The 72,089-nt window shown below is 45.1% G+C and overlaps 2 protein-coding genes and 1 long non-coding RNA gene across 3 annotated transcripts; 2 read left to right on the top strand and 1 right to left on the bottom strand.

Moving 5' to 3' along the window:
• Window positions 1–6,377: 6,377 nt before the first annotated feature.
• On the top strand, window positions 6,378–9,348 carry LOC123104202 (cinnamoyl-CoA reductase 1). The gene is made up of 6 exons (XM_044525963.1): window positions 6,378–6,588; window positions 6,945–7,114; window positions 7,309–7,494; window positions 7,700–7,862; window positions 8,651–8,840; window positions 8,947–9,348. The coding sequence occupies exons 1-6, from the start codon at window positions 6,474–6,476 to the stop codon at window positions 9,134–9,136; spliced, it is 1,014 nt and encodes a 337-aa protein (XP_044381898.1). The 5' UTR covers window positions 6,378–6,473; the 3' UTR covers window positions 9,137–9,348.
• Window positions 9,349–40,732: 31,384 nt separating this feature from the next.
• On the bottom strand, window positions 40,733–43,690 carry LOC123104203 (uncharacterized). The gene is made up of 4 exons (XR_006450194.1): window positions 42,913–43,690; window positions 42,378–42,469; window positions 41,475–41,535; window positions 40,733–41,356 (listed from the first exon to the last, which is right to left on the bottom strand). It is a non-coding gene; the product is annotated as an uncharacterized lncRNA (long non-coding RNA).
• A 9,822-nt stretch (window positions 43,691–53,512) lies between these two features.
• On the top strand, window positions 53,513–55,971 carry LOC123104199 (cinnamoyl-CoA reductase 1). The gene is made up of 6 exons (XM_044525962.1): window positions 53,513–53,802; window positions 53,883–54,052; window positions 54,394–54,579; window positions 54,742–54,907; window positions 55,208–55,397; window positions 55,489–55,971. The coding sequence occupies exons 1-6, from the start codon at window positions 53,676–53,678 to the stop codon at window positions 55,679–55,681; spliced, it is 1,032 nt and encodes a 343-aa protein (XP_044381897.1). The 5' UTR covers window positions 53,513–53,675; the 3' UTR covers window positions 55,682–55,971.
• Window positions 55,972–72,089: the final 16,118 nt, after the last annotated feature.

The following is a 72,089-nucleotide window of genomic DNA, read 5'->3' as shown; positions in this document are numbered from 1 at the left end:
GTTGTAAAATAGATTAGGGCAAGAGTTCAGGGTTGAAATATGCACTTCTCTCTCTTCTAAAATATAATGTGCCTGCGTTTTTTGAGGTCTAATTTTGACCATAAATTTAGCTAACAAGACCGATTACGACGGGAGAAAAAATTATATAATTAAAAAACTTCTTTTGAACACAAATTCACTGATATAATTTTTGCTAACGCCGCAGTCGGTCTCGTTGCTTAAATTTATTGTCAAAATTGAAGTACGGAAATAGAGGAAACACTATACAAAGTAAAATAAGAAGAGGTTTCTTTAGAGATTTTAATAAAGTCTACATACAAAATAAAATAAGTAAATCTACACTTTAAGATATGTCTATATGCATCCGTATGTGATTTGTATTGAATTTTCTAAAAAGACTTGTATTTAGGTATGAAGGGAGTATCAGTCAGTAGCTAGCATGTCAATGCTGTGTAGGATCTGTGTAACATGTCGTCGAGGGACGAGACTTGCCTGCTCCCCGCCCCATCCCCTTAAAATCAAAGAAAAAATAATTAGATTAGAAAAAAAAGACAACCGTAAAATAAAGTAAAAGCACGGATAGAAGCATGAAAATGAAGCAGGCAAGCCGAATCCGTTATCGAGATTCGCCTCCCCGAAATGTTGGACAATCGATCGAACGCCGATGGTACCTGATCGCTCTCAGCGCCTCTTAATTGCCTTCGGCAATGTTCGCGTGTATACGTGTGTGTGCACGACAAAGATCAATCGACCCCATGCTCCGGAGCAGGGTGCCTGACGGCGACACTGACGCGGCTTCAGACACGTACGTACAAACATGCACAGAGCTTAATTGATCGGCACTACTGTGTGTCCGTGAGAGTATGCACGTAACTCCCATCCATCCTTCCCATTTCATGCAACCTGGTCCATCGATCTAGTTTCCCATGCCCAATAATTGTGCACGCACGCATGAGTGTGCTCTACTCACTGCAAAGGCTGTGGAGCGTGGACCCGTGGCGCTGCACGGCCATGCCCTCAGGCCAACTCCAACATGTGATTCCAAGTGGACATTCGTTTCGTTTGTTTTTCGTTCGCTTAAAGGTGGCAATGAGGCCTTGTCCGGTCAAACTTCTGGATGCGGTTGCGGTGCGTCTAACACGCGACCATATTTCGGCCGCATCTCATTCGTGCGCCCAACACAAAGCGTAATAGTTCAAATGAAACATAGCAAATAGTTTCACATTCGCAATAGTTTATTACAACCCAATCGAAATAAAAACAGATATAAAATAGTCTTTACAACCCAACCGAAATTAGTTTGCATGAAAGGTAACCGATAAATCTATTGGTTGCCAATGTAATGTCACATGTGCTCAACCAAGTCATTCTGGAGCTGGACATGAGTATGCCAAACACGTAATTCACGATAAAAATGAACAAAGTGTTCGAAGATTGTAGGAGGTGGCTGCTCAGGCTTAATATTTTCACCTTGAAAATAAAACCCTTGGTCATAGATGCTTTCATCACGGTCATCCTCCACGATCATATTATGCATGATCACACAATCAGTCGTCACCTTCCAAATCTTATAAGTGCTCCATGTCAATCCAAGGTTTCGAACGATACCCCATCGAGACTGAAGCATGCCGAAAGCACGCTCCACATCCTTCCTAGCACTCTCCTGCATTTGGGCAAACTTCTTTCTCTTTTCTCCTTGCGGATTGGGTATATGGTCTTGACAAGAGTGGGCCATTGTGGATAGATATCATCAGCAAGGTAATATCCCTTGTTGTATTGGTGGTCATTGACCTCAAAGTTGACCTTCTGGGAGTGGCCTTCTGCAAGCCTTGCAAACACTAGAGATCGCTGAAGAACACTGATATCATTGTGAGACCAACCATGTCGAAGAAAAAATGTCATATTCACAGATCCTGTGAAGCCACCACTTCAAGTACGACAGTAGCACCTTTCACATGCCCCTTGTACTGCCCCTGCCAAGCAAATGGATAGTTCCTTCACTTTCAGTGCATACAATCAATACTACCAAGCATGCCCGAAAAGCCCCTCTTAGTATTGATCGTCAACAACCTCTATGTATCAACCGCAGTTGGCTCTCTCAGATACTCAGGGCCGAACACTACCACTATGGCTTTGCAGAAACTATACATTGACAGCACGTGGACTCACTCATACGAACATACTCATCCACAAGATCACCAGGAATTACATACGCAAGCATGCGGATAGCCGCAATGCATTTTTTGGTAAGAAGAGAAGCCAAGCTTGCCAACGGCATCCTCTTTGCACTCACAATAAGGGCCATTGCTACCACTCCCTCCCGAATACGGTTTAACACATGTCTCGCCATACAAAAGCGACGGCGAAATTTGTGTGGTTTGAAGAGTGCGCTATTCTCAAAGTAATCGGCATAGAGAAAGGTGTGGCCTCTCTTCATATTGCGGTTCAAGGCCGGAACATGGCCAGGGATTGATCCCTTGAATCGAGGGCGCTTCCTGGTCGTGGACGACCAATGCAGCCGCCACAATGTCTTCATCATCCGATGAACAAATGAAATTGTGAAAGAAAAATTCATCCCCGCTATCCATGATACCTTGGGAGCAACGCGTCGAACACCTTACAGTCGTGCTGGAGACGCGGCTGGAAAGAGAGCGAGTCGATGCAACGAAGCAAGGCTGGTGTCGGTGGGGTGGCGGCCTGGGGAAGTGGAGCGCCTGCCGGAAGTTGTTGAGGTCAAGGGTCGGCGCCTGCGACTGTAGCCTCTCTCCCACAACCAACAAGGAACCACGAACGCTGGCAAAAAACTCAACTGAAACGCGGGTGTGGGACGGTTATGACATGGCATGGTTGTGGGGGTGGCCTTGATGGAAGGCAACGTGGTCGGGAACGGGGATGGCGGTGACGACCGAAGGGCAGAGGAAAGAGACGGGGAAGAGAAAAGTGGTTGTGTCCCCGACTGACAGGCAGGGGGACTAAGTCCCGCCCACACATGTCCGTTTGACCGCAAACATGATTCAACTTTAAGCCGGAAATGATAAAAACGGATAAAAAACAAACGATGGTCCGTTTGTGACCGCACGTTGGATGACTTGTTCTCTCCGTTTGCCGCTAAACGAACGCGGCTGAATCGTTTGAGGTTCGCGCGTTGGGGTTGGCCTCGGTACTCATGCGCATGCACGCATCGATGGAGAAACGGATACCAGTCTACTATTCAGTGGGCCGGCGGACTCGGCGCTGCATGGCCACACCGACCAAGCGCGCGCCATATCAGGCCCGGGGACATGCGTGCGTGCACGTGGCCGTCGGTGGACAAAATGCCGTGGGCAGTTGGAGCGACGGCCGGCCGGCCGGGGGCGATCGAAACACGACGGGAGGATTTTAATGAGTGACCTACTGTACGAGCTGAGTACCACCGCCGCGCGCGCACCGGCCGGCGGCTAAGCTCGATAGGCCGGCCGTCGCCGTCACGCCTACGCACGTACAGTACGGGCTACTCTCGGAGCCTTGATAGCGGTACAACTCACTTACAGCGGTGCTGCTGACACGTACTACTAGTAGTACGTGCTTTTTTTTGTTTAGACTGCGTTTGGCCGCGTTGGGACGCTACGTTTGCAGAGGGACGCGCGCGAAGCGAGGGCGAAGTAACACGTACGCGTCGGTGGATTCCACAAGGAGCCACTGCCATCGAGGTCCTGTTGCGTCCCTGCCTTGCGGTGAAGGCGACAACGAGCGGCCGATGAAGCCAACAAGTGTGATGTCGGATCACTCCACAGAGTATGGTTAACGGCACCATGCTTCATAACAGTAGCTATATAGGAGCACATTTTTATCGTAGAGCGGCCAAAGCATGACGACGATGTATGCTAGGGCCACCTACTAGCGTGTCCTTCTGAACACGTAATTTGAGCATTTACAATTTGTGCGTGTTCACTGTACGTCGGTCGGATCCGGAAAGATCAACCACTGTTTCGCAGGCCAGGTAAGATGAACTCTCTAGCAAAGTCCCTGTATGCTCGCTCGGCATAATAAGCATCGACATTATAGATTTGGTTAAAAACTTGGATCGATATAATTTATGAAGGTTGCATCAAATCTAGCCCGTGAGCTTGTAACCCAACCGTCCATAGCCCACGACCTCCACTTCCTTCCGTTGCCCACAACCTCCACTCCCCCCCTCCGCCCACAACCACTCTCATAGTCATCCGTTTCAAAATAACTAAAGTCTTGAATTTGTCCCAAGTCAAAGTTGTTTAAATTTGATTAAGTCTATAAGAGGATGCTAGGGCCACCTACTATCGTATCTTGTCAACATGTAATTTGTGCATTTAAAACTTGTGCGTGTTCACTATACGTCGGTCGGATATGAAAAGATCAAACACCGTTTCATCAAATAAACATGATATTACTATTTTGGTTAAAAATGCCGCTTTAACAGAGTCATCATATAGACTTGGATCAATGTATTTTTATGAAGATTGTTTCAAATCTAGCCCATGAGCTTATAACCGCACCGTCCATAGCCCACAACCTCCACTTCCTCCTAGCCGTCCACGACCTCCATTTCCCCCTCTGCTCACAGCCACTCTCAGAGACGAGCGGGGTCTGGGTGAAGCTTCAGTTATAATTACACTAAGCATTAGGTGGAGCATCCAATGAAATCTTTGGGTGCGCCACCTAAAGCTTAATGTAATTTAAAATTTTAAATCAAGTTCAAATATTTAATTATTGTTTGATTCAGGCGAGGAAGATTTTTTTTCTCATTATTCGTCAGCTTGGGTGGCCGTTGGCGCGTTGAGATGCCTCGAGCCAGACATATGTGTCACATGTGCGTGCTCCTGGGTGCATGTGTGTGTGTGTCTGTGTGTGTGTGTTACTAGCAGATATATTAACATCTGAACTGCGTACCGCCTTTGGCAGGCTCCGTATTATTATTGAAGCGCACTCTATATCTCATATAGCGATGACACATATGACGATTTTGTTAGAGTTGCTCTAACCTGTTACAACATGGTACACCATTTTATTAGTTCTTTTAGTAGATACCCGCATTTAGCTAGCTACTGGTTCATCCATTTCAAAATAACTGAAGTCCTAGATTTGTCCCAAGTCAAAGTTGTTGAAGTTTGACCAAGTCTATGAAAACATATTAACATCTAAAACATGGAATTAGTCTCTTGAGATTTTTTATGAAATATATCTATAGTCGTATTATGTTTATTCGGTGTTATATTTTAGCATATTTTTCCATAGATTTAATCAAACTTAATCAAGTTTGATTTAGAACAAACTTAGAACTTCAATTATTTCGAAACAGGGGGAGTAGTAGGAAGGTAGGCACATATGTATATTCCATGGACTGCATCTGACATTCCCTTTGTTCGTGTCTTCAGCCAAGGCCTTTGGCTTCAAGCGCCTTTCACACCTACATGTGGAACATTTGAAAAAATATTACAAGTTCCAAACTACGTTTTTTCCCATTGAGTTTCTAAACTTTGTAACTCAAGTACCTCTACTATTTCCCATGTAAAAAAAATATAAGAGTGTTTATATCACATAATTAGTGATCTAAACGCTCTTATTTCTTTATGGAGGGAGTACCTTATAATTTGTAGTTGGCGGTGGTGATGATGAGTTCACTCCCCACTTCACCTCAATTTTACTTATCTATCCGGAACCCATCGACCCCTTCGGTTTGAAAGAGTTCAATCCCCACTTTACCCCAATCCTCTCACCCATGTAGAACTTAGAGGACCCCACTTCAAGCTAACCTTCACAAGGAGTTGCATTTTGATACATGCTGTTTTCGTTGTCCATGGAAGTTGCATTTTATCTGTGTAAAACCATTGCATTCTTTTTTATTGGACAAAAAAAACGTTGCATTCTGACCGAACAAACACAAAGTTTTTTTTTAGATGAACACAAAGGTTTTTTTGGGGGGGGGGGGGGGGGGGGGGGGGACAAAAGGAAAGCTTCATGGTTATTTTCAGCAGCGGGCCACTAGCCCGTCTCCGGTTCCTCCTCCTTTCCCGAGATTGATGAGCTCGGCCCAGTCACGTGGATGGGCTGTGCTGGGCCGTGGCTTCGCAGCCGTCGACCAGCGGTTGCCTCAAACAAAAAAAAAACATCGACCGGATGTGGCGCTGTAAAAAAATGGTTCCGATGGCGACGGCGTTCTTGACCCCAGGAACCCCGCAGTCCAAGCGACGGCGGCGTCGTCGTCGTCGTCGGAGAAGGGAACAGGTGGCCGCGAGGTGCGTGTCTGCTCCACCGCTCCCTCCACATGTTTTTGTTCCTCTCCGCACCGCTCTCCCGGACGAGTCCAAATCCGTTTTTGTTTCGGCGCGGATTTCCTAATCGATTTCCACGTCAGGCTGCTAGTGCTACGATTACTTTAGCCATTTGCTGCGCACATCTCGGTGAGCTCGCTGTCACAGTGCACTGGTGGCGGCGGCGGCGGGCAGGACGAAGGGAAGATGGCACCGCCGCGGCGCCTGTGCGTGACCGGCGGCGGCGGGTTCATCGCCTCGTGGCTCGTCAAGCTGCTCCTCTCCCGCGGCTATGCCGTCCACGCCACCCTCCGCGACCCATGTACGGACGCAGTTCGCCTCACGCCTGCGCAACCGGCCCCCCTTGCGATTGCAGTTGATTCAGTTCCGTGTCATAGATGTGATTTGCATTCATTCATCCATAGTCGTAAATCAATTAGAGTTCCGTGTCTAGATGAGCTTTGCATTCATTCATAGTTGAAAAATGTGAACCAATGTTCTGTGTCGTTATGTTCTTTGCATTCATTCATGGTTGTTAAATGTTAATCAATCGGAGTTCCGTGTCCGCATGAAGAAAGCAGGTTTTAATTGATCCTGGGCGAAAGCGAATGGATAAAACAAAGTGCTTAGTCCACGGGTAAGTACAGTGTTCTGATTAATGTCTGAATGCTCTTTCAGGTGACCCCAAGAATGTCCACCTCAAGCAGATGGACGAAGCCCGGGAGAATCTGCACCTGTTCAAGGCCGATGTGCTCGACTACGACACGCTAACACGTGCGTTTGAGGGGTGTGAGGGGGTCTTCCACCTCGCCACACCGGTGCCTGAAGATAAGATTGTTGATCCTGAGGCAGGTGTTCGTTCCAACTAATTCTTCGTTGTCGTAAAATCAGTTCATGTGCTGCTGTAGCTACATTATTTTGGTACAGTATACTGAACTTGTATTGATGGTAAAGCAGCATTGTGAATTATACCTATTGTGAGTGTTGAACACTGTAGAATTGCTAGTACTTTTCTCACCACAGTTTAAATGCATTTGTGCAGTCAGAAGTATTGGCTCCTGCTGTGAAAGGTACTTCAAATGTGCTGAAGGCCTGCTCAGCTATGAAGGTTCAGAAGGTTATTGTCTTGTCATCCAATGCTGCTGTTGATTTTAACCCGAATTGGCCTCAAGACAGACTCAAAGATGAGAGTAGCTGGTCAGACAAAGACTTCTGCCAGGAGAATGAGGTTAGAGATACTATTTAGTAAAGAAAAATACCAAAGCACTATGTATACATCACAATTCATTGGTGGGCACACATGACTACTTTTCACGCGCGTCATTTTTTTTCTCTGGTTCACTGTATTGATATGTGTTCTCAACAAAGAAAGTCTTCCCAGAGATAATTTCCACAAAGACTAAATTGTGACCTTTACTAATTTGTGCTTGCAGGACTGGTATTCTGTCGCCAAGATTGTGGCTGAACAGGCATCCTTGGAATATTCAGAGAAACATGGATTAAACGTTGTTACGCTTTGCCCTCCTTTAGTTTTTGGCCCATTGTTGCAGCCAACTGTGAATACAAGTAGCAAATTCTTAATCTATGTTATTAATGGTAATACTGATCTCTGTCCATCTGTTCTCTTTTATTGCCTGAAATTTCACATTAATAAATATCATGTTTGACTTGGCAAGTTGGTTTAATCCAAGTCTATCTACCATTTGAGGAATGAATGTATTCCATATGTCCAACCAAAAGACTTTTGGATGTGGATCATACGGCTATCTGCTGTTAGATATAGATGAGATCATGCTGATAGTTCCTGTTGTTAGATATAGATGGGATCAATCACATTGATAGTCCCTGTTGTTATATCGATCTGCTCTTTAAATTCAATCAGTGGAGAAGTCCAATTTTGTTTTGGCACTGGTCATTATCTAGAACTTCTTGTTTGCAGATGATAACTAGGTTCCTCTCTTGGCACCTGTTTGTCCTCTGTATTCCTTTTCAACGATAGCTGCTATGCCTTTGTATGATGCTCTACAGCTGTGAGATGAGGGCATCCATCCATAAGCTGATCCTTTACAACCTGTTGCATGTGCCTGCGCATTTGATACCGCATTCATTATCGATATTATGCACTGAACAGCGATTGACAGAAGCACACAATGCCAAATTCCATGCTAGAATTGTTGAAGCGGCACCTTTGGCGTGTTGTTGAAGTAAGCTTTTGGAAAATGAGTAGTCCTGAAATAAATGATAGTTTTCCTTCTTTTTTTTTTGAGATGGGGCCCTAGTTCTCCCGTCTTATTCTTGCCGTCGCACACGGCAGAAATCTGTTATTGCAACATTGTGTCACATGGTAGACTCCATTAACTGGTACATTGTGTCACAATTCACAGGAGGCCCTGACGTGATGAGCAACAAGCTGTGGCACATTGTAGACGTCCGTGACGTGGCGGACGCCTTGCTGCTTGTGTACGAGAAGCCAGAATCATCTGGGAGATACATTTGTTCGCCGAATAGCATCTGCGCAAAGGACTTGGTGGACTTGCTGAGGAAGATGTACCCACAGTACAGCTATGTGAACAAGTAGGTTATCTCACCTCTCACGTTTGCTCGGTCAGAACTTATCACACTGCACAATTACCCCGCAGCCAGTTCATGATCTGAAGAAACCTTGCTCTGCTTTTTACAGATTCGTTGACGTGGACCGTAAAGCGCCGCTGTCATCGCAGAAGCTGAAGGGTCTGGGCTGGAAGCCGAGGAAGCTGGAGGAGACGCTCTCGGACAGCGTGGGCTGCTACGAGAAGGCCGGCCTTCTGCAGGGTTCCGCCGCGCGTCCTTGCCGGCTCCCGCATCTGTTCCGTCTGGCTGGTGATCAGTGAATGAACCGTGGTGGCTGGTGCTTTGTTTGTTTTATGGTTGAACTTCTGTAAGCTGTTGTGTCGCTGGACGGAGTCTCGCAACAGCAACAATGGCCGAACACCACTAGTGGCTGGGGCGTGCCAAATGCGCTATGCTTTGCTGCGTAACAGCGATGAAATAAATAAAATCTGTCCCTCGGCCTCCTCGTCCTGACGGCCGCAATCCTGCTATATCTGCCACCCCTGTCTAAGGATGGCAATGAGGGACGATGCTTCGGTGCCATCTATCTTTGTGTCTATGACATGTGAGCCCAACAGATGACTGACTCATATGTCAATGATCCAAAGGCAGGTGCCTTTTAAGGCACCGAAGCTGTGTCCGGCAATGAGTAAGGTATGGGACGGATAGAGCAATACCATATCCATACGCATTTAGTTTTTTTACGGGTGATACACATTTAGTTAATGGGTACAAAACACTACCCATACCTGTACCCATGGGTATGAAATTTTACCCGTACCTATACCCGACGGGTACCCAAATCCATTGGGTACCCAACGGGTAGATCAAACAGTACACAAGTTATTCACAAATTTGCATTCATTTATAACACATTTGGCAAAAAAAATCCATTGATCTCAACTCAATAATAGATAGATGAGTACATGACAATTATCTCAATTCAAATTGACAATTGGTGACAAATTTAACATAGGTTCGTAAGCACACGACACAACTTTCACCTAGGTACACTTGTGAATCACGGGTAGGATTCACATGTCAGTATAAACGGGTAGGGTATGGATATATCCATGTATAAAGACTATACTCCTGCCCTATTCTTGACTTGACAGATAGGGTATAGAGACATATTCTTGACTTAACGGATAGAGTATGGATATTACCCGTGGGTATAAAATTATGCCCATACCTTGTCCATGTGCGTATGATATCCGCTATGCATGGGTAAAATTACCATCCTTACCTTGTCTGACTGTAAAAAGGAACAAGATTTCCCTCCATTTCTACGCTAGCCTTTTGCCGCGATGAGCTAAATAAAGGCTGTATTGCCATGAGGCAGCGCTACAGCTAGATTAGAAGATCAATCTAGGTGCCGTGCACTTGGGCATATACAATGAAATAGGTTATTCTCAGGCTGTGAGGGCAAAAGGAACTAGTAACAAAAAATAGCGACAATCCACTTCTGAGTCCAGACTCATCTGCACCCGCATTAAAGATTTTTTTAAAATAAATACTAGAAAAATTAAAAAAATCCATTTTTCCCATGGTAGATAATTTAATGCGTGAGGTCCGCTCCAATTTTCAAATCATTTTGACATCTGAGTAGCTATTGGCAAAAAATACAAATCCAGGGTCTATAAAAAAGTTTATTATTCATGCACTATTCTAACCCGATTTGCCATTTTTGCTGAGAGCTACTCATATGTCCAAATAAACTGAAAATAGGAGCGGACCTCACGTAATAAATTTTCTACCACGCAATTTTTTTGATTTTTTTGTGTTTTTTTTAACTAGGTGCAGATGAGTTTGGACACCGAAACACTGCACTCCAAAAATAAGGAAAATATTGTGTACATGTTTTTAAATTACAGTATGGACTCCTGATTAAGTTCACAAACATTAACAGGGGTGCCAATATTGTCTATGTCTGCATGTTCTTATTGTGCAAACAAGAAGTAACAAAGAATCTCTCAGCAATTACTGGAACCGCATATACGTGTGATTCATGATTTTCAAATGTTAAACCTGATCGATGATCATCTCAATTTCTCCTTCCAACTTAGAGCCTCCTGGATATTAAATGCCGCCATCTCATACAAGTTACGAAAAGGAAACATCGACTTAACATGTTGAACGTGACTTGCAGGTTTATTAAGGAATCACATTTGGATAACTCCGTAGACTTGCAGGACACTTTTCTTTTTCTTGCAAATTTTTTTTTCCTCCAAATGAATAAATCATACATCAATGGCAAATAAAGCAGTAATCCGTCGGTCCTAATGTTACATATGCTGTCAAAATAATAATATAAGATGTTACATATATCAGTTGTAATAACATCTTATATTATGGGACGGATGGAGTAACAGTCTAGTGGCACTTCAAAACTTGCAGTGACATTATGTCAGATGGAGAAGGGGCTGGGTGGGGTCGCCCACATGGAGCTAGAGGAGGGGAGCATCAATGACAGGGAGGATGCAGAAGAGAGGGCGGGCGGGAGGAAGAAGAGTGGGGAAAGAAGATGCGAGGCTAACAAGTGAGACTCATGGCGCGACCAGGTCTCACATATAGCGAGGCCTATATCTGGCCATGGGCCGGGCCGGGCCGGGCCTGGGCCGGGCCTAAAAAAGCCCATGACAGAAAACTAAGGCCCATGCCCTATCATCGGCCTACTTTTCAAGCCCAAGCCCGGCCCATCTCATAAAAAGCCCTGAAAAGCCCTTAGGGCTTAGGGCCGTGGGTCGGGCCTCTTCCTTAAAATGCCAATATGCCAAGCCCAAGCCCGTCCAGGCCCTGTTGATGGGCTCAAAACTCAGGCCCAAGCCTGGCCCATGGACAAGCCCATCGGGCCTAGGCCCTGGATTTTAGGGTCGGGCCTGGGTGGGGCCGGGCCTGAGATGGCCCAGTATTCCCAGCCTCAAGTATGGGCCGGCCTAACTTTCACATAGTTCCTTTTTTCAACGTTTCTTCACTCTTTCGTTTTTCTGTTTTACTTTTGTCTATATTTTAAATACTGTACATATATTCCAAAACTTAATTTACTTCAAAAAAATAAAAAAAGAATTTAAATTTTTTTAACACAGTGTAATTATTTTGTTAGCGTAACTTTAAAAAATGTTGACAGCTTTAATAAAATGGTTGTTGCATTTCCAAAATGCTCATGCATTTCAAAAACATGTACATGAATTTTTTTAAGTTTATACAGTGTACACAGATGTTATTGTCATTCAAAAGGATGTTAAATATCTATAGAAAAATGTTTTGGGTGTATAAGTAAAATATATAACGCGTACAAAAACATAGACATCAAAACATATATTTGACAAAAACATATATGAGAAAACATATATTTGACAAAAATGTCTTGTTCTCGTCAAAAGCAAATCATCGGTGTTAGGGCTTGTTATTTTCCTGTCTTGCGAAGTCTGTTATTTAAAACTACAATTGTATGGTTCTTATCCGAATAAAGCAGTTTATTCTAAAAAATCTATCTTAGAAAAAAGAATTATCGGATTTTGCTAATCCCAGTTGACAAAGAATTACTTAGTTCTCGGCGGACGTCAAGGACCATTTATCCGATGTCGAGATATGTGCACAATTCAACGTTAATGTTTAACTTTGAGAGGAAAAAATACTTTTTTCTACCACTGGATGAACAAAATGTACAGCACGGTGAACATTATTGTAGATATGCATGAGGTATATTGAGACAATATTACTTCCTTTTACACTTGATGGACATATTCTTCTTCTAATACATCGACGCACACAGCTTTTGTGTGTTTGCAAAAAAAGAAAAGACTACGGTTAGAATCCTGGGGCAGTTACAGTTCAAAAATAAACTAGAACCTATGGTTTTTGTAGTAATAGTCTTACGTAGGAACAATATTTATGTTGAACTTTTTTCAAATCTGCTTGATTTTTTTGGTAAAGTCAACTGAGAATTTGTAAATTTTAAATCAACTGAGACATAGGCGCTTCTAAAAATGTGCTTATCACAGAGCTAAACATACTTGTACTACTACCTTTAAAATCCCGGGAAGATAAATAGGTTTGATCCCTTGTGGTATAGGCGGAGTTTCACGGGATAATCATTCACAGTAGGGCTATTTTGAGGCTTAACGAGAAAACCACTCTGAAGAATACTGCCAAACAAGTTACTCCTCAGCGTGATGTCCATATTTGTGCAAATATTTTTAGATTGTGTAGTCACATCGACACCCATAACTTTTTAAGAGAAGAATTTTTCATGTGTGTAGCTTGACATACCCACGCAACTGAATGAATAGCACACATAACATGTAATAGTAATAACACCATTAATTTGTCGAAATGGACCTGTGTTAATGCAGATAGTTGTTTGTTAGGTAGGGGCTGCCAACGCTTTACTAAGGGAAATCTCGTCTTATGTTAAATTACTCCTGAACTAAAACTACAACAAAAAAACAAGTGCGTGAATTTTATCCGGGTCTCTTTGCTAGATTCTAGACGACAAATATCTCGAGCACGCATTTGTCAAGGATTTTTTGTCCACCAAGTGATCTCTCAAGGTGTAGGCTATCGGTGGTGTTTGGTTCAAACATATTTTTTTTAAATAGTGACTTTACTTGTGGACTAGTTCTGCTTAGCTAGACTTGATCTCCTGAAATTTTGTTGCGTGTAAGTGAAGATAACAGACAACCTTCAGTTCATCAGCGCAATCAGCTCGGCATTCCAACTTGCGGTCTAAAAGATTTTGAAAAATCATGCTCACACTAGTCCCCGCGGTGTTCCCCCGTAGGTGACTCGGGCGATGACGCTAGATCTCACCACAGGCAACCCCCTTCCTTCCTCGCCAACGTCGTCGGCCGAAGCTGCCAAGGTAACACCCTCATGGTGGCTGGCGGTGGGGCACCTTCTCTCCTCTCCTCGGTGGTGGTTGGCACGGGGCGACGAGCCGCCAGGGCGGAGACGTTGGGCGTGCGAGGGGCCCGGCGGCGCGAGGATGGTGTCTGCCGGTGGCGGCATGCTCATTGTAGCAGCGTGACCGTTGTCAGATGACAGCTCGTGGCAGAGTTAATCGCCGATGATTGTAATACTATTACTGAGCAATAAAGCTACCTTGTTTGATCAAGAAAGGGAACAAGATTTCTAAACAAGAGGACATTGGTGAGGCTCGCTCAGTCGGCGGTGAGGGTGGAGTTTTTTTAATCCTTTTTAGCGATGAGTGTTTTTTGATCTTGTGGTGACACTCCTCACCACGCAGTGGGGAAATCAGGTGCCAATGTTGTGTGATAAAAATGTCTCTCCCTACCTCGATGACGTTCGACCCCGCGCCGGCGTAGGGTCTGTGGGAGTTTGTGTCTGTCGGTGTCAAAACCGGCGGATCTCAGATAGGGGGTCCCGAACTGTGCGTCTAGGCCGGATGGTAACATGATGCAGGGAACACAATGTTTTGCCCAGGTTCGGGCCCTCTTGATGGAGGTAAAACCCTACGTCCTACTTGATTAATATTGATGATATGGGTAGTACAAGAATAGATCTACCACGAGATCAGAGAGGCTAAGCCCTAGAAGCTAGCGTATGGTATGATTGTATGTTGTAGTTGTTGTGTCCTACGGACTAAAACCCTCCGGTTTATATAGACACCGGAGAGGGCTAGGGTTACACAAGGTCGGTTACAAAGGAGGAGATATCCATATCCGTATTGCCTAGTTTGCCTTCCACGCCAAGTAGAGTCCCACCCGGACACGAGACGAAGTCTTCAATCTTGTATCTTCATAGTCTAACAGTCCGGCCAATAGAGATAGTCCGGCTGTCCGGAGACCCCCTAATCCAGGACTTCCACAGTAGCCCCTGAACCAGGCTTTCAATGACGATGAGTCCGGCGCGCAGTATTATCTTCGGCATTGCAAGGTGGGTTCCTCCTCCGAATACACCACGGAAGAATTTTGAATATAAGGATAGTGTCCGACCCTGCAAAACAAGTTCCACATACCATCGTAGAGAGAATAATATTTCCACAAATCTTTAATCTGCTGACACATTTTGGCAACATGACATCATGCCATGGCCCGGTGCTTATTCGAACCGTTTTTCCTCAACCAGCTCCGCACATAACGCGAGGCGGTTTCTTAACACGTCTTGTCAAAACAGAGACCGTGTTTCCAAAATTACGGGATTCTCATTAATACGGTCATGGGTAACCCAACCGTGTCTAGGACTCCTAGATTATAGGCAAGTCCAAACGGCCGCGGAGAGGACGCTTGATATTCACCCTCTTTATAAAGGGATAAGACTTTTACTTTTTCCCTCCCGTGCTCAATCGAATCCTTCACCCGCCTCGAGTTCTAACACCCAAAGCCCAGGTCAGGTGCTCCATGTTGGGGAATGTAGTAATTTCAAAAAATTTCCTACGCACACACAAGACCATGGTGATGCATAGCAACGAGAGAGGAGAGTGTTGTCTACGTACCCTCGTAGACTGGCAACGGAAGTGTTGACACAACGTAGAGGAAGTAGTCGTACGTCTTCCCGATCCGACCGATCCAAGCACCGAACGTACGGCACCTCCGAGTTCTAGCACACGTTCAGCTCGATGACGATCCCCGGACTCCGATCCAGCAAAGTATCGAGGAAGAGTTCCGTCAGCACGACGGCGTGGTGACGATCTTGATGTTCAACTGTCGCAGGGCTTCGCCTAAGCACCACTACAATATTATCGAGGATTATGGTGAAAGGAGGCACCGCACACGGCTAAGAAAACGATCATGTGGATCAACTTGTGTGTCTAGGGCTGCCCCTTGCCCCCGTATATAAAGGAGCAAGGGGAGGAGGCCGGCCGGGGTAGCTAGCAGGAGCCGTCAAGACATGTTCCGGCTGAAGCAGCTCGGTGGAAGCCACGCTGCTATTGGAAATATGCCCTAGAGGCAATAATAAATTAGTTATTATTATTATATTTCATTGTTCATGATAATCGTTTATTATCCATGCTAGAATTGTATTGATAGGAAACTCAGATACATCTGTGGATACATAGACAACACCATGTCCCTAGTAAGCCTCTAGTTGACTAGCTCGTTGATCAATAGATGGTTACGGTTTCCTGACCATGGACATTGGATGTCGTTGATAACGGGATCACATCATTAGGAGAATGATGTGATGGACAAGACCCAATCCTAAGCCTAGCACAAAGATCGTGTAGTTCGTATGCTAAAGCTTTTCTAATGTCAAGTATCATTTCCTTAGACCATGAGATTGTGCAACTCCCGGATACCGTAGGAATGCTTTGGGTGTGCCAAACGTCACAACGTAACTGGGTGGCTATAAAGGTTCACTACAGGTATCTCCGAAAGTGTCTGTTGGGTTGGCACGAATCGAGACTGGGATTTGTCACTCCGTGTAAACGGAGAGGTATCTCTGGGCCCACTCGGTAGGACATCATCATAATGTGCACAATGTGACCAAGGAGTTGATCACGGGATGATGTGTTACGGAACAAGTAAAGAGACTTGCTGGTAACGAGATTGAACAAGGTATCGGGATACCGACGATCGAATCTCGGGCAAGTATCATACCGATGGACAAAGGGAATTGTATACGGGATTGATTGAATCCTTGACATCGTGGTTCATCCGATAAGATCATCATGGAACATGTGGGAGCCAACATAGGTATCCAGATCCCGCTGTTGGTTATTGACCCGAGAGTTGTCTCGGCCATGTCTGCATGACTCCCAAACCTGTAGGGTCTACACACTTAAGGTTCGATGACGCTAGGGTTATAGGGAATAGATATACGTGGTTACCGAATGTTGTTCGGAGTCCCGGATGAGATCCTGGACATCACGAGGAGTTCCGGAATGGTCCGGAGGTAAAGATTTATATATGGGAAGTCCTGTTTTGGTCACCGGAAAAGTTTCGGGTGCTATCGGTAACGTACCGGGACCACCGGGAGGGTCCCGGGGGTCCACCAGGTGGGGCTACCTGCCCCAGAGGGCTGCCTGGGCCAAGTGTGAGAGGGGACCAGCCCCAGGTGGGCTGGTGCGCCCCCCCACCAGGGCCCAAGGCAAAGAGAGAAGGGAAAAGGGGGAAACCCTAGGCTCAGATGGGCCTAAGGCCCACCTAGTGGTGCGCCCCCCTCTCTCCCCCCTTGGCCGCCCCCTAGATGGGATCTAGGGCTGGCCGCCACCCCTAGGGATGGAAACCTAGGTGGGGGCACAGCCCCTCCCTTTCCCCTATATATAGTGGGGTCTTGGGCTGCCATACACATGAGAACATCTCCTTCTTGGCGCAGCCCTACCCCTCTCCCTCCTCGTCTCTTGCGGTGCTTGGCGAAGCCCTGCTGGAGTATTGCGCTCCTCCACCACCACGCCGTCGTGCTGCTGCTGGATGGAGTCTTCCCCAACCTCTCCTTCTCCCCTTGCTGGATCAAGGCGTAGGAGACGTCACCGGGCTGTACGTGTGTTGAACGCGGAGGTGCCGTCCGTTCGGCACTAGGATCATCGGTGATTTGGATCACGACGAGTATGACTCCATCAACCCCGTTCACTTGAACGCTTCTGCTTAGCGATCTACAAGGGTATGTAGATGCACTCTCCTTCCCTCGTTGCTAGATTACTCCATAGATTGATCTTGGTGATGCGTAGAAAATTTTGAATTTCTGCTATGTTCCCCAACAGTGGCATCATGAGCTAGGTCTATGCGTAATTTCTATGCACGAGTAGAACACAAAGCAGTTGTGGGCATCAATTTTGCCAATTTACTTGCCGTTACTAGTCTTATCTTGATTCGGCGGCATCGTGGGATGAAGCGGCCCGGACCGACCTTACACGTACGCTTACGTGAGACTGGTTCCACCGACTGACATGCACTAGTTGCATAAGGTGGCTAGCGGGTGTCTGTCTCTCCCACTTTAGTCGGATCGGATTTGATGAAAAGGGTCCTTATGAAGGGTAAATAGAAATTGGCATATCATGTTGTGGTTTTCGCGTAGGTAAGAAACGTTCTTGCTAGAAACCTATAGCAGCCACGTAAAAACTTGCAACAACAATTAGAGGACGTCTAACTTGTTTTTGCAGCATATGCCTTGTGATGTGATATGGCCAAAAGGATGTGATGAATGATATATGTGATGTATGAGATTGATCATGTTCTTGTAATAGGAATCACGACTTGCATGTCGATGAGTATGACAACCGGCAGGAGCCATAGGAGTTGTCTTAATTTATTTATGACCTGCGTGTCAACATAAACGTCATGTAATTACTTTACTTTATTGCTAAAGCGTTAGCCATAGTAGTAGAAGTAATAGATGACGAGACAACTTCAGACACGATGATGGAGATCATGATGATGGAGATCATGGTGTCATGCCGGTGACAACGATGATCATGGAGCCCCGAAGATGGAGATCAAAAGGAGCAAAATGATATTGGCCATATCATGTCACTATTTGATTGCATGTGATGTTTATCATGTTTTACATCTTATTTGCTTAGAACGACGGTAGCTTAAATAAGATGATCCCTCACTAAAATTTCAAGAAAGTGTTCCCCCTAACTGTGCACCGTTGCGAAGGTTCGTTGTTTCGAAGCACCACGTGATGATCGGGTGTGATAGATTCTAACGTTCGAATACAACGGGTGTAAGCCAGATTTACACACGCAATACACTTAGGTTGACTTGACGAGCCTAGCATGTACAGACATGGCCTCGGAACACGGAAGACCGAAAGGTCGAGCATGAGTCGTATAGAAGATACGATCAACATGAAGATGTTCACCGATGTTGACTAGTCCGTCTCACGTGATGATCGGACACGGCCTAGTTGACTCGGATCATGTTTCACTTAGATGACTAGAGGGATGTCTATCTGAGTGGGAGTTCATTAAAATTGATTAGATGAACTCAATTATCATGAACATAGTCTAAATTGTCTTTGCAAATATGTTGTAGATGAATAGCTCACGTTGTAGCTCCCTGTTTCAATACGTTCCTAGAGAAAGACCAAGTTGAAAGATATTGTAAGCACTGATGCGGACTAGGTCCGTAGTCCGAGGAGTGTCCTCACTGCTACACAGAAGGCTTACGTCTTTGATGCACCGCTCGATGTGCAAACCCCTACAACGTCGTCTGTGGATGTTGTGAACACCTGACAGACACATCCTGATGACTACTTGATAGTTTAGTGCACCATACTTTACAGCTTAGAATCGGGATTCCAATGACGTTTTTGAACGCCATAAGACATATGAGATGTTCCAAGAGCTGAAATTGAGATTTTAGGCTCATGCCCATGTTGAGAGGTGTGAGACCTCTGACCAGTTCTTTTGCCAACAAGATGGAGGAGAATAGCTCAGCTAGTGAGCATGTGCTGAGAATGTCTGGGTGCTACAATCACTTAAATCAAGTGGGAGTTAAACTTCCAGATAAGATAGTGATTGATAGAGTTCTCTAGCCACTATCAGTAAGATACTAGATCTTCGTGATGAACTATGACATGCAAGGGATGGAGTTGATCCCGGAGCTGTTCGCGGTGCTTAAGACCGCAAAAGGTAGAAATCAAGAAGGAGCATCAAGTGTTGATGGTTTAACAAGACCACTGGTTTCAAGAAGGGCAAGGGCTAGAAGGGAAACTTCATGGATGGCAAACCAGTTGCCGCTCCAGTGAAGGAACCCAAGGTTGAACCCAAACCCGAGACTAAGTGCTTCTATTGTAAGGGGAACGGTCACTGGTAGCGGAATTACCCCAAATGCATGGTAGATAAGAAGGCTGGCAACTTCAACAAAGTATATACGTGTTATTAATGTGTACCTCACTAGTACTCCTGGTAGCACCTGGGTATTGGATACCGGTTCAGTTGCTATTATTGGTGACTTGAAGCAAAAGCTACGGACTAAACGGAGACTGGCTAAGGGCGAGGTGACGATGTGTGTTGGAAGTGTTTCCAAAGTTGATGAGATCACCATCGCACGCTCCATCTGCCTTCGGGATTAGTATTGAACCTAGATAAATGTTATCAGGTGTCTACGTTGAGCATGAATATGATTAGATCATGTTCATTGCAATACGGTCATTCATTTAAGTTAGAGAATAATGGTTATTCTGTTTACATGAATGATACCTTTCATGGTCATGCACCCTATGTGAATGGTTCATTGAATCTCGGTCGTGGTAATACACATGTTCACGCCAAAAGATGTAGAGTTAATAATGATAGTACCACTTTCTCGTGGCACTGCCGCTTAGGTCATATTGGCGTAAGATGCATGAAGAAACTCCATGTCGATGGATGTTTGGAGTCACTTGATTTTGAATCACTTGACACATGCGAGCCATGCCTCATGGGCAGGATGACTAAGACCCCGTTTTCAGGTACAATGAAACGGGCAAGTGACTTGTTGGAAATCATGCATGCTGATGCGTGTGATCCAATGAGAATTGAAGCGTGCGGTGGATATCGCTATTTTCTCATCTTCACTGACGATTTGGGTAGATATAGGTATATCTACTTAATGAAGCACAAGTCTGAAACGTTTGAAAAGTTCAAGCGATTTCAGAGTGAAGTTAAGAATCATCATAACAAGAAGATCATGTTCCTACGATCTGATCAAAAGGGGATTTCTGAGTTATGAGTTTGGCAATCACTTAAGACATTGTGGAATTGTTTCGCAGTTGAAGCCACCTGGAACACCACAAGGTAATGGTGTGTCCGGACGTCGTAATCGAACCTTATGAGATATGGTGCGATCTATGATGTCTCTTACCAATCTACCGCTATTCATTTTGAGGTTATGCGTTAGAGACAGCTGCATTCACTTTAGATAGGACACCATCTAAGTCCGTTGAGACGACGTCGTATGAACATTGGTTTGGCAAGAAACCAAAGTTGTCGTTTCTTAATGTTTGGGGCTGCGATGCTTAAGGCTTCAGCCGGAGAAGCTCGAACCCAAAGCGGACAAACACATCTTCATAGGATACCCAAAGGTGACAGTTGGGTATACCTTCTATCTCAGATCCGAGGGCAAATTGTTTGTCGCTAAGAACGGGTCCTTTCTCGAGAAGGAGTTTCTCTCGAAAGAATTGAGTGGGAGGAAGATAGAACTTGATGAGGTTGTCGAACCTTTATTTCAACCAGAGAGTGATGCAACACAGAAAGATGTTTTCTGTGGCGCCTACGTCTGTTGAATAGGAAGTTAATGATAGTGATCATGAAGCTTCGGATCAAGTTGCTATCGAACCTCGTAGGTCGACAAGGATATGTACTACTCCTAAGTGGTACGGTAATCCTGTCTTAGATATCATGTTGTTAGACAACAATGAACCTACGAGCTATGGAGAAGCGATGGTGGGCCCGTATTCCGACAAATGGTTAGAAGCCATGAAATCCGAGATAGGATCCATATATCAGAACAAAGTATGGACTTTGGTGGACTTGCCCGATGATCGGCAAGCCATTGAGATAAATGGATCTTTAAGAAGAAGACGGACGTGGGCGGTAATGTTACCGTCTATGAAGCTCGACTTGTGGGAAAGAGTCTTTTCACAAGTTCAAGGAGTTGACTACGATGAGAATTTCTCACCCGTAGCGATGCTTAAGTCCGTCGGAATCATGTTAGCATTAGCTGTATTTTTCGATTATGAAATCTTACAGATGGATGTCAAAACAAGTTTTCTTACCAGTTTTCGTAAGAAAAGTTGTATGTGATACAATAAAAGGTTTTGACGATCCTAAGGATGCTAAAAGGTATGCTGGCTCCAGCAATCCTTCTATGGACTAGAGCAAGCATCTCGGAATCGGAATATATGTTTTGATGGAGTGATCAAAGCTTTTAGGTTTATACAATGTTTGCTAGAAACTTGTATTTACAAGAAAGTGAGTGGGAGCACTACAACATTTCTGATAAGTATATGTGGATGACATATTGTTGATCCGAAATAATGTAGAATTTCTGGAAAGCATAAACGGTTGTTTGAAGAGTGATTTTCAAAGGAAGACCTGGATAAAGCTGCTTACATATTGGGCATCAAGATCTATAGAAATAGATCAAGACGCCTGATGATACTTTCAAAGAACGCACACCTTGACATGTTTTTGAAGGAGTTCAAAATAGATCAGTCAAAGAAGGGGTTCTTACCTGAGTTGTAAGGTGTGAAGTTGAGTAAGACTCAAAGCTTGACCACGGCAGAAGAAAGAGGAAGGACGAAGGTCGTCCCCTATGCTTTTGTCATAGGCTCTATACGGTATGCCATGCTGAGTACCGCACCTGATGTGTGCCTTGCCACATGTCTGGCAAGAGGGTACAAAGGTGATCTAGGAGTAGATCACCAGATAGCGGTCAAAATTATCCTTAGAGGAATAAGGAAATGTTTCTCGGTTATGGAGGTGATAAAGAGTTCGACGTAAAGAGTTACGTCGATGCAAGCTTAACACCTATCCGGATAGCTCTGAGTAGAGATACCGGATACGTATAATGGAGCAACAATTTGGAATAGCTCCAAGTGGAACGTGGTAGCAGCATCTACGATATAAAGTTTTGCGAAATACATAGGGATCTGAATATGGCAAGACCCGTTGACTACAACCTCTCTCACAAGCATAACATGATCAAACCCAGAACTCTTTGAGTGTTTATCACATAGTGATGTGAACTAGATCATTGAGTCTAGTAGACTCTTGGATGTTGGTCACATGGCGATGTGACCTGTGAGTGTTAATCACATGGCGATGTGAACTAGATTATTGACTCTAGTGCAAGTGGGAGACTGTTGGAAATATGCCCTAGAGGCAATAATAAATTAGTTATTATTATATATTTCATTGTTCATGATAATCGTTTATTATCCATGCTAGAATTGTATTGATAGGAAACTCAGATACATGTGTGGATACATAGACAACACCATGTCCCTAGTAAGCCTCTAGTTGACTAGCTCGTTGATCAATAGATGGTTACGGTTTCCTGACCATGGACATTGGATGTCGTTGATAACGGGATCACATCATTAGGAGAATGATGTGATGGACAAGACCCAATCCTAAGCCTAGCACAAAGATCGTGTAGTTCGTATGCTAAAGCTTTTCTAATGTCAAGTATCATTTCCTTAGACCATGAGATTGTGCAACTCCCGGATACCGTAGGAGTGCTTTGGGTGTGCCAAACGTCACAACGTAACTGGGTGGCTATAAAGGTACACTACAGGTATCTCCGAAAGTGTCTGTTGGGTTGGCACGAATCGAGACTAGGATTTGTCACTCCGTGTAAACGGAGAGGTATATCTGGGCCCACTCGGTAGGACATCATCATAATGTGCACAATGTGACCAAGGAGTTGATCACGGGATGATGTGTTACGGAACGAGTAAAGAGACTTGCCGGTAACGAGATTGAACAAGGTATCGGGATACCGACGATCGAATCTCGGGCAAGTATCATACCGATGGACAAAGGGAATTGTATACGGGATTGATTGAATCCTTGACATCGTGGTTCATCCGATAAGATCATCGTGGAACATGTGGGAGCCAACATGGGTATCCAGATCCCGCTGTTGGTTATTGACCCGAGAGTTGTCTCAGCCATGTCTGCATGACTCCCAAACCTGTAGGGTCTACACACTTAAGGTTCGATGACGCTAGGGTTATAGGGAATAGATATACGTGGTTACCGAATGTTGTTCGGAGTCCCGGATGAGATCCTGGACATCACGAGGAGTTCCGGAATGGTCCGGAGGTAAAGATTTATATATGGGAAGTCCTGTTTTGGTCACCGGAAAAGTTTCGGGTGCTATCGGTAACGTACCGGGACCATCGGGTGGGGCTACCTACCCCAGAGGGCTGCGTGGGCCAAGTGTGAGAGGGGACCAGCCCCAGGTGGGCTGGTACGCCCCCCACCAGGGCCCAAGGCAAAGAGAGAAGGGAAAAGGGGGAAACCCTAGGCTCAGATGGGCCTAAAGTCCACCTAGTGGTGCGCCCCCCCTCTCTCCCCCCTTGGCCGCCCCCTAGATGGGATCTAGGGCTGGCCGCCACCCCTAGGGATGGAAACCTAGGTGGGGGCGCAGCCCCTCCCTTTCCCCTATATATAGTGGGGTTTTGGGCTGCCATACACATGAGAACATCTCCTTCTTGGCGCAGCCCTACCCCTCTCCCTCCTCGTCTCTTGCGGTGCTTGGCGAAGCCCTGCTGGAGTACCGCGCTCCTCCACCACCACGCCGTCGTGCTGCTGCTGGATGGAGTCTTCCCCAACCTCTCCTTCTCCCCTTGCTGGATCAAGGCGTAGGAGATGTCACCGGGCTGTACGTGTGTTGAACACGGAGGTGCCGTCCGTTCGGCACTAGGATCATTGGTGATTTGGATCACGACGAGTACGACTCCATCAACCCCGTTCACTTGAACGCTTCCGCTTAGCGATCTACAAGGGTATGTAGATGCACTCTCCTTCCCTCGTTGCTAGATTACTCCATAGATTGATCTTGGTGATGCGTAGAAAATTTTGAATTTCTTCTATGTTCCCCAACAGCTGCTTCTCCGCTGAGATGGCGGGGTAGCTTCGGGGGTAGTTTCGGCAGGTCGCTTCGTGCGAGGTACTTCTCGTTCCTCTAGCGCTTGAGCCCTTTCGTGCAGCGTCTGAATTTGGGCATGCTCCACTTTTTTCCTCCTCTCCTGGCATTTGTAACCGCCTGCGTCCAGAAAACCAGCATTCCACGGAACGGAGCCTGGCGTGCCTCGTGTCCGTCCAGGGTGCTCAGGATTCCCCGAGGGCCATTGTGAGCTCGTCGTTCTCTCTGTCTAGAATGAACGTCCCTTGCTGCGCTGCATCGATATAGTGCTTTAGCTTCTTGACTGGTATGTTCAATTGCTCATCCGTCCAAACGCATTTCCCTGATACAAGGTCCAAGGTTCCGCCAGCCTCGAAGAACCAAGTCCGGCAACGGTCTGGCCAATTCATTGTCACTGGTTCAATCCCTTTATCAAGCAGATCATTCTCAGCCTTGTCCCACTTAGGCCGGGCTTTGAGGTAGCCACCTGACCCCGTGCGATGGTGAAGCTTCTTCTTTGCAGTATTTTTCTTGTTTGTCGCCGACATCTTCTTACTCTTTTCCGATGTCTTGTAGGCCATAAATGCGGGCCAGTGATCTCTGATATTCTCATATCTGCCGATGAATTATGGTGTCTCTTCTTTGTCGACAAATGTTTTTAGCTCATTCTTCCACCTCCTGAATAGGTCTGCCATCTTCTTAAGAGTATGAGACTTGATTAATTGCTCTTTAACTGGCTTCTCCAGATCCTCCTCTGGCGGTAGGGTGAAATTTCCCTTCAGCTCAGTCCAAAGATCATCTTTCTGCATATCATTGACATAAGACACCTCAGGGTCTTCGTTCTTAGGCTTACACCATTGCTGGATGCTGATCGGGATCTTGTCCCTAACAAGAACCCCGCATTGAGCAGCAAATGCTTCCTTTGTCCGGATGGGTTCAATCAGCATGCCATCGCGCGTGATTTCTGTGATCTCAAACCTTTCACCCGAGCACAACTTTTTCTTCAGGCCTCGTCTCTTTACCGAAGTTGTGCTCGCTCCGGAGGGCTAGGAAAAATAAGAATTAGACGAGAGTTAATTAATATGTGTACATACCAAAACAATGAATGCATCAATTAGCTAGTCATCACAGGCTTAACTAATATATTTACCTGGCCGGACTCTGTTCGGTCACCGGAGCCATCACCATGGGCTCCGTCTTGCACCAGCATTGGGTCACCGGAGCCATCATAATCATGTCTTCCCTCCTCCACTCTTCGATCACCGTAGCCTGCTTCTTCTTCACCCTATTCTGCTTCCATATCATCATTGTCATTACGGTACGACATGACATCACCTCCGGCTAAGATTATGTCCCCCAACACCTGTTCTTGTTCCTCGTCTCGTCCGAACTCCATTGTTTCTGCAAATATTACAACATGTCAATTATTACACAAACATGACATGATGTGGATATATTAGTGGCAAACGTAGACCTAGCTTATTCCGGGTTTGGGGTGGCCTCGACAACGCTTCAAGGGTAGGGGCGCGGCGGGAGGGGGTAGGAGACCGACATCGTTTTTTCTAGGATTTGGGTGTCCTCGAGAGTTTTGGTCGAGCGAGAGGGCCGAGGGGTGCTCCCGTGGTATAAGTTATCACGGTTGAAGTTATCCGGGAGGGGGTTATATCGACAACGACGACATACATATATGGGAAAATAATGTTATCGGGGAGGGGGTAGGTCGAACCCCCCCTCGTGTTGAAGTTATTGGGACACGGGGTATATTGACAACGACATATCCGATAAAAAAATAAGAAGACGAAGAAGAAATAAAAAGAGGAGAAGAAGATATTAATAGAGGAGAAGATTGAAGAAAAAAAAGAAAAAAAAAAGAGGAGAAGAAGAAGAAAGAAATAGAGGAGAAGAAGAGAAAATAGAATGTTCTATTTTCTCTTCTTCTTCTCCTCTATTCCTTTCTTCTTCTCCTCTTCTTTTTCTTCTTTTTTCTTCTTCTTATTTATTTCTCCTCTCCTTCCTCTCCTCTTCTTCTCCTTTCATCCTCTTCTTATTTTCCTTTTTCCTCTCATTCTTTTTCTTCTTCTTCCTTTCCTAGCTAGATATATAAAACTTTTCTAAAAATGTAACTTTTTCATACATACATGGGAAAATAATATTATCGGGGAGCGGGTAGGTCGAACCCCCCCTCGTGTTGAAGTTATCGGGACACGGGGTATATCGATGACGACAGACCCGATAAAAAATAAGAAGACGAAGAAGAAATAAAAAGAGGAGAAGAAGAAAGGAATAAAGGAGAAGACCGAAGAAAAAAAAAGAGGAGAAGAAGAAAGGAATAGAGAGGAGAATAAGAAACATTGTTTCTTCTTCTCCTCTCTATTCCTTTCTTCTTCTCCTCTTCCTTTTCTTCCTCTCCTCTTCTTCTCCTCTTCCTTTTCTTCCTCTCCTCTTCTTCTCCTTTTTCCTCTTCTTATTTTCTTTTTTCCTCTCCTAAATATATAAAACTTTTCTAAAAATGAAACTAACCTAAAATGTACTAAATCAGAGAACATATATAGATAATCCTTTTCTAAATATATAAATCTAACTTTTTTGCATATATGAACATATATACACACAGAACATACAAACATATATATATTTTTATAAAAAAGCAAAATACAAATCATCATATATATGAAAAAAATCTGAAAAGAAGCAACATACACGATACATATACTCACATATATACATATATATATATATATAATCTGAAAAAAAACAAGCATATAATATATGAAAAAAAGGAACAGGGGAGGGGCGGCGCCGGCCGGACTAAGGGAGGGGCAGGGCGCGGGTTCAGCGGCGAGGACGGCGACGGGGCAGGGGGCGTGTGTTCGGCGGCGAGGACAGCGACGGGGCAGGGGCAACGGCCGGCGAGGAAGGGGGCGGGGCAGGGCGACGGCGACGGTGACGACGGGGGTGCGCGGGCCGGGGCGCGTGACGCGCGTCGGGGCAGGGTGGCGATCAGCGACGGCGTCGGGCGAGGGCACGGGCGACGGCGACCTCGGGCGGCTAGGGGAGGCGACGGCGACGTCAGGGCAGGGGCCGGCGTCGAGGAGCAGAGCAGCAGCCTGGCGGCATTGGAGAGAAGAATGGCGGGTGGGGGAAATTTCCTAAGTGTTTGGTTATATAGAAAAGGTTTTGCTCCCGGTTCATGGCATCAACCGGGACCAATGCCCCCCTTTAGTCTCGGTTGGTGGCACCAACCGGGACTAAAGGGTGGCATTGGTCCTGGTTGATGCCACGAACCGGTACCAATACACCCCTTTAGTCCCGGTTGGTGGCACCAACCGGGACCAAAGGCCTTGTGCTGGAACTGGCGCGGTGCGGTGGGATGTTTAGTCCCACCTCGCTAGCCGAGAGGCTTCGACAGTGGTTTATAAGCGCTGCTGCGCTGACCACTTCGAGCTCCTCTCAAATGCAGGCTTACGGGCCTAAAGTCACTTTATCTGCCTGTGGGCCTACTGGGCCTCCTGCGGGCCTGAATCCTGGCCCATGCTAGGGTTTCTATACGCATTCAGGCCGTGGGGGCCCAGTAGGTGGCACTTTTTTTGTTTTTTTTGTTTTTTTGTTTACTTTGTTGCTTTATTTATTTTATTTTGTTTCTACTTACAACAAAATACTTAATGTTGCTATTTTTATTTTTTTCCAGTTTTTTTGTTTTGTTTTTTGCATTATTTATTTTCTTTTGTTTCTTGCTTTATTTTTTAATTCCTTTTGCTTTTAGGTCAGAAAAATTATAAACTTTCTATTAGTGCCATTTAGTTTTCAGATTTGAATAGTTAAAATTTGAATTCTTTGAAATTTGTGTGAATCACAAGTTTGTGATTAACTTTACTATAAAAATAGTTTTTTTCATTTTTTCATTTTGTTTTTTGCATTATTTATTTTCTTTTGTTTTTTGTTTTTTAATTCTTTTTGCTTTTAGGTCAGCAAAATTATAAACTTTCTATTAGTGCCATTAGTTTTAGAAAAATTATAAACTTTCTGTTAGTGCCATTAGTTTTCAAATTTGAATAGTTAAAATTTGAATTGTTTGAAATTTGTGTGAATCACAAGTTTGTGATTAACTTTACTATAAAAATAGTTTTTTTTCCAGTTTTTTGTTTTGTTTTTTGTATTATTTATTTTCTTTTATTTTTTGCTTTAATTTTTAATTCTTTTGCTTTTAGGTCAACAAAATTATAAACTTTCTGTTAGTGCCATTAGTTTTAGAAAAATTATAAAATTTCTGTTAGTGCCATTAGTTTTCAAATTTGAATTGTTTGAAATTTGTGTGAATCACAAGTTTGTGATTAACTTACTAAAAAATTAGCATAGATGCGCTTATAGAGAAAATTCAACCTAAATTCATAGTAAATTTCTATGAATTTCAGAGAAATTCACTTTGAATTTAGGTTAAACTTTTCTCTATAAGGGAATCTATTTTCACTTTGAGAGGAGCTCAACAAGGCAGAGGGAAGGGCATATAAACCGGTGTGAGCACCCTTCGGTTGGTGAGGTGGGACTAAACTCGGCCCGCAACGAGGACCAACCCTTTAGTCCCGGTTTGTGGCACAAACCGGGACTAATGGTCATGGGCCAGGGGCGAGGAGCATTGTTCCCGGTTGGTGCCACGAACAGGGACCAATGCCCCCTTTAGTCCCGGTTGGTGGTACCAACCGGGACCAAAGGCCTTGTGCTGCCCCGCGTCAAAAGTTTAGTACCACCTCGCTAGTTGAGAGAGCTCGAGAGTGGCTTATAAGCGCTGCTACGCCCACCCTCTCGAGCTCCTCTCAATTGTAGGCTTTCGGGCCTAACCATACGCTGTGTGCCTGTGGGCCTACTGGGCCGCCTGCGGGCCTGAATCCCGACCCATGAAAGGGTTTCTAGTCGTATTCAGGCCGTGGGGGCCGAGTAGGTGGCACTTTTTTTGTTTTCTTTGTTGCTTTATTTATTTTATTTTGTTTCTACTTACAACAAAATACTTATTGTTTTTATTTTTATTTATTGTATTAAAGTTTATTTTTAATTATTTTTCTTTTAGGTCACAAAAATTATAAACTTTCTGTTAGTGCCATTAGTTTTCAAATTTGAATAGTTAAAATTTGAATTCTTTGATATTTGTGTGAATCACAAGTTTGTGATTAATTTTACTATAAAAATATTTTTTTCCAGTTTTTTTGTTTTGTTTTTTGCATTATTTATTTTCTTTTATTTTTTGCTTTATTTTTTAGTACTTTTTGCTTTTAGGTCAGAAAAATTATAAACTTTCTGTTAGTGCCATTAGTTTTAGAAAAATTATAAACTTTCTGTTAGTGCCATTAGTTTTCAAATTTAAGTAGTTAAAATTTAAATTCTTTGAAATTTGTGTGAATCATATGCCTGTGGTCCCGGTTCAAGCCACCAACCGGGATCAATGGTGGTGGGCCAGGAGCGAGGCCCATTGGTCCGGGTTCGTCCCACCAACCGGGACCAAAGGGGCCAGACGAACCGGGACCAATGCCCCCACGAGGCCTGGCAGGCCCCTGGCCTCACGAACCGGGACCAATGCCCCCATGGGTCCCGGTTCTGGAATGAACCGGGACTAATGGGCTGACCCGGCCTGAACCAAAGCCCTCTTTTCTACTAGTGTATTGAAGAAATACATGGTCTTAATTTACCGCCTATTGAAGAAACATATAATCCAAATCCTTCTCCTATTGAAGAAATTCATGGTCTTGATAACCCAACATAGGTAGTAAAGGTAAATTCTCTCTATAGATATGATAAAGCTGTAATCCCATTTACTAAAATTGCTAGCCCATGCTTAAATGAGTTTGATAAATTTATGGCTAAGCAAGAAGATTTTAATGCTTATTTTGGTAGACAATTAAAATACAATTCAAATATGCTTGGACACTTGGGTGATTGTATGGCTAATGTCAAAGGTGAACTTAAACTTATTAGTAAACATGCTTCTATGGTTACCACTCAAGTAGAACAAGTACTTAAAGCTCAAAATGATTTGCTCAATGAATTGAATAGTAAAGATAATGATAATGCTGTTAGAGTGGCTACTAGAACTGGTAAAATGACTCAGGAACCTTTGTATCCTGAAGGCCATCCTAAGAGAATTGAGCAAGATTCTCAGAGAAATAATATAGAGGCACCTAGTTCTTCTAAAAATAAGAAAAAGAAAAATGATAAGACTTTGCTTGCTTCTAGTGATCCTATTGTTGAAACACCTGAGAATCCAAATGATATTTCTATTTCTGATGCTGAAACTCAATCTGGTAATGAATAATATCTTTCATGTACTTAGCATAAGGATTGGTTTTGAGCATATCAGTTAATCGCATACGCAAAAAGATAGGTCTAATCATTTCAGCAAAGCACTCAAAATCCTCATTATCTTTTTTCTTGGATGGCTTGGGAGGAAAAGGCATGGGTTTCTGAACCCATGGTTCTTTTTCTTTACCATGTTTCCTAGCAACAAAATCTTTCTTATCATAAAGCTGATTCTTTGATTGTGGGTTATCAAGATCAACAACAGGTTCAATTTCTATGTCATTATCATTACTAGGTTCCAATCCTTACAAAAGAAAGATACCGAAAGCTGAAATTTCCATCATGCTTGCTAATTATACTTTTAAGGGTGGAATACCAAAGAAACTTGGAGATCCAGGAGTACCCACTATACCATGCTCCATTAAAAGAAATTATGTTAAAACTGCTTTATGTGATCTTGGAGTCGGTGTTAGTGTTATGCCTCTCTCTTTATATCGTAGACTTGATTTGAACAAGTTAACACCTACTGAAATATCTTTGCAAATGGCTGATAAATCAACTGCTATACCTGTCGGTATTTGTGAGGATGTGCCTGTTGTAGTTGCAAATGTTACTATTTTAACGGACTTTGTTGTTCTTGATATTTCCGAGGACGATAGTACGTCTATTATTCTTGGAAGACCCTTATTGAATACTGCAGGGGCTGTTATTGATTGCACTAAAGGCAATGTCACTTTTCATGTTAATGGCAATGAGCATACGGTACACTTTCCGAGGAAACAACCTCAAGTTCATAGTATCAACTCTATTGAAAAAATTCCATCGATTATATTTGGAGGTTTTTAATTTCCTCTTCCTATTGTCAAGAAGAAATATGATATTCTTATTATTGGGGATGTGCATATCCCCGTTGAGGTAACATAGTGCTATTCAAAATTTCTCCGGTTCCATGTTATTCGGAATGAGTTCGTTAACAAGACTTGATCAACCTTGTTAGTGGATTCCTTTTGATGATCATGAGATGGATGAAACTAGAAGGCACAACCTTTTGTACCCTACTTTTACCCTCTGTTATTTATACTAGATGACCCGGTTGCGCCAATGGCGCAAGAAGCCAGTTAGAAGCGATGTTAGTAGTGAGTAAGTAGAGAGATTAGATGGAAAGATAATGCAACGCGGATTTTATTACAAATAGTAGGATGACCTAATAAGCACATACATGTAGCATTACACTGAATAGAATATCTGAACATGAATAAACAATGTCATAATATTAATGCAAGGATGCCATGGACAGATCAAATGAAAATAGAGCCTGTATAAAACCCTCTTTGAAATTATAACTGGTGAAAAGTTGCAAATGCTTGCAATTTCACTCAATGAATTATGGTCCAAAATAGTAAATGTATACTATTTTTGTTCTAACGAGGGATCATAATACACACAAAAAAACACTACTTCTAGATATACATATTACATATAGACATCATCGAGGATCCAAATTAAATACACATCTATAATAAGAAAATTAAGAGAAAGCCAATTTCATAGTTTCCAACACCACCTCATTGGTGTATAGTGACTGGACAACGGAGACTCACATCTTGCCAGGATAGAGTTATTTCCGGCACCTTTCAACTTACTGCTTATTCCAAACATTCACTCAAAAGAGCCACCCTCATGCCCAAATAAATCATATAGTGGGAAATCATAGAAGGCCCCTTAAGAAATCATTTAAAAAACCAATGAAAACACACGTGAACTCCGTCAATCCATGGTAAATAAAGGCATACTGTATTTTATTTCGAAAATTCATCGAGGCAAACATATATAGCTTTTAGCCCACGACAGAGAATGTTGGGTTTCGTAGTAATTTCAAAAAAATTCCTACGCACACGCAAGATCATGGTGATGCATAGCAACGAGAGGGGGGAGTGTGATCTACGTACCCTTGTAGATCGACAACGGAAGCGTTAGCACAACGTGGTTGATGTAGTTGTACATCTTCATGGCCCGACCGATCAAGCACCGAAACTACAGCACCTCCGAGTTTTAGCACACGTTCAGCTCGATGACGATCCCCGGACTCCGATCCAGCAAAGTGTCGGGGAAGAGTTCCATCAGCACGACGGCGTGGTGACAATCTTGATGTTCTACTGTCGCAGGGCTTCGCCTAAGCACCGCTACAATATTATCGAGGATTATGGTGGAAGGGGGCACCGCACACGGCTAAGAATATGATCACGTGGATCAACTTGTGTGTCAAGGGGTGCCCCCTGCCCCCTTATATAAAGGATCAAGGGGAGGAGGCCGGCCGGCCCTTCTATGGCGCGCCAAGGAGTCCTCCTCCTAGTAGGAGTAGGACTCCTACTAGGAGGGGGAAAGAAGTGGGGAGGGAGAGGGAAGGGGGGGGGGGCGCCGCCCCCCTCTCCTATTCCAATTCGGACCAGGGGGGAGGAGGCGCGCAGCCCATCTCTGGCTGCCCCTCTCTCTCTCCACTAAGGCCCATATGGCCCATTACTTCTCCCGGGGGGTTCCGGTAACCCTCCGGCTCTCCGGTTTTCTCCGAAATCATCTGGAACACTTCCGGTGTCCGAATATAGCCGTCTAATATATCAATCTTTATGTCTCGACCATTTAGAGACTCCTCGTCATGTCCGTGATCACATCCGGGACTTCGAACTAATTTCGGTACATCCGGGACGCCAACCCAACATGTACCTTTGGAGACACCTGTAGAGCACCTTTATAATCACCCATTTACGTTGTGACGTTTGGTAGCACACAAAGTGTTCCTCCGGCAAACGGGAGATGCATAATCTCATAGTCATAGGAACATGTATAAGTCATGAAGAAAGCAATAGCAACATACTAAACGATCGGGTGCTAAGCTAATGGAATGGGTCATGTCAATCAGATCATTCACCTAATGATGTGATCCCGTTAATCAAATAACAACTCCTTGTTCATGGTTAGGAAACATAACCATCTTTGATTAACGAGCTAGTCAAGTAGAGGCATACTAGTGACACTCTGTTTGTCTATGTATTCACACATGTATTATGTTTCCGGTTAATACAATTCTAGCATGAATAATAAACATTTATCATGATATAAGGAAATAAATAATAACTTTATTATTGCCTCTAGGGCATATTTCTTTCAGTCTCTCACTTGCACTAGAGTCAATAATCTAGATTACACAGTAATGATTCTAACACCCATGGAGCCTTGGTGCTGATCATGTTTTGCTCGTGGAAGAGGCTTAGTCAACGGGTCTGCAACATTCAGATCCGTATGTATCTTGCAAATCTCTATGTCTCCCACCTGGACTAGATCCCGGATGGAATTGAAGCGTCTCTTGATGTGCTTGGTTCTCTTGTGAAATCTGGATTCCTTTGCCAAGGCAATTGCACCAGTATTGTCACAAAAGATTTTCATTGGACCCGATGCACTAGGTATGACACCTAGATCGGATATGAACTCCTTCATCCAGACTCCTTCATTCGCTGCTTCCGAAGCAGCTATGTACTCCGCTTCACATGTAGATCCCGCTACAACGCTTTGTTTAGAACTGCGCCAACTGACAGCTCCACCGTTTAATGTAAACACGTGTCCGGTTTGCGATTTAGAATCGTCCGGATCAGTGTCAAAGCTTGCATCAACGTAACCTTTTACGATGAGCTCTTTGTCACCTCCATATATGAGAAACATATCCTTAGTCCTTTTCAGGTATTTCAGGATGTTCTTGACCGCTGTCCAGTGATCCACTCCTGGATCACTTTGGTACCTCCCTGCTAGACTTATAGCAAGGCACACGTCAGGTCTGGTACACAACATTGCATACATGATAGAGCCTATGGCTGAAGCATAGGGAACATCTTTCATTTTCTCTCTATCTTCTGCAGTGGTCGAGCATTGAGTCTTACTCAACTTCACACCTTGTAACACAAGCAAGAACCCTTTCTTTGCTTGATCCATTTTGAACTTCTTCAAAACTTTGTCAAGGTATGTGCTTTGTGAAAGTCCAATTAAGCGTCTTGATCTATCTCTATAGATCTTAATGCCTAATATGTAAGCAGCTTCACCGAGGTCTTTCATCGAAAAACTCTTATTCAAGTATCCCTTTATGCTATCCAAAAATTCTATATCATTTCCAATTAGTAATATGTCATCCACATATAATATCAGAAATGCTACAGAGCTCCCACTCACTTTCTTGTAAATACAAGCTTCTCCAAAAGTCTGTATAAAACCAAATGCTTTGATCACACTATTAAAGCGTTTATTCCAACTCCGAGAGGCTTGCACCAGTCCATAAATGGATCGCTGGAGCTTGCACACTTTGTTAGCTCCCTTTGGATCGACAAAACCTTCTGGTTGCATCATATACAACTCTTCTTCCAGAAATCCATTCAGGAATGCAGTTTTGACATCCATCTGCCAAATTTCATAATCATAAAATGCGGCAATTGCTAACATGATTCGAACAGACTTAAGCATCGCTATGGGTGAGAAGGTCTCATCGTAGTCAATCCCTTGAACTTGCCGAAAACCTTTCGCGACAAGTCGAGCTTTGTAGACAGTAATATTACCGTCAGCGTCAGTCTTCTTCTTGAAGATCCATTTATTCTCAATTGCTTGCCGATCATCGGGCAAGTCAACCAAAGTCCATACTTTGTTCTCATACATGGATCCCATCTTAGATTTCATGGCTTCAAACCATTTTGCGGAATCTGGGCTCACCATCGCTTCTTCATAGTTCGTAGGTTCATCATGATCTAGTAGCATGACTTCCAGAACAGGATTACCGTACCACTCTGGTGCGGATCTTACTCTGGTTGATCTACGAGGTTCAGTAGTATCTTGTTCTGAAGTTTCATGATCATCATCATTAGCTTCCTCACTAACTGGTGTAGGTGTCACAGAAACAGTTTTCTGTGATGCACTACTTTCCAATAAGGGAGCAGGTACAGTTACCTCGTCAAGTTCTACTTTCCTCCCTCTCACTTCTTTCGAGAGAAACTCCTTCTCCAAAAAGTTTCCGAACTTAGCAACAAAAGTCTTGCCTTCGGATTTGTGATAGAAGGTGTATCCAATAGTCTCCTTTAGATATCCTATGAAGACACATTTCTCCAATTTGGGTTCGAGCTTATCAGGTTGAAGCTTTTTCACATAAGCATCATAGCCCCAAACTTTCAGAAACGACAACTTTGGTTTCTTGCCAAACCACAGTTCATAAGGTGTCGTCTCAACGGATTTTGATGGTGCCCTATTTAACGTGAATGCAGCCGTCTCTAGAGCGTATCCCCAAAACGATAGCGGTAAATCAATAAGAGACATCATAGATCGCACCATATCTAGTAAAGTACGATTACGATGCTCGGACACACCATTACGCTGTGGTGTTCCGGGTGGCGTGAGTTGCGAAACTATTCCACAATTTTTCAAATGTACACCAAACTCGTAACTCAAATATTCTCCTCCACGATCAGATCATAGAAACTTTATTTTCTTGTTACGATGATTTTCAACTTCACTCTGAAATTCTTTGAACTTTTCAAACGTTTCAGACTTATGTTGCATTAAGTAGATATACCCATATCTGCTTAAGTCATCTGTGAAGGTGAGAAAATAACGATATCCGCCACGAGCTTCAATATTCATCGGACCACATACATCTGTATGTATGATTTCCAACAAATCTGTTGCTCTCTTCATAGTACCGAAGAACGGTGTTTTAGTCATCTTGCCCATGAGGCACGGTTCGCAAGTACCAAGTGATTCATAATCAAGTGGTTCCAAAAGTCCATCAGTATGGAGTTTCTTCATGCGCTTTACACCGATATGACCTAAACGACAGTGCCACAAATAAGTTGCACTATCATTATCAACTCTGCATCTTTTGGCTTCAACAGTATCAATATGTGTGTCACTACTATTGAGATTCAACAAAAATAGACCACTCTTTAAGGGTGCATGACCATAAAAGATATTACTCATATAAATAGAACAACCATTATTCTCAGATTTAAATGAATAACCGTCTTGCATCAAACAAGATCCAGATATAATGTTCATGCTTAACGCTGGCACCAAATAACAATTATTTAGGTCTAATATTAATCCCGAAGGTAGATGTAGAGGTAGCGTGCCGACTGCGATCACATCGACTTTGGAAACGTTTCCCACGCGCATCGTCACCTCGTCCTTAGCCAATCTTCGCTTAATCCGTAGTCCCTGTTTCGAGTTGCAAATATTAGCAACAGAAGCAGTATCAAATACCCAGGTGCTACCGCGAGCATTAGTAAGGTACACATCAATAACATGTATATCACATATACCTTTGTTCACCTTGCCATCCTTCTTATCCGCCAAATACTTGGGGCAGTTCCGCTTCCAGTGACCAGTCTGCTTGCAGTAGAAGCACTCAGTTTCAGGCTTAGGTCCAGGTTTGGGTTTCTTCTCTTGAGCAGCAACTTGCTTGCCGTTCTTTTTGAAGTTCCCCTTCTTCTTCCCTTTGCCCCTTTTCTTGAAACTAGTGGTCTTGTTGACCATCAACACTTGATGCTCCTTTTTGATTTCTACCTCCGCAGCTTTCATCATTGCGAAGAGCTCGGGAATAGTCTTATTCATCCCTTGCATATTATAGTTCATCATGAAGCTCTTGTAGCTTGGTGGCAGTGATTGGAGAATTCTATCAATGACGCAATCATCTGGAAGATTAACTCCCAATTGAATCAAGTGATTATTATACCCAGACATTTTGAGTATATGCTCACTGACAGAACTGTTCTCCTCCATTTTGCAGCTATAGAACTTATTGGAGACTTCATATCTCTCAATCCGGGCATTTGCTTAAAATATTAACTTCAACTCTTGAAACATCTCATATGCTCCATGACGTTCAAAACGTCGTTGAAGTCCCGATTCTAAGCCGGAAAGCACGGCACACTGAACTACTGAGTAGTCATCAGCTTTGCTCTGCCAGATGTTCATAACATCTGGTGTTGCTCCAGCAGCAGGCCTGGCACCCAGCGGTGCTTTCAGGACATAATTCTTCTGTGCAGCAATGAGGATAATCCTCAAGTTACGGACCCAGTCCGTGTAATTGCTACCATCATCTTTCAACTTTGCTTTCTCAAGGAACGCATTAAAATTCAACGAAACAACAGCACGAGCCATCTATCTACAATCAAGCATAAACAAGCAAGATACTATCAGGTACTAAGTTTCATGATAAATTTAGGTTCAATTAATTTACTTAAAGAACTCCCACTTAGATAGACATCCCTCTAATCCTCTAAGTGATTACGTGATCCAAATCAACTAAACCATGTCCGATCATCACGTGAGATGGAGTAGTTTCATTGATGAACATCACTATATTGATCATATCTACTATATGATTCACGCTCGACCTTTCGGTCTCCGTGTTCCGAAGCCATATCTGTATATGCTTGGCTCGTCAAGTATAACCTGAGTATTCCGCGTGTGCAACTGTTTTGCACCTATTGCATTTGAACGTAGAGCCTATCACACCCGATCATCACGTGGTGTCTCAGCACGAAGAACTTTCGCAACGGTGCATACTCAGGGAAAACACTTCTTGATAATTAGTGAGAGATCATCTTATAATGCTACCATCAATCAAAGCAAGATAAAATGCATAAAAGATAAACATCACATGCAATCAATATAAGTGATATGATATGGCCATCATCATCTTGTGCTTGTGATCTCCATCTTCGAAACACCGTCGTGATCACTATCGTCACCGGCGCGACACCTTGATCTCCATCGTAGCATCGTTGTCGTCTCGCCAATCTTATGCTTCCACGACTATCGCTACCGCTTAGTGATAAATTAAAGCATTACAGCGCGATTGCATTGCATTCAATAAAGCGACAACCATATGGCTCCTGCCAGTTGCCGATAACTCGGTTACAAAACATGATCATCTCATACAATAAAATTTAGCATCATGTCTTAACCATATCACATCACAACATGCCCTACAAAAACAAGTTAGACGTCCTCTACTTTGTTATTGCAAGTTTTACGTGGCTGCTACGGGCTTAAGCAAGAACCAATCTTACCTACGCATCAAAACCATAACGAAAGTTTGTCAAGTTGATGCTGTTTTAACCTTCGCAAGGACCGGGCGTAGCCACACTCGGTTCAACTAAAGTTGGAGAAACTGTCACCCGCAAGCCACCTATGTGCAAAGCACGTCGGGAGAACCGGTCTCGTGTAAGCGTACGCGTAATGTCGGTCCGGGCCGCTTCGTCCAACAATACCGCCGAACCAAAGTATGACATGCTGGTAAGCAGTATGACTTATATCACCCACAACTCACTTGTGTTCTACTCGTGCATATAACATCAACATATAAAACCTAGTCTCTGATACCACTGTTGGGTTTCGTAGTAATTTCAAAATATTTCCTACGCACACGCAAGATCATGGTGATGCATAGCAACGAGAGGGGGGAGTGTGATCTACGTACCCTTGTAGATCGACAACGGAAGCGTTAGCACAACGTGGTTGATGTAGTCGTACGTCTTCACGGCCCGACCGATCAAGCACCGAAACTACGACACCTCCGAGTTTTAGCACACGTTCAGCTCAATGGCGATCCCAGACTCCGATCCAGCAAAGTGTCGGGGAAGAGTTCCGTCAGCACGACGGCGTGGTGACGATCTTGATGTTCTACTGTCGCAGGGCTTCGCCTAAGCACCGCTACAATATTATCGAGGACTATGGTGGAAGGGGGCACCGCACACGGTTAAGAATATGATCACGTGGATCAACTTGTGTGTCAAGGGGTGCCCCTGCCTCCGTATATAAAGGATCAAGGGGAGAAGGCCGGCCGGCCCTTCTACGGCGCGCCAAGGAGGAGTGCTCCTCCTAGTAGGAGTAGGACTCCTACTAGGAGGGGGAAAGAAGTGGGGAGGGAGAGGGAAAGGGGAGGCGCCACCCCCCTCTCCTAGTCCAATTCGGACCAGGGGGAGGAGGCGCGCAGCCCACCTCTGGCTGCCCCTCTCTCTCTCCACTAAGGCCCATATGGCCCATTACTTCTTCCGGGGGGTTCCAGTAACCCTCCGGCTCTCCGGTTTTCTCCGAAATCACCCGGAACACTTCCGGTGTCCGAATATAGCCGTCCAATATATCAATCTTTATGTCTCGACCATTTCGAGACTCCTCGTCATGTCCGTAATCACATCCGGGACTTCGAACTAACTTCAGTACATCAAAACTCATAAACTCATAATATAACTGTCATTGAAACCTTAAGCGTGCAGACCCTACAGGTTCTAGAACAATGTAGACATGACCGAGACACGTCTCCGATCAATAACCAATAGCGGAACCTGGATGCTCATATTGGCTCCTACATATTCTACGAAGATCTTTATCGGTCAGACCGCATAACAACATACGTTGTTCCCTTTGTCATCGGTATGTTACTTACCCGAGATTCGATCATCGGTATCTCAATACCTAGTTCAATCTCGTTACCGGCAAGTCTCTTTACTCGTTCCGTAATACATCATCTCGCAACTAACTCATTAGTTGCAATGCTTGCAAGGCTTATGTGATGTGCATTACCGAGAGGGCCCAGAAATACCTCTCCGACAATCGGAGTGACAAATTCTAATCTCCAAATTCGCCAACCCAACATGTACCTTTGGAAACACCTGTAAAGCACCTTTATAATCACCCATTTACGTTGTGACGTTTGGTAGCACACAAAGTGTTCCTCCGGCAAACGGGAGTTGCATAATCTCATAGTCATAGGAACATGTATAAATCATGAAGAAAGCAATAGTAACATACTAAACGATCGGGTGCTAAGCTAATGAAATGGGTCATGTCAATCAGATCATTCACCTAATGATGTGATCCCATTAATCAAATAACAACTCCTTGTTCATGGTTAGGAAACATAACCATCTTTAATTAATGAGCTAGTCAAGTAGAGGCATACTAGTGACACTCTGTTTGTCTATGTATTCACACATATATTATGTTTCCGGTTAATACAATTCTAGCATGAATAATAAACATTTATCATGATATAAGGAAATAAATAATAACTTTATTATTGACTCTAGGGCATATTTCCTTCAGAGAAGACGTGTAACTTGAAACAGTTTGGTTCTTTCAACCCACCCAACTTTCTAAAACCATGTCATTTTAGATTTAGTATTTTGTAACTCATAACATGAATGCATCATTAATGGGTGTCAAAACTCAAAACTGGACCTTTTATTGAGAATCACCCGGGGGTGGGGGGGATCTCCCCCAGAGGTAGGAACGCCACGAGAAGACGTCCTCCTTGTCACTTGTCTCCATGAGACGGTGTGACAAAAGATCCAAATAAGAAATAAGGGCCCGGAGGGTTATTACAGAACATTGATCAACACTCCTAAACAACATATCATTGTGTGCTGCCCATATCTTCCATAGCAGTGCCATGAGGACCAAGGACCATGCTTTTTGTGTGTGTGTGTGGGAGGGGGGGGGGTGATGAGGCAGGGGAGCTTCCCAAAGCTCAGTGATATCGTCGGTCTGCGGCAGGACCCGATTCGTTGCCATATCATGTTGGCAAGTGGACATGTGACGAAGAGGTGCATGGAGTCTTTAGGTAACCTAACTCAAAACTGGATTGATCTCAGATTTGATACTCTGTAAAGAATAAAATATGATAGCAGATAAGAAAGTAAAACTAATAGTGCCCACTCTTTTCTGTCTGGTTTTGGCATTGTGCATAATTAGGAGAAGCAGTGGGAAAACTATATGTAACCTGTAGAAGCAGCCCACAGAATGCCCTTCTCCAAGGCAGGGTATACCTTGCAACACTGCAACTAAGAAGGAAAGAATACGAATGAATTAAGAGGGTGAGGGATCCCTGAAAAAATAAGCATGAAAAGACAATACGAACAACATACATATGTTGACGCAGGCAAAAGAAGCAGACCATGTAATGCATATATAATCTATTGCAGACCTTGCCAAGTAGAAACAGAGTGACAAGCTACACAGGATGCATCAATTTACATATTTTCAACACAGAAAGAGGGCACCAAAAAAATGCACTAAATTCAAGTAGACATAATGTAACTAACATCTGAACTGGAGCTATACTTTAGTTGGAAGAAAAGTACCGAGTATTAACACAATTTACTAATCATCATGCCTTGCTATTTATGCATGGTTCACATTCCAGGTTCATCTGCCAAGTGCTAAACATGGACCAAGTAACAGTTCCACATGCCAATATAAAATTTTGCTTACTCGCGCACAATATAGTAGACATGCACATAGGTTTACTTTGGATTGGACAAATGGAGGCTGGCATTAGTTTGAGGGTAACTCCAAATAACCAAAGCATAAAACATTGAGAACCATGTATATTTTCTACTTTTAACCTGAAAGTGGCATAAAATGAAACTGAAAGAAACAAAAATCAAAAAGTAAAGGTTTGACGTATTTCCAATAAAAACCCACTTTTCAAAGAAAATAGGATTATTTTAGTACACAATATAAGCCCTAGATCAGGAAACCATTGGGCATATAGGATACACAATGCGCAAACTATTGTATCATATTTAAACCAACATACACATGAAGCAGCAGTGCATTTTTTCCCTTCGAAACACGGAAATTGGCAACCACAAATAATAAGAGTGAGATCAGTTAGAAGCACCTTGATACTCTTTGACCTTGGCCATCTAAATATTCCAAATAGATGTAAGACCAGCCTGCTTTTCTTGAAGCATGACACATGACAAAATCATCCTGTGTAATGAGAAATGTGACTGGCTTCATCTTAAGTAGGCAATAATATATCTGAAAGGCATGTACTTGGCACCAAAATTCAGCACATATGTTTTTAATTTTTTACTTTTCTGTTACATTGACGCGGAATTGGACGAGGAGCTTCAGTAATAAAAAAATGGTTACCGTAATTTCCACTGAAGCTTATTGCAGAAAATTCAGTTTTTTTGTTGGTGAAAGTTAACATTGAAAAACATAATTCCCTGAATTCTAGATTGTATAGCTCTATCATCACAACAAGAATTTCAATAGAGAGATGATTACTAAGGGAAACTTCTTTTTCCACTATTTCTCATACACATATAGCTACAAAACATTGATTTGGGGGAACTTGGCACCAGGGACATACAATTCAACAATCATAACTTTACTACTCAGCAACGTGTGATCAAAGGGGAACTCACCTAGCACAACCAGCATGTCAACATTGTTTAATTCATCTCGTCTTGAGACCACTCAAGATTGCACATATGCTCATATCCAAGTGAGCTACTCTCTGAACCTGCATGTGAACCACCATTAAATAGGCAAGACTAATATTTCAGATAGGAGAGTGTCCAATGGAGAAAATTAAGAAACCCGATAATGTCAGGTTGTAAACAATTCCAGTGATAATGTCGGGTTGTAAAGGATTCCAGTGACAACAGCAAAGAATACGTGATGGCATGCTTTGACTAATGCGATGAAATTGAGTTTCAGTTTGCTATGGATGTCTCATGGATGGGTTTGTCTGAGAGGGACTGAATATAGAGGAGGCGGTGAATGAAGTCGCTGCCGGCGACGATGCCGAAGCCGATGTGCAGCTCCATATAGAATAGGACGACTAGCAGGCGGCTGCAGCGGGGCGCTGGGCAGAAGTGGAGATGGTGTGATGGCACGACGGCGCAGAGGATGCGGCAAGGCGGAGGCAGGGGCGGGGAGGAGCGGAGGAAGGATGGGGTCGGACAGCGGCAGGAGCACGCTACTCCATCTCCTCTGTTGTGCCATCGTCGATCCCTCTTCCCCTGGCACTGAACTCCGACACGGGAGCCACGAGAGGAGGTGGTGAAGGCGGAGCGGGCGAGGCGGCTGTGAGCGACGGGGAAGAGGAGGCGACGACGGCGGCATGGAGAAGAGGAGCCGGATGAGGAGGGAGGATGGAGAAAGAGGAGATATTTTCAGGGAGGATGGAGAAAGAGGAGATATTTTCTTTTCTCTCGCTACGCACCGCTCGCTCGGCACTGTTCATAGCCGACGACGTGGATGCAACGGTTCTGCCTAGTAACTCTTTCATCCTTTATAAGTTCAATTAAATAAAAATAAAAATAAATATTTGTCTGTCTGTTATCTGATTATCCGTGCAATATAAAATATCTCGAAAATAAAAATTCTTCAAATGCACTGAAAATTAAATATGATTTTTTCTAGAATATTTGAGGATTTATGGATCTGAGAACACACCAGGGGGTCAGCCACCTGCCCACGAGGGTGGAGGGCGCGCCTACCCCTCTAGGACGCGCCCCCTGCCTCGTGGGCCCACGATGGCCCTCCTCCACTTATTCCTGCACCCACACACTCCTTCTTCCTCCCCCAAATACGAATAACCAGCTCAAACCCGAGTCCAAACTCGTTTTGCTGCCATTTTCGATCTCCTTGCTTAAAGCACCTCTCACAAAACTGCTTGGGGAGATTGTTCCTTGGTATGTGACTCCCCCATTGGTCTAATTAGTTTTTGTTCTAGTGCTTTATTCATTGCAAATTTTTGCTGCTTAGGTGACCCTGTTCTTGAGCTTGCATGTCAAATTTATATGGTCAAAAGTAGTTTTGATGCATGATATAGGCCCTAGGCACTTGTAGGAGTAGTTACTATCAATATTATTGAGTTTGGTTTACTTTTATTTTGAAGTTACTAAAAAAATTCAGAATTTTTCATAGGAAGAAAAATGCTTAGGAAAATGTTCCAAGGTGGTTCTTCAAGGAAGCAAGGACCCAGGCTTGCAATGAGTGATGCTGATGAAGAGCCACCAAGAGACGCTCTAGTGCGTCCTTGTGAATGGCCTTCTGAGAACTTTATGGATCGAGCGGGAATTAAGGAAAAATTTAACGCATATTTGTGTAACGCTGATCTTGTGAGCTTCGAGGAAGAGAAGTGCAGCCAGTATCACACTCTCACTAGTTCCTTTGTGGGGAGGTTTGAATTTTCAACTTCACGTAATTCTCCACCTGTCCTGTTTGATCTTTATGATTAATCTTATACCATGGACTTCGAGGATTTTACCACTGCATGCAAACTTCCACAATGGGGTGGTATAAGGGATCCTCGCAAATCTGAATTTAGAGATTTTCTTGCCAACATAACTGTGGGAGAATCTAGAGATATTACACAGGCTACCATAGGGAGCATTCACTTTTCTGCTATACATTATTTTGCTCTCTTCATAGGTAGATGCATCAATGGTAAGGATGAGACATGTCACATGTGTGTCACCGACCTCAGTATTCTTAGGAGTGCTGTGTTAGGAGACAAATCATATAATTTGGGAGCCATTGTTGCACGTAGGTTGCATCTTAATAGACATAATGGAGATTTCTTTGGTGGAATTTATGCAACCCGCATAACTAATTTTCTTGGTATAGATATACACGAAGATGATATTGAATTACCACATGCTTATCTAGATTTTAATGCTATGGTTCATCACCAGTTTGTTGAGAGGAATGAATCACCTCTCCAGTACCGACTAATCTTTGACAGACGTTGTGCTGTCCGTATTACTCTCCCTGCTCCTGCCTTCTTTGATTATCAGGCAAGAGGAGGATATATTATTACCAGAGAGGAGGCAGATGAGTACGAGAGGAGAGAGGAGGCCGCTCGTCGCCATGCTGCAGCTCAGCAGGCAATAGCTGCTGCATCACAGTACGACCCCAGCTATTATTATGGATATCCGCCAGGTCAGCCGTGGCCATAGACCAACTTAGGCCAAAAGCCTAAGCTTGGGGGAGTACGTATTTCCCACCGACATTACATTTATGCTCGCATACTCATTGCTAGATGTCGGTGCTCATACTTTTTCATTGTATCATCCATGCTAGTTTATTTTCCTTTTTATGCTTTCTTCTTGTGTGTTTAATAAACCTTAAGAAAACCCCCCAAAAAAATTAGTTGTAGCTTTTAATTAGTTTACTTTCCATGCTTGTAGTAGTAATTAAAAAGAAAATCCAAAAAGATTTCATGTTCTTCTTTTGCTTGTGGGGAGCTTTCCCGTGTAAATAGTTTTATTTCTTTTCTTTTCTTTGGGGGTCGATAGGAGAAGACCATAATTAAATTGTTGAAGTGGCTCTTATATGCATTATTGTTTATCTGACAAAAGAGCCCATATTGCCTTGTCTTCTCCTATTTATTGAATGCTTGCAGATTCTAGCTTAGTCCAATGCACGTGCACTATTATTATTATTCACACTATTCGGTCGTGCAAGTGAAGGGCAATTATGATGAAATATGATGGACTGACTGAGATAAGAAAAGCTGGTATGAACTCGACCTCTTTTGTTTTTGTAAATATGATTAGTTCATCATTCCTGATTCAGCCTATTATGAATAAATATGTTTGCAATGACAACTAGAGATCATAGTTTCTTATGCCATGCTTGATTAGCTATGAGTTATAATGGTTTACCTTGCGTGCCAACATGCTATTAAAATGGTTATGATGTGGTATGATGGGGTGGTATCCTCCTCTGAATGATTTAAGTGACTTGACTTGGCACATGTTGACGCATGTAGTTGAAACAAAATCAACATAGCCTTCACGATATTTATGTTCATGGTGGATTATATCCTACTCATGCTTGCATTTGGTGTTGATTAATTTTAATGCATATTCATGACTGTTGTCGCTCTCTAGCTGGTCGCTTCCCAATCTTTTGCTAGCCTTCACCTGTACTAAGCGGGAATACTGCTTGTGCATCCAATCCCTTAAACCCCATAGTTATTCCATATGAGTCCACTATACCTACCTGTATACGGTATCTACCTGCCGTTCCAAGTAAATTTGTATGTGCCAAATTCTAAACCTTCAAATAAATATCCTGTTTTGTATGCTCGAATAGCTCATGTATCAACTAGGGTTGTTTGTATCTTCCATGTTAGGCGGGTTATTCTCAAGAGGAGTGGACTCCTCTCCTCACTCACGAAATAAATGGCTGGTCACCGGGATGTCCAGTCCCATGATTTATGCAAACTAAATCAAAATAATTGCAAACAAAACTCCCCCTAGGACTCTTGTTAGTTGGAGGCACTCGTTGTTTCGAGAAAGCCATGGATTGATGCTTGTTGGTGGAAGAGGGAGTATAAACTTTACCATTCTGTTTGGGAACCGCCTATAATGTGTGTAGCATGGAAGATATCGTCATCTCTTGGTTGTTATGTTGACGATGAAAGTATACCGCTTAAAATATTATTCACCTCTGTTTCAAAACCGAGCTCTGGCACCTCTACAAATCCCTGCTTCCCTCTGCGAAGAGCCTATCTATTTACTTTTATGTTGAGTCATCATCCTCTTATTAAAAAAGCACCAGTTGGAGAGCACCGTTGTCATTTTCATTCATTATTGTTAGTTTACATTGAGTATGACTTGACTGGATCTCTTTTACCATGAATTACAATGTCTAGTCAGTCCTTGGTCTTTAAATGTGCTCTATATTTATGTTTTGCGGTCTCAGAAAGGGCTAGCGAGATACCATCTTGTTATATCATATTATGATTGTTTTGAGAAAGTGTTGTCATCCGAGATTTATTATTATGGCTCGCTAGTTGATTTCGCTATTGATATGAGTAAACTTGAGACATATGCGTTATTGCAAATGTGGTTAGTTATAATCTTTGCTGAAAACTTGAATGCTGGCTTTACATATTTACAACAACAAGAGCAAACAGAGTTTGTAAAAGTTTTTCTTTATCACTTTCAGTTTGTCAACTGAATTGCTTGAGGACAAGCAATGGTTTAAGCTTAGATGAGTTGATACGTCTCCAATGTATCTACTTTTCCAAACACTTTTGCCCTTGTTTTGAACTCTAACTTGCATGATTTGAATGGAACTAACCCGGACTGACGCTATTTTCAGCAGAATTACCATGGTGTTATTTATGTGCAGGAGCAAACGTTCTTGGAATGACCTGAAACTTCACGGAGACACTTTTTAGAAAATAAGAAAAATACCTGCCAAAGATGAAGGCCAGGGGGCCCACCACCTTGCCACGAGTCTGGGGAACGCGCGCCCCTACCTCGTGGGCCCCCTGTTGCCTCTCCGACTCCAACTCCACCTCCATATATTGAATTTCTGGGAGAAAAAAAATCAGAGAGAAAAAATCATCATGTTTTACGATATGGAGCCACCGCCAAGCCCTAAAACCTCCCGGAAGGGCTGATCTGGAGTCCGTTCGGGGCTCCGGAGAGGGGAATCTGTCGCCATCATCATCATCAACCATCCTCCATCACCAATTTCATGATGCTCACCGCCGTGCGTGAGTAATTCCATCGTAGGCTTGCTGGACGGCGATGGGCTGGATGGGATCTATCATGTAATCGAGTTAGTTTTGTTAGGGTTTGATCCCTAGTGTCCACTATGTTCTGAGATTGATGTTGCTATGACTTTGCTATGCTTAATGCTTGTCACTAGGGTTCGAGTGCCATGATTTCAGATCTGAACCTATTATGTTTTCATCAATATATGAGTGTTCTTGATCCTATCCTGCAAGTCTATAATCACCTATTATGTGTTATGATCCGTTAACCCCGAAGTGACAATAATCGGGATACTTACCGGTGATGACCGTAGTTTGAGGAGTTCATGTATTCACTATGTGTTAATGCTTTGTTCCGGTTCTCTATTAAAAGGAGACCTTAATATCCCTTAGTTTTCGTAAGGACCCCGCTACCACGGGAGGGTAGGACAAAAGATGTCATGCAAGTTCTTTTCCATAAGCACGTATGACTATGTTCGGAATACATGCCTACATTATATCAATGAACTGGAGCTAGTTCTATGTCACCCTAGGTTATGACTGTTACATGATGAACCGCATCCGGCATAATTCTTCATCACTGATCCATTGCCTACAAGCTTTCCATATATTCTTCGCTTATTTACTTTTACCGTTACCTTTTGCTACCGTTATCACTACTATCATATTACTTTGTTACTAAACACTTTGCTGCAGATATTAAGTTTCCAGGTGTGGTTGAATTGACAACTCAGCTGCTAATACTTGAGGATATTCTTTGACTCCCCTTGTGTCGAATCAATAAATTTGGGTTGAATACTCTACCCTCGAAAACTGTTGCGATCCCCTATACTTGTGGGTTATCAGGGAGATAAGGGTATGTGATGGGTACTTGGTATATTGACTTTTGCGTAGACCTCCCCGGCAACGGCGCCAGAAATCCTTCTTGCTACCTCTTGAGCACTGCGTTGGTTTTCCCCAAAAAGGAAGGGATGATGCAGCAAAGTAGCGTAAGTATTTCCCTCAGTTTTTGAGAACCAAGGTATCAATCCAGTAGGAGGCTATGCGCCAGTCCCTCGTACCTGCACAAAACAAATAAATCCTCGCAACCAACACGATAAGGGGTTGTCAATCCCTACACGGCCACTTACAAGAGTGAGATCTGATAGATATGATAAGATAATATTTTTGATATTTTTGTGATAAAGATGCAAAGTAAAATAAAAGCAAAGTAAAAGCAAAGGAAATAACTAAGTATTGAGAGATTAATATGATGGAGATAGACCCAGGGGCCATAGGTTTCACTAGTGGCTTCTCTCGAGAGCATAATTATTCTATGGTGGGTGAACAAATTACTGTTGAGCAATTGATAGAATTGAGCATAGTTATGAGAATATCTAGGTATGATCATGTATATAGGCATCACGTTCGAGACAAGTAGACCGACTCCTGCCTGCATCTACTACTATTACTCCACTCATCGACCGCTATCCAGCATGCATCTAGAGTATTAAGTTAATGAAAACAGAGTAACACGTTAAGCAAGATGACATGATGTAGAGGGATAAACTCATGCAATATGATGAAAACCCCATCTTGTTATCCTCGATGGCAACAATACAATACGTGCCTTGCTGCCCCTACTGTCACTGGGAAAGGACACCGCAAGATTGAACCCAAAGCTAAGCACTTCTCCCATTGCAAGAAAGAACAATCTAGTAGGCCAAACCAAACTAATAATTTGAAGAGATTTGCAAAGATAACCAATCATACATAAAAGAATTCAGAGAAGATTCAAATATTGTTCGTAGATAGACCTGATCATAAACCCACAATTCATCGATCTCAACAAACACACCGCAAAAAGAAGATTACATCGGATAGTTCTCCACAAGAGAGGGGGAGAACATTGTATTGAGATCTAAAAAGAAAGAAGAAGCCATCTAGCTACTAACTATGGACCCGTAGGTCCGAGGTGAACTACTCACACTTCATCGGAGGGGCTATGGTGTTGATGTAGAAGCCCTCCGTGATCGATGCCCCCTCCGGCGGAGCTCCGGAACAGGCCTCAAGATGGGATCTCGTGGATACAGAAAGTTACGGCGATGAAATTAGGGTTTTGGCTCCGTATCTAATCGTTTGGGGGCACGTAGGTATATATAGGAGGAAGGAGTACGTCGATGGAGCAACAGGGGGCCCACGAGGGTGGAGGGCGCACCTGGGGGGTAGGCGCGCCCCCTACCTCGTGGCCTCCTCTTTTGTGTCTTGATGTAGGGTCCAAGTCTCATGGGTCTTGTTCGTTGAGAAAATCACGTTCCTGAAGGTTTCATTCCGTTTGGACTCCGTTTGATATTCCTTTTCTTCGAAACCCTAAAACAGGCAAAAAACAGCAATTCTGGGCTGGGCCTCCGGTTAATAGGTTAGTCCCAAAAATAATATAAAAGTGGATAATAAAGCCTAATAATGTCCAAAACAATAGATAATATAGCATGGAGCAATCAAAAATTACAGATACGTTGGAGACGTATCACACCGCGCGGAGCAGTTCGCCCGGATCTAGTCGGCGCATGCCCTTGTTGCCCGATCTATGGCTGTCCTGACCCCAACCGCTCCGCCTCCTGCGTCTCCCGCCTCCGACTCTGGCGGTGGTCGTGGGCACGGGCGCGGTCATCGCCGCGGGCGTGGCAGCCCGGGTGCCTCCTCGTCCACGACCCCGACGGCTGGTGCTCCTGGCGCACCAGTCCTCCCGAGCCACGCTCCTGGCACCAACTCCTGGACGGGCATGGTGCAAGCGTAGCCCATGCCCTAGCGTGCTCCCGACGCTGGTGTGCTCGGGCCCCGTCCTGGCATACCTCACCAGCAGGCCTACTTCGTCGGGCCAACTGCACCTGTTCCGCCTCCCTATGGCTACGAGGCCTATGGCCCGCCCCCTGAGTTCGTCTATGGTTTGCCTGGCGCGAGCTCCAGCTCTGCGCCTTCGCCACCGCAATGGTGGCCCTGGGACATGGAGGCTCTACAGGCTGCTCTGCAGGCCACGACATCTGCTTCGTCATCCTCTGGTAGCTCGGACTGGTATTTGGACTCCGGCGCAACAACCCACATGACTGGCGCACTGTTCAACCCACGGATCGCAGGGCTCCGGCGCCGCCGCGCTACATCCCTGCCCCTATTAAGGTGCCCGCTGGCGCGCTGCCATCCAGCCCTGCGCCTGTTGCTTCTCCGATCACCGCCCTGCGAGCCACTGGGTCTCCCTCGGGCGGATCTGGCGCGCCTCCATCAGATTCAAGCACAGCCGCTAGATCCTTCACGGACGGTCCGTCTGCGCTCTCCTCTGGCGCGCATCCGTCGGGTTCAAGCACATCCGCTAGATTGGGATCGCACGCCCCTGCCTCGCTCACCTCCTCCGCCCACTGAGCGTTCAAGCGCAGCCGTCCGCGGGGCATCCGAGGGCTCTCCTTCATCTTCCTCGTCTACGCCCTCGCCGCCCGCCGCTCCCGCGTGCATGCTCACCCGCGGGCGTGCTGTCATCCATCGCCCCAGCTAGCGCTACGCCAACGACTACGTCTGTGTCGCCATTGTCTCTCCACCACCAGACGCCTCCCCGCTGCCTCGCTCCGTCCGTGATGCACTCCGAGACCCCAACTGGGTTTTCGCCATGCAGGAGGAGTTCGCAGCGCTCATCAGCAACTGCACTTGGGAGCTCGTCCCCCGTCCGCCACGCGCCAATATCATCACCGGAAAATGGGTTTTCCGGCACAAAACACGCCGCGATGGCTCCCTCGAGTGCTACAAGGCCCGTTGGGTTGTCCGCGGCTTCAACTAGCGCGCCGGTGTCGACTACGGGGAAACTTTCTCACCCGTGGTGAAGCCTGCCACCATTCGCACTGTGCTCACTCTCGCTGCGTCGCGCTCCTGGCCAGTGCATCAACTGGTCGTGAAGAATGCATTCTTGCATGGTACACTTCAGGAGGAGGTGTTCTGTCTACAACCCGCCGGCTTTGTGGACGCCGACAAGCCTGACCATGTGTGCCGCCTTGCCAAATCCCTTTATGGGCTTAAGCAAGCGCCGCGCGCCTGGTTTTTTTGGTTCGCCAGCTTCCTCACCTCCATCGACTTCGCCGCCACGCGCTCTGACACCTCCTTCTTCACCTTCTCGGGCGGCACGGACGCCACCTACCTCCTACTGTATGTGGATGATATCATCCTCACTGCCTCGTCGGCCGCCCTCCTTCGCCGCATCATCACCAACCTCACAAGCGTGTTTGCCATGAAAGACTTGGGCCCGCTCCACTTCTTCCTGGGCATTCAGGTGACCCGCTCGGCGTCCGGCTTCTTCCTCTCACAAGCCCAGTATGCCGAGGACATCCTCAAGCATGCTGGCATGGACAACTGCAAGGCTGCGCCTACACCCGTGGACACCAAGGCCAAGCTCTCCGCTGCCACCGGGCCGCGCGTCGCCTCCGCCTCCGCCTACCGCAGTCTGGCCGGGGCCTTGCAATACCTGACGATCACGCGCCCTGAGCTCGCGTACGCGGTCCAGCAGATCTGCCTCCACATGCATGATCCGCGGGAGTGTCACCACGCTCTGCTCAAACGCGCGCTCCGGTATGTGCATGGCACGGCCGACCTCGGTCTTCATCTTCGGGCTTCCTCGACTCTCGAGCTCCACGCCTACACCGACGCTGACTGGGTCGGCTGCCCCGACACGCGCCGCCCCACGTCAGGGTTCTGCGTGTTCCTGGGTGATGCTCTCGTCTCCTGGTCCGCGAAGCGACAGGCCACTGTCTCGGGTTCCAGTGCAGAGGCGGAATACCGAGTCGTCGCCAACGCCGTCGCGGAATGCGTCTGGCTTCGTCAACCGCTTGGTGAGCTCCGGTGCACGGTGACCACGGCGACGCTGGTCTACTGCGACAACATCTCGGCAGTGTATCTCTCCAGCAACCCCGTTCACCATCGGTGCACCAAGCACATCGAGTTGGACATCCATTTCGTCCGTGAACGCGTGGCCCTCGGCGAGTTCCGCGTCATGCACATTCCGACTCGCCAGCAGTTTGCGGACGTGATGACGAAAGGGCTGCCCACCGATGTCTTCACCGAGTTTCGCTCCAGTCTTTGTGTCTCCTCACCATCGTGGGTTCGTGCTCTCCCTGTAACTCTATATGAACTGCCCCAGAGGCAATACGATCTGTGTGTTCGATCTCTCTCTGTCTTCACTCCAGATGGGAATCGAAATCAAGTCACCCAAGAAGCAGGCCATAGAATTATGCTCGGCCCAAAGACCATCTAGCCAAGTGCAAGTTTCTGTCAAATGATGGAACATCTATATTTATTCCTGTTTCTCAAAAAAAATCTATATTTATTTCTATTTTTGTACATGTTTTTTTGTCTCAACCAACCGTTGAACCAGTGAACCGGTGGTCCGACCTGTTAAAACCAGAACCAATGGGCTCACCGGTTCGATTTTTTAACTATAATATGCCTACACCGGAAATGTCATCGGAAATCTTTGTCAGCGGCGTTGCCCCCCACTTTGTTAGTGCGCGTGAAGCCATCCACACGAGCCGCTTGTGGCGAGAGACAGAGAGTCAAGAAAGGCGGGGCCCGTTTGTCCCGTGAGAAACGATAACGAAAACTCTCGCGTCCTCTCACCTTCTCTGAACTCTGAACTCTGAACAACAACAGGAGATGGCGACGTCGTCCCCGCCGCCGCCCCGCGTGTGCGTCACCGGCGGCAACGGGTTCATAGGCTCGTGGCTCGTCAAGCTGCTCCTCTCCCGCGGCTACGCCGTCCACGCCACCGTCCGCGACCCACGTACGCAGCCACCCCTGACGACACTGCTCAATTTCTGCATCTTGTTAATCTTCCGGGTCGATGCATGGTTTCTCTTGCAGGTGATCCGAAGAACGCGTTCCTGACGCAGCTGGACGGAGCCCCGGCGAATCTGCGGCTGTTCAAGGCGGACATGCTCGACTACGAGACGGTGGCGGCCGCGTTCGCCGGCTGCGAGGGCGTGTTCCATGTCGCCACTCCAGTGCCCGACCAAAAGATGGTTGATCCACAGGCAAGTGCAAATTCGCTTAACTGCAACTATTCCAAATTTATTCAAGCTATATCTGAAAAAAAATAGTAACTGTTAGTATTATTCAAGCTAGACCTGAAAAAAATACTGACTGTTAGTTTGGGATGGAATCGAAGAAGTGCAAGAGAAGAGGAATGTGTTTTGGATGAGCTCAGAGTTTGACTGCGAGTGCCACTGGTCACTGATGTCAAGATGCTTTTCTTCTCAGAGCTGATTCTTTTCAATAAAAAAATGAATAAAATCTTCATTCAGAAAACTCTGTGCTTCTAGAGATAACCCCTTCCTGCTGTTATTACTGATAATAAACTTGAAAAATTGTGCAGAAAGAGATGATGGAACCTGCTGTCAAGGGCACCATGAATGTGCTCAAGGCTTGCTCAGCTATGCAAGTTCATAAACTCATCGTGGTCTCGTCCATCGCCACTAATTGCTTCAACCCGGATTGGCCTCGAGATAAAATCAAAGATGAGACCTGCTGGTCAGACAAGGAGTTTTGCAGACAGACTGAGGTCAGCGCTCAGCAATTAATCAATGATGGTGAATTAGTAAATGCACCAAGTGCATGCCCCAGGAGATTAAAATCTGCCACCAAAATCTTAAGAGAGTAACATCTTCAGTTTTACCGAGTTCTTGTCAGGGGTAAGTGTTATTATTCATGTTTGTGTTGGCAGAACTGGTATTCTCTTGCAAAGACTGAAGCCGAGGAGATGGCCCTGGAATACGGAGAGAAGAACGGGCTGCACGTCGTCACATTTTGCCCTGGTCTGGTTTTCGGCCCTCTGTTGCAGCATGTGGCGGTCAACACCAGCAGCAAGGTCCTCGTCTACATGATAAAAGGTTCCACTCCTCAGCTCATGCATCACAAGGATACATAATCATTTTGTGCATTGCACATCACATATGGTTAGTACTATACTATTGGAAACCAAAGCCGGTTGTTTTCCTTCCGTTGTGCTCTTGTTGTCGAAGTACAGCAGAGCAATGAAGTTCAGAACAAAAAATGACGCCGGAGGAGTTCCTCGGCTTTTATATTAAAAGTGTATTAAGACAGCCTCGGTTTTAATGAAGTTCAGAGCATGACCTTTTAAAATACACATCCTTGTGCCTAATGTAATTCCATCATATGTCCGATCGCAGGAGGCCCCGACACGATGAACAACAAGTTCTTTCCCATAGTAGACGTTCGTGATATCGCCGACGCATTGCTCCTGTTGTACAACAAGGCAGGGCCATCTGAGAGATACATATGCTCACTGGACCAAATGGACCTAAAGGATTTGCTGGCAATCATGAAGAACATGTACCCTAGCTACACTTATGTAGACAAGTAAGTGTCATAGCATGAAGACTATCAACACCATGTCATAGCTTGCTTATCATATACAAAGGATTTTCATTACGAAATTTTGGGTTGGCAGGATGGTTGATGTGGATTTTAACGTTGGAGTCACTTCGGAAAAGCTGAAGAATTTAGGGTGGAAACCAAGGAAGTTGGAGGAGACACTCGCGGATAGTATCGAATCCTATAAAAAAGCAGGGCTTCTTGGGGTTTCAGATGACGAACCATGCCGGCTTCCATTCATCTACCGAATGCCGCCTATCCAGGAATGAGAATGATCCCATTATCGTGACATTGATTCTGCATTTGGCCTGAAACATCGTGTAATGTGTTTCGCAAGAATAAGCAAGAGTTAGGTCTCTATTTCTCGACTACTCCACTTGTCCATTCAAGATGGATGCAAATGCAAATATTGTGTATTTGTGCTCACTTTCGTCAAGAGAAAGCGGACTCCGGAGAAGTACTCTCAAAGCAGTGACTCCAGATTTATGAACATACCGTCTGGTCAAAATGCTGATATGAAAGTCCAGTAATGAGGAATAATAGAGATATTGTTTCTTAATTTTGATATGGCTCCTATGTCAAACTCAAAACCTCTCTCTCTCTCTCTCTCTCTCTCCAGTTCAGCTTCGTACACTACTAAGATAAAGAGAGTTATATCTTATTATACACAATAAGTTTTAGATTATTAAAGATAAAGAGTATCTCTTCCAGTTGGGTGGTCTCTGCACCCGAGGGTGAACAGTTGATTATTGGTTCATGACTTATTTTGACAAACTATGGCTGCCACAAAAGGTGTGGCGAACAAAGGGACTGTTTAGTTTGTGACTAAGATTGTCCTAGGTTGTCACGCCTAAGGTTAGACAAATTTGACCAACTTAGAAAGATGTTTGGTTCAAGCCTCACCTTAGTCAAGTTTTTTTTGCCAGAATAGGATCCCACATCACATACCTCAAAAAGTGCAGAAAAATTCCCTTAGACTTGCCAATTTGTGACTGCCATTTTATTGAACTAACCTTAGTCAAGTTTGCCAAGAATGTGTAGCAAAGTGTGGCACTGCAAGGCCTAGAACCTAACATCTCCAAAATGGCTATCACAAGTGTGGCAAGATTTCACAAAAAACTGAGCCTATGACATGTGGACCATGTAGTTAGAAAAAGCGTGGCAAGCCATAAATGTGGCAATGAACCAAACACATACCTAAGATTTTATAGCATCCATTAAGTTAGGCGTGACAACCTTAGGCATCTCCAATGCGCAGTGGCGTAGTCAGGATGTTGAGTCAGGGGGTCCCATTAACAAAATAATTCACCACAAATACAACATGCCACTGTAAGTATACATAGTTTATCAAAACTACATGGGCGTGTTTGGTTGCCCACATTAGGCCCAACTAGGCCGCGTTGGGCCAAGAAAAGTGTGTTTGGTTGCATACGTGGTGGGCTAGCTCGCATCAGCATGAACCTTAAAGCAGCCTAGAGCCTGGCTCACTGGAAAACCCTCGAATCAGCAATTTCCAGCGAGTCGGGCTTAGTGTGGCGCAAGCTCGCACACGAGGGTGCAACCCGAAAGAGAGTGGGGATGGCAGGATATGGAAATCGGGAGCGGCGACATGGCGCCAAATCTAGCCTCACCCCCCATTTACTCGGTCACCACTACCTCTAGGACAACCACTTCCTCTAGCCTCACCATCGGCGGCGGCGGCAACTCATATCTGCGCAAAGCGGCGACGAAGGTGGTGGACGCGGCAACAACACTATCTGACAGTAGGAGTTGGTGCTCCCCTTCCCGTTGGCCATCGCCGAGTCACCCTTGAATCAGCCATGCCCCCCTTCGTCGTCCTCGTCTCCGATGCCGGTAAGAAATGCCCCCCTCTCCCCTATGTTAGGTTGGTTGTTAGGATCGTTTTCCCCATTGCTCAATGGACCCTCGATGTCGACTAGGTTATGGATGCATGGATGAGTCTGGTAGTACAGGCAACAACACACTGATAGCTGTGATTCAGGCATGACTCATGTTCATGCACATGAGAGCTATTCATCGTGGTGAGAGACATGTCATCAGTTATGCTCCAATGCTTATGCGGGAGCAGGAGAGGATCGCCAATCCGAACTACATCTACAATTGCAAGGACATAGAGGCCCTGTGGATGCTTCAAATGAAAAGAGCACCATTCACCAGACTTGTCCAGACCTTCAGGACCAGGGGCCTGCTAGAAGAGAGCATCCACACCAGTATGGAAGAGCAAGTGGCCATGTTCCTCCATGTTGTAGTTGGCCATAACCAGAGGCTCAGGGTTATGCACAACACGTGGAGACCATCTCAAGGGACTTCAAACAAGTGCTCTATGTTGTTGGGTGAAGGAAATATGCCCTAGAGGCAATAATAAAGTTGTTATTTATATTTCCTTACATCATGATAAATGTTTATTATTCATGCTAGAATTATATTAACCGGAAACTTAGTACATGTGTGAATACATAGACAAACAGAGTGTCCCTAGTATGCCTCTACTAGACTAGCTCGTTAATCAAAGATGGTTAAGTTTCCTGACCATAGACATGTGTTGTCATTTGATGAACGAGATCGCATCATTAGAGAATGATGTGATGGACAAGACCCATCCGTTAGCTTAGCATTATGATCGTTTAGTTTTATTGCTATTGCTTTCTTCATAACTTATACATATTCCTCTGACTATGAGATTATGCAACTCCCGAATACCGGAGGAACACTTTGTGTGCTATCAAATGTCACAACATAATTGGAATTGGATGATTATAAAGATGCTCTATAGGTGTATCCGAAGGTGTTTGTTGAATTGGCATAGATCGGGATTATAATTTGTCACTTCGTGTATCGGAGAGGTATCTCTGGGCCCTCTCGGTAATGCACATCACTATAAGCCTTGCAAGCAATGTGACTAATGAGTTAGTTACGGGATGATGCATTACGGAATGAGTAAAGAGACTTGCCGGTAACGAGATTAAACTAGGTATGATGATACCGATGATCGAATCTCGGGCAAGTAACATACCGATGACAAAGGGAATAACATATGTTGTTATGCGGTTTGACCGATAAATATCTTCGTAGAATATGTAGGAACCAATATGAGCATCCAGGTTCTGCTATTGGTTATTGACCGGAGATGTGTCTCGGTCATGTCTACATACTTCTCGAACCCGTAGGGTCCGCACACTTAACGTTCTGTGACAATTTGTATTATGAGTTATGTGGTTTTGATGACCGAAGTTTGTTCAGAGTCCCGTATAAGATCACAGACATAATGAGGAGTCTCGAATTGATCGAGAGGTAAAGATTCATATATTGGAAGGTTCTATTCGAACATCGGAATAGTTTTGAGTGATTCGGGTATTTTTCCGGAGTACCGAGGGGCTATCGGAACCCCCCGGGGGAATATTGGGCCTACATGGGCCATAGGGGAGAGGGGAGGCAGCCCACAAGGGGTGGCCGCGCCCCCTCCCGATAGGGAGTCCGAATTGGACTAGGGAAGGGGGCGCCCCCCTTTCGTTCTCCTCTTCCTCTCCCTTCCCTCTTTCCCCTATCGGGAAAGGGAAAGGGAGTCCAACTAGGAATGGGAGTCCTAGTTGGACTCCCCCATTTGGTGCGCCCCCTAGGCCGGCCTCCTCCTCCCCTCCTCCTTTATATACGGGGGTGGGGGGCACCCCAAAGGCACATCAATTGTTTCTTAGCCATGTGCGGTGCCCCCCTCCACAGTTTACCACCTCGGTCATATTGTAGTAGTGCTTAGGCGAAGCCCTGCGCGGATCACATCATCAACATCGTCACCACACCGTCGTGCTGATGGAACTCTCCCTCGACCCCCTATTGGATCAAAAGCTCGAGGGATGCCATCGTGCTGAACGTGTGCTGAACACGGAGGTGCCGTACGTTCGGTACTTGAATCGGTTGGATCACGAAGACATTCGACTACATCAACCATGTTAACATAACGCTTTCGCTTTCGGTCTACGAGGGTACGCAAACACACTCTCCCGTCTCATTGCTATGCTTCTCCTAGATAGATCTTGCGTGATCGTAGGAAATTTTTTGAATTACCACTACAAAAAAATACACTTCCGTGATGATACGTGTTTGTCACAGTAGGTCGTTTTTTTGTCATGCATGTACATCCATGACAAATTTATGACAGAATCAAGATAGTCATACCTGTGCCGTCGTAGAAGTGTTCCATGACATTACCAAAATTATCATCATGGAAGTGTCCACTTCCATGACAATAAATCGCGCGTCACAGAAGTGCTTTCGTCAAGGGTGACCGACACGTGGCATCCACCGTAACGGAACGCCGTTAAGATATCGGGTCGGGTTTTGGATCCGATAACCCGTTAACAGCCCCGACCAATGGGGATTTTCCACATGTAAAATCATCATTGGCTAGAGGAAACACGTGTCGGCTCATCGTTGGGACAGATGTCATCCACTCACTGGACAGAAGGCGCCTATGATACGTCGACACGTGGCACGGCCCAACAGTGGCCCATTCCTGTGAAAAGGCCAGCCCATTTGACTTGGTCAAAAGTTAGCGGGCTGGCCCATGTAAAGCCTGTTAACGGCCTGTTCGCATATAGCCCATTTATAGCCCGCTAACCCAAGGCCTGTTACACCCTATCCGAATTAGGCCCAGTAGCGTCATCTGGGCCGTCCAATATGATTCCAGCCCGTTTTCACTTCTAGCCCATGTATAGCCCATGACGTCTTTCGGCCCATATGAGGCCCTTTGTAACTCTTGGCCCATTAGTGGCCCGTGCTGAAACTGGCCCGTAATGAACAGTGTATCACTTTACACCCATTAACGGCCCGTGGTGAAACTGGCTCGTAATGAACAGCGTATCACTTTATACCCATTAACGGCCCGTTATTCCGTTGGGCCGTCTCCAGCCCATGTTATCTTTCGTCCTTCTCAGAGCCCATTTATTCTTGGGCTCATTTCCAGCATTCGTTTACTTACGACCCGTTACTATCATTTTCTGCTTGTGGGCCAAATTCAGCCCGTGGTTACAGTCGGCCCGTTTGTGGTCCGTTAATACGTTGGGCCGTTTTTATAGCGTCATCAAATACGGCCTATTAACGATGGCCCGTTATGGTCGGCCCATGAACGGACGATTCCAACTCTAGCCCGTTTACGACCAGAATGCGGTCTGTTTGGCCCATGTTTGGCAAATCGATCATACGGCCCATATAAGGCCCATTGATGGTACGGCCCGTAGAAGGCCCATTGATGATATGGCCCGTAGAAGGCCCATTGTTTCTACGGCCCGTAGAAGGACCACTGTTTCTACGGCCCGTAGAAGGCCCACTGTTTCTATGGCCCGTAGGATGCCCAGTGTCACTACAGTAAATATTAGCCCATGGTTATTGTGGCCTAGTTTAAAAAAATAGGTTATTGCAGCCACTAGCAAACCGCAGAAAAAGAACTGCACTAACTACAAGCAAACAAATAAACAAGACAACAAGGAAATAAATAAGCAAGCAACTTACACTAGGCTATCACAGCTATTACACATATTACATCCACTGGGCATCAAAGTTCGCCACCAGTGCAAATATAGGGAACACAGCAGCATATAAACGCCACAGAAAAACAAGTCCAGAACTGAAACCACTTCAGAAGAGCTCAAGAAACAATATCCTGGGTACCCATAATGCTGGCAAGATGCTTAGCAAGCTTATTAAGTTTCTCTTGTTTGGCGCTTAAGTCCTCCAGCGCTTGTTGTTGCACCAGAAAGTATGTATCTGAATTCTGCAGGGACTTCCTCAGTCCTTCGGCTTCCTGTCGCATAACATCTGATCGATGTCTTTCAACTTGAAGTTGAGACTCAAGAAGCCGAACTGATTCAGGCAATGAGTTCGAAGAGCTGGTGCCAGCAGTGGTAGCCAGTAACTCGAACACTACATCAAGACAGGACTTTGGGGCTGTCTCAATGTCTTCAATATAGTTTTTATCAGCTTTCTTGGAGACCAACAGGGATGTCTCACTATCTTGAACCTTATCTGCATTACTTCCTTTACCATTGCATAACAGGTACTCTTCTCCAATATTTTATCCGCGTTCTAAAAGAGAAACAAACAAACACATCTCAGGTTTACAATGTAGTATATGAAACTCATTTTGGTAAACCAGTTCAGTAGTAAGGTGGACATGATAACAGCATGAAACAAACATATATCTATGTAGTATGGTCACTGTATGGTCTATATCATTCTAGTTTATGTTGCCAAATCAAGATAGATACAGTCCGAATCATATCTATTTAAGACAAAGCAGCATAGACAGAATATAAGTGTGGGAAACTACACAGCAATAACAACACTTGTAATGTGCATGGCATGAGAACATAACTGTTTATTCAATTGAAACTGAAATCAACATAGATCAAGTTATAATAGCAAACAGCCAAACACGTTGAAGAAACAGGTTTAAAACATACCTATTGCGCCATTGGAGTTTCAATTGCATCCGTCTAATTTGAAATTAGTTGGTATCAGTAAATACAGTGATGCAATAGCAAAGTAGTATGAACCATAGCTACGGAACCTGACCTAAGAACAATTCTTCTGCTGCTTTAAGCATTGACTTCGGGTTCGGAATGGTGGTCCTCGTGATTTGGGCACTGCAGTTGCCTTACTAACTGCTCATGTTTGGGTGCTCTGTGGTGGAGACAGTGTTGTGTCAATGGGAATTGGGTGTCTATCTGCTGGGGTTGGGGTTAGAAGGGGTGTAGCTGGTTCTCTGTCCAACTGGGTAGGGGTACAATCTGCATGAGTGTGGGTTATGTGTGGTGGGGCTGGTTCTTGGGCAAGTACAACCGTGGTTCTATCTGCATTGACAGATAGCACGATCTTTTCTGAAGACCGTGTTTTTACTCCCACAGATACTGCCATCACTCCCTCCAATTGAAATGGATGATAAACAAGAAAAGTAATTGAATGTACAGACATTGCAAGATAGACAGGTGCAATGGATAGTAGGGAAGAAAACAGGGCATGAAATAATTCACATTTATGTTGTCTAAGCAAACAGAATAGAATGACATAATTTCACATATATGATGGCTAATTAAACAGGATAGCATGACACAATTTCACATGTATGATGGCTAACTAAACAGGATAGAATGACATACTTCAAAATATGATGACTATGTAAACAGGATGACATGATATAACTATACGATGTGTCTATTAAAGTGGTTGGCATGCCATAAATCACAAACATGCCGTCGATGGAAACATGATGGCATGATATAATTCATGGATAGAATGGCATAATTTAAATATGATGACTATGTAAACAGGATGAGATGATATAACTATATTATGTCTTTAGAAAATGGGTTGGCATGCCATAATTCAGATACATGCTATCTATGTAAACATCATGGCATGACATAATTCAAATATATGATTTATATACTAAGGAAGTGAGCAGAGGGCAATCGCATATATGATGTGTCAACTAAGGAGATGGCATTCAATATTGTGTATATGATGTAAAAACTAAGCATTGCAATACAACATATGCATTATATGAGTAATATAACCCTGCCAAGTTTGAGCATACACCTCAGGGGGATAATAGGACTAGTCATCTGCCTCTGAATCCTCCTCTGAAGAGCTATCTGTAACCAGCAAGATATCTGCTTCAGCAGGTAGCATTGTCTGCTCTGAAGACCTTGTTTTCACTCCAGATTTCTCCATCACCAATTCAAATGGTTGATGCACAGGAAGAGCAGTTGAATATACAAAGATTGTCGACAAAAGCAATGAGAAATACAAAAAAAGGATGGCATGATATAATTCACATATATGACGCTTGCCTAAACAGCATGGCATTGCATAATTCACATACATAATGCCTTGCAACAAGATAACATTGCATAATTCACATATATAATGTCTTGCAACAAGATGTCATTGCATAATTCACATATATGGTAATTAGACACTAAACAGGTGGCATTCACACAAAGAATGTCTAAACTAAGCAAATGACATAGCAATGCAAGATACCATATGCACGATATGAGCAACATAACCCTGCCAAGTTAGGGCATGCACCTCGAGGGGGGGGGGGAATATGACTGGTCATCTGTCTCTGAATCCTCCTCTAAGGAGCTATTGGTAACTAGCAAGACATGCGCTTCGTCAGATAGCATTTTCTGCTCTGAAGACCTTGTTTCCACTCCAGATTTTTCCATGACAGTGCCAAATGGCTGATGCACAGGAAGAGTAATTGAATGTACTAAAATTGTTGACAAATTTAACACGTAATAAAAAAATGATGGCATGATATAATTCACCTATAAGATGACTGGCTAACCAGGCTGGCATTGCAAAATTCACATATATGATGCTTGGCTAGACAAGATGGCATTGCATGATTCACATATACGATAAAGAAACTAAACAGATGGCATTGACACAAAGCATGTCTAAACTAAGCAGATGACATCTTTAATGTATACAGTAAGCAATGCAAGGCACCATATGCATGATATTACCAACATCAGCATGCCAAGTTAGAGCGAAGACCTCATGGGGTAAATAGGAGTGGTCTTCTCCTTCTGAATCCCCCTCATAACAGTTATCTTCCTCTTGATTACGATCTGAAATGGGTGGAGGGGGGGCTGCCTTTGCACCCACCATGGAACGACGTCTGCATGAAATTTTATTGCCACGCAAGGCTCGTCTCTTTTTCTCTACATGATCAGTTCCATTGTGTACAATAACTGGCATGCATAGGAATAAAACATAGTGAGATTATGTAAGGAGTGCATGTACAAATCCAGAGTGATGGTAGCAAACTGTGGATAGACCCAAAACCAATGATAGCAGGCAGATAATAGCTTTAGTTAAAAAATACAGATAATGGCTCCTTTAATGTTTGTTTGCACCCAACATGAAACTCATAGTAGACACTGGAGATTAACCAGATAGTAGACAGATAGTACTGATTGCTGCCCCAATATGTACCCCACAACCATTTAAAAACTCAAGTTTCAGCATTAGTTTGGACCTGACTCGGAGTCTAATAGGTGAACACGACGATAATATAGCATGTCATCATATTAAGCGATGCATAACGTAAGCAAACACGGAAGAGTGCGACCTCTCTTGAGGACCCGTGTAGTCCTCAAGGTTATCTGCTCAGTTGATGATGGTAATGCAGTTGCCCTGGCTGCCGGCGGCGGGGAAGAAGATCTGAGGCGGCGAAAGACAATATGGAGAGTGGATCCCTGCTGTGGTGAACCCTTCCGTCATTGGAGCAGCTGAGCTGGGGTGGAACACAGCGCCGCAGGAGCAGGACAAACCACACAAGGTTTTCTTTGACACATATCTATAACAGAAGTAATTGAGTAAGGGCTTGTTTGAATTTGAGGATTCTAACAATGCAGGGATAGGAAATAGATAGGAATAGGATAGGAATGCACGTGCAAAACAGAGAATTTAAAAACACATGATTTCTGCCAATCTGGGTGTTTGATTCACAACAATTGGAAGATCACATGATGCAAAAAAGCATGGTGAGATTAAGTCAAACCACAAGAAAATGTACGGTTATAATGCTATTATGCTACTATCTCTTAGTCTTGTGCTTGATGAATAGGAATATGAAAAGGAGGAGAAGTGGAAATTAGAATTCCTACGGTTTTTCTTTTAAGGAGACACTAAAGGAACAAATCCTACAGTTTTCCTTTGCTCCATTCCTTTGCACCAAATTCATGAAAAGTAGTACCATAGGAAACTTTCCAATTCCGATGTTTTTCATTCACTTTTCCTTTCAAGCACTGGCGATTCTAGTAGGCAGGCTTGAGCAAGGAAAATCCTACACTAAAAAAATGTTTTGTGCTACTTCTATTACTTTGGACCCAGGCCACTGCCATACTAGCTCAACTCCCAGGCCCATCGACAAATGCACAGCTCAAACGCGCAGAGATAAATAATGATGGCGTTCAAGAGAGTCCATCACGGATAGCTAAGTTGCCTGGTACCTCACTTCTTGTCATATAGTAGGATAAAATAATCGTATTTCCCGTTACTACGAGTGCTCAGTGGACAATATATATAGCATGTAGAGTAAAAAAGAGATACAACAAGTGTACAACCTCTTTGGCGAAGCCATGTCGATCTCAGCGTGATTGGGTTGGCCGGTGAGGATGCTCCGGCTGACTTGGCTGTCGGAGGAGGGGAAGAAGATCTTAGGCGTCTGGAGATGGAGCCCGAAGTACTGCTGCGCTGTGATGGAGGGTTTCGTCGTTGAAGCAGCTCCGGTGAGTTGTACGATGCTGAGGCTGAAGCAGGACAAGAGAGACAATGAACAATGTTAACCTGAGTGGAATTCTAATAGCATCTCCAATACATGATGTAAAATACATAACCACAAAGTGCTAGATGTAAAATACATCAGCCGCTCATCTCTGAACTTAACTGTCGAAACTAAATTTAACTGTCGAAACTAAACTTAACTGTCGAAACTGAACTTAACTGTCGAAACTGAATTTTGCTGTCGAAACTGAATTTTGCTGTCGAAACTGAACGCACTAGCAAGGTGAGGCTACACGTCGGTCGACTGACTTTTTCATCTCTGGTCAGTCGATTTTGCAGCCGTTGGATACGAAATCAAGGGTTTGCGGTTCATCTTCAACCTCCACCCCCCTGAGCCGGCCAAACAGCAGCCCCCCGTCGCCCGCGGCCGGCAGTGCGCCGCCCCGCCTGCCCTGAAAACTCTCCCCACCGCTGGTCTGCCACCGCCCCGGCCATCCCTCTAGGCCCCCCGTGCCGAGCTTTTTCTCCGGCGATCCCCACGCCACCGCCCCGCCAACGCCCCGCCACCGCCGGCAACCACCGCCCCATCTTGAACCCTAAGATAGATAGTGGGGTACCTCTCCGGTGAGCCCCCTCCCCGCTGCGGCTAGTTCTTCCTTCACCCCGGCGGCATCGGAGTGAAGTGTAGCTAAATCGGAGCAGCATTGCAAGCAAGAGTAAGAGCGAGAGCAGCAGCGCAAGCAAGAGCAATAGCAAGAGCAGACCAGGCAGGGGACCAAGAGCAAGAGCAGAGCAGCAGTGCGAGCGAGAGCTAAAGCAACATCAGGTCCTACTGATGTGGACGTCGCCACCGAGGGAGCGACGCCGTGGAGGAAGTGGCCGGCGACGCCGTCGTGGATGGAGCCGCGCCGTGTCGGCTCGGGACCGAGCGCCGGCAGCACCGTGAGATCGAATCAAGAAGAAAATGCGGCGATTAGTGTACAACCTCTTTGGTGGCGCCGATTAGGCCGCAGCTTCATCCGAGGAAATGGTGATGATGATGCTCTTCCAGTGGTGCAGGTGAAGACGGCGGTGTGGGAATGGAGGTGGTGCGAAAGACGAGGGGAACATTGGGGCAGCTCCTTGGAGGTGGAGGACGGTGTGGCTGAACCGGCGGAACGATGAGATCGACGACGGATCCTCATCCGGTACGGTGGATGAGGGACGTCGAGGTGTTGCTGTGGACGACATCGTCGGGGAAGAGGCTCCGGCTGGGTGGCGGACGGAGCAGGGTGTGGGGTTTCGTCGCGGGTTTTCGCGGCCTCGGTGTACGAATGGGTGGGCGGATGGGATGGCAGTGGGGAACCATGGCTTAGAGACGCGCTTGTCCGAAATGTGGGGTAAGTTACGAAAGTACCCCCACCGATTTGAGGCGGTTCTTTCGGTTCAGGGGTACCACGGGCATTTCGCGTGTCGGGATTTCACAGGAGGTGGGAGTTTTCGCGCGCGTTGTAATTTCGGAATAGCAAGGCGCGGGTTGAGATGGAGGGAGTTGTCGGAGCACAACGAGACAAAGATATATCTTAAATATTTCGGGCTAACAAGGCGCGGGTTGAAGAGGCGGGAGTTTCGCAGCACGATAGACAGAGACACTAGCTTGAATTTTCGGCATAACAAGGCGCGACTTGAAATTTCGGAAGAACAAGCCTAACGTGTACCCAAAAAAGACAATTTGCACCTCAACACGCACAACACACACAAACACCATTTAGACTAGAGTAAGGTACACGTGCATTGCACGCATGAGATTTGGCAACCAAATTATGAATAAATACCACATTATAGCATGCAAGATTTGAGTCATATATGCATGATGTAGATGTTCATTTAATTCTTATAGTTCTTTCATTCAAAATCATCTAGTTTTTATAAGAAAGCTAATCTGTTTTAAGATTCATGGAATTGTGCGTCGTAAGACATAAAGTAAAAACAAATAATGGCAAATCATGTAGAAAAACATTTGGGCAATTCTGATACGGAAGATTCTAGAACAAATAAGAAGTGCTTGTGTTTTGATGTTTGTGCATTATGCTTAAGTTCAACCATGGAGTCTTCTAGATTATACATGTGGCGAAATTTGGTGGAATCTAGATGATATCCAACGGCCAGTAGTGCTCAAATTTGCCATCTTTGGACCATCGGATTCGCCTCATCCAACGACCATCTTTCAAAGTTAAAGTTACCCGCACACAATATAAAAAATATATATAATATAATATATATAGGGGTATAGATATAGATATGTGATGCAAAAGCCGCCCATCATCTTCAATTAGAATAGTGTGTCCATGCACGGATGCGACGTGGCCAAATGATGTCTGCCATAGGTATCTCAAATTCAAATTAGTCTGACCTTGTTCAATGTGTATACATTACAACATGCTTGTTTCCAAACCACACCGCGCAGATCTTCGTTATATACATGCATGCATGGGTTTCAAACATCAGGATCTCTTATTCAAATATTTGAATTCAACTTTACATTGATTGTGACCTCACCTATTCAGCTATTCTTTTACACCCACACAGTAGTCTTCTCTTTATAATTGTACCACTAACTTTCTCTCATGCATGCATGCACACACACTGCCAGTCGGCATTATCCATCGCACGCATGCAATCTTTTTCTTCAGGTCGGTCTCCCATGAAGGCACACATCAACCCCTCTCCATCATATCGGGCATTCTCTATCTCTCACGCGTGCATGTGCAACGATCGATGTTCCTCTATGTATGTGTGTATATAGCTAGGTCTTTCATAGTTTTCCACACAAACCGATCAATCGATATATCCAGTGAGGTCTCACCCTCTTTCCCACGTCCACATCGATCAATCTATACCTTTCTATATAGGATTAACATATATAGCTAATACACCCACATTAATTATGTATCCAACGTCCCCCTCTCATCATCCATGCCTTCCGCTTCATCTCTCAGACGCGTGCACAATGGCGAAGACAGGGGGCAGTAAGGGCCCTGCCCCCTCCCCCCTAACATCACTATATATCAAGGCTAATATGAATGTGATCATTAGACAATTGCTACTAAAAATGGTTTAAGTTCATGAATTGACCCTCCTCGTAAAGGATTAGCAATGCTTGGCCCCCTAGCTCATTTATTTTTCATGGCTCCGCCACTGCATGCATCAGCGCACATGTTTGCCCTCTCTCTCTAAATATCACTCTCGCACTTGTGCATTCCTTCATAGTCTCTCTCCACTCGGCCCCTCGCACCATCTTCTAGCCCCCACCGGATTTTGCCACATGTACAATCTAGCAGACTCCATGGTTGAACTTAAGCATAATGTACAAACCTCAAAACAACAATGGTTCTCTTTTGTTCTAGAATCTTCCGTATCATAACTGCCCAAACTTTTTTCTAGTTGAATTGCCATTATTTGTTTTTTACTTTATGCTTTACAACGCACAATTCCATGGATCATAAAATAGATTAAGGGCTTCTTTGATTCAAAGGATTCTCAAAGGAATTTTGGAGGATTCTAATCATTAGGATTTTTTCTTATCTTGGTTGTTTGATTCGTAGGATTGTAAACCATAGGAAGTTTTCCATATGATTCATTTGCACTAGATTTCATAGGAAACATCCCATCCACTCAAACCTCTTTGAAAGAATTCTGCGTTTTTTCTATGCACAATCAAACACTCGTACAATCATGTAGGATTCAAGACGACATTCCACTATAATCCCATGTTTTTCCTATTCCCGCGTTCTTAGCTTTTTTATAAAAACTAATTGATTTTGAATGAGATGAACTATAAGAATGAAACGAAGGGCTACATCAGGCATATATGACTCAGAGCTTACATGCTATAGTGTGGTATTTATTCATAATTTGGTTGCAAAATCTGATGCGTGCAATGCACGTGTACCTTACTAGTACTTCGAGTATGTGCAAAACACGTAAATTAGAATACCAATGACACGCTACACAGTGCCTCTCTTACAGTTCATGAAGCCACGTGGCACATGTGTAGGCGTTGTCGCGACCTCCTTGCGTGGATTGATCACAGTGACGTGCTGCTGGTTCCAGAAGAATGTACTCGTCCTCCCTGAGCCATACTGGCGGTACATGCATGAAGCGAAGATGTGCACGCATGCCATGCACACACAGGCGGGTACACGGGCGGACGCAATTTTGTACCAAGATCCACCCCATGTGATAATTTGACGCGTGCAAAGTCGTTCACTTCGTTGATGGTAAATTAATATAGCGCATGCAAATTGAGTGGATGTGAGGGCCGAAGAAAGACATTATTACTCCACTGCGCGCATGTGAGTATTTAAATCATGGGTTTCTAGTAGTACTTCCATTGGTCTCCTTCGTATTTTGTGCCAATTTTTGACAGTAACATAATATTTCCGCATTTGAGCAGTGTAGTACTTGAAATTTGTCGGCGTTCTAGGAATGGGGGTCCCCAGACTTGCCTGCCTGTGGCCTGCGGCGTGGCTCAAAGGGGGGCCCAGCACGGCCCATCTTCACCAACACAAACCCAAGACCCTCGCAAGGGGCCAAGACTCGCGGGGCGGACGACGCAGAGCTTCCTCAGGCACGGCCTCGTCAGGCTGGCTCACGAGGAGGCGGAGAGATCAAGGCAGGGTACCTCGCAAGGTGCCCGTGACGCAAGCCATGTCGACTCAGGGCGCCAGGCGGGTGCTAGCCCGCGCAGCGTCCTCCTTTCCTCTTTGGTGCAAAGGGGGCAAGCGCAGCTGCGGAGTACCGAGGCATCAGGCAAAGGTTGCCATTTCGGTGCAATGAGACCAAGACCAGAAGGACTACGAGACGGAGGTCATCGTGGAGCCCAAGACGGCGTCATCACCAGAGCTTTGCGCAGGCGAAGACTACTTTTGTCAGGATAGCTGATACTTGCTGTCCCCCTTCAAATTAGCCTGCCATTGTTGGCTCCCTTCCCACTCGATATTTGGGAAGAGGACTAGGGCCTCTATAAATAGGACCAGTCACCCACATAGCAAGGGGGTTCGGTCGGTTGGAGGAAGCAGAGAAAGAGAGAAGAGAGAGAGAGAGAGAGAGAGAGAGAGAGAGAGAGAGAGAGAGAGAGAGATAAAGGTGACTGAACTCCTCCGAGCAGTTCATCGCCCTAGCCAAGAACAGACCCTCGCGAGGCTGTTCTTCCTTGTATTGTTCATCATCATCAGCCCAAGAGGCAATCCACCACACCACATACTGGAGTAGGGTATTACACCAACGGTGGCTCGAACCAGTATAAACCTTGTGTCTCTTGTGTTGTTCTTTCCGTAGTTTTAGATCCTAGCATGGCGGAGGGGTGCAGGTAGGTAGGAGGCGAAATCTCCGCGCGCACCCCAGTGTTCGAACCTCAAGGGTCTGCCGGAACCCGAAATCCGACATTTGGCGCGCCAGGTAGGGGTGTGCCGGAATTCTTCTTCCACCGCTCCGTGCCCCGTCGCGTCGTCATCACCATGCCCGGCGACCAGGAGGGCAACCCAGACCCATGGGTGGCATGGCCCGCCCGCGCAGAGCCGCTCGCCTCGGGCGACCCCGTGCCCCAGGCAGCTCGTGGTCCGCAGGGTGCTGCGGGCCACGAGCGACGCGGACATGCTTCGATAGCTCTCACACCACGGCAGGCGCAGTCGGCAGCAAGGGCCTCCAATCACGCCGCGACCACGACACCGTACACCCGCCGGGAGCAAGCGAACTCGAGGGCCGCACTCACGGTGGCCCGAGAGCTGCTGCAGTGCAGACTGCTGGAGGGCGACCGCAACGTGCTGCTGGAGCGGGTGGCAGAGCTCCTGGGCTTCGCCGCCTCAGGGGCTCACCCCTTCTGCAGCCAGCTCCCATCTCCAACCCAGGGCGGCCCACGCGGGGGCCCCGCACGCGCCCGCAGGCTCCAGGGCTACTCCAACACCAGCGAGGCTGTCAGCACCGGACCGGCGGCGGCGCAGCCCCCGCTCCTGGTCCGTGAAGAAGGACTCGACGCGACCTGCGGCCCCAGTGGACAGCCGCGCTGCCAACCCACGGTAGGCGCGTCAGGCAGGACCGCGTGGCACGTAGAGCACTACGGCGTGGCCTTCGGGATGATGGCGCCAGAGGAGTACGTGCCCCTCATGATGGACCAAGGACACCCACACGAGGGCGAACAAGGCTCGCTCCTCAGCCCAAGCTGGGGGACGAGGCGCTAGAAGCTGAGCCCTTCCAGGAGTCTCGGGACGGTCCCACTGGGCACGCTGGAGGCAACGATTATCGGGTACCACTAATTCTTCAGCAGGCATACGCTAACCATGGATCGCAGGAGGTGCAGGTTGCCACGGCGGGCAGCTGCCCCGCTCC

This window comes from Triticum aestivum, chromosome 5A (assembly GCF_018294505.1).
Source record: "Triticum aestivum cultivar Chinese Spring chromosome 5A, IWGSC CS RefSeq v2.1, whole genome shotgun sequence".
NCBI lineage: Eukaryota > Viridiplantae > Streptophyta > Magnoliopsida > Poales > Poaceae > Triticum > Triticum aestivum.
Note: the sequence above shows the minus strand (reverse complement) of the source record. Positions and strands in the feature narration are given on the sequence as shown.

Coding starts and splice junctions, on each gene's coding strand:
- LOC123104202 (XM_044525963.1), top strand. CDS start 6,474: ATGGCACCGCCGCGGCGCCTGTGCGTGACCGGCGGCGGCGGGTTCATC. Junction 6,589..6,944: donor CGCCACCCTCCGCGACCCAT/GTACGGACGCAG, acceptor ATGCTCTTTCAG/GTGACCCCAAGAATGTCCAC. Junction 7,115..7,308: donor ATAAGATTGTTGATCCTGAG/GCAGGTGTTCGT, acceptor GCATTTGTGCAG/TCAGAAGTATTGGCTCCTGC.
- LOC123104199 (XM_044525962.1), top strand. CDS start 53,676: ATGGCGACGTCGTCCCCGCCGCCGCCCCGCGTGTGCGTCACCGGCGGC. Junction 54,580..54,741: donor AGTTTTGCAGACAGACTGAG/GTCAGCGCTCAG, acceptor TTGTGTTGGCAG/AACTGGTATTCTCTTGCAAA. Junction 55,398..55,488: donor AGCTACACTTATGTAGACAA/GTAAGTGTCATA, acceptor TTGGGTTGGCAG/GATGGTTGATGTGGATTTTA.